The sequence below is a fragment of the Nuphar pumila genome, chromosome 11 (assembly GCF_984573655.1).
Source record: "Nuphar pumila chromosome 11, dmNupPumi1.hap1.1, whole genome shotgun sequence".
Taxonomy (NCBI): Eukaryota; Viridiplantae; Streptophyta; class Magnoliopsida; order Nymphaeales; family Nymphaeaceae; genus Nuphar; species Nuphar pumila.
The window spans coordinates 17,695,074-17,767,162 of record NC_143259.1 but is presented as its reverse complement, the minus strand read 5'-3'; the positions used below and the strand labels follow the sequence as shown (position 1 = coordinate 17,767,162).

At 36.7% G+C, this 72,089-nt stretch overlaps 2 protein-coding genes across 4 annotated transcripts; both read right to left on the bottom strand.

Moving 5' to 3' along the window:
• Positions 1–14,287: 14,287 nt before the first annotated feature.
• Positions 14,288–15,613, bottom strand: LOC149822126 (uncharacterized). Its single transcript, XM_089980718.1, has one exon. It carries the CDS (start codon positions 15,578–15,580, stop codon positions 14,768–14,770), a length of 813 nt encoding a protein of 270 aa, XP_089836844.1. The 5' UTR covers positions 15,581–15,613; the 3' UTR covers positions 14,288–14,767.
• Positions 15,614–34,447: 18,834 nt separating this feature from the next.
• On the bottom strand, positions 34,448–50,232 carry LOC149822125 (uncharacterized). 3 transcript variants are annotated; one of them, XM_089981025.1, is made up of 20 exons: positions 50,145–50,232; positions 49,928–50,022; positions 49,791–49,839; positions 49,566–49,705; positions 48,398–48,451; positions 47,968–48,093; positions 47,114–47,248; positions 46,915–47,025; positions 46,625–46,747; positions 45,193–45,246; positions 44,991–45,089; positions 43,213–43,311; positions 42,214–42,291; positions 42,030–42,121; positions 41,817–41,934; positions 37,551–37,654; positions 36,396–36,477; positions 36,183–36,274; positions 35,296–35,627; positions 34,448–34,693 (listed from the first exon to the last, which is right to left on the bottom strand). In XM_089981025.1, exons 2-20 carry the CDS (start codon positions 49,958–49,960, stop codon positions 34,671–34,673), a joined length of 1,944 nt encoding a protein of 647 aa, XP_089837151.1. In that variant the 5' UTR covers positions 49,961–50,022; positions 50,145–50,232; the 3' UTR covers positions 34,448–34,670. The 3 variants fall into 3 exon arrangements, with proteins under 3 accessions (XP_089837151.1, XP_089837152.1, XP_089837153.1); XM_089981026.1 differs by having other exon boundaries at positions 49,928–49,968; positions 50,145–50,225; XM_089981027.1 differs by lacking the exon at positions 48,398–48,451.
• Between the last annotated feature and the right edge of the window lie 21,857 nt (positions 50,233–72,089).

Genomic DNA, 72,089 nt, shown 5'->3' with positions numbered 1-72,089 from the left:
GGAGCACATTGAGAAATGTGGAAGCTGCATCTGGCCGTGGCATCATCGGCACATGCCAATGGCGAAGCCCGTGAGCCATAGGGACACAGTATTGGAAACATGCCACTCATAAGATTGTCAATCAAACAGACAAGTCCAATTCCCACCAGTGTTTCTTCCATTTCCATGACAGTGCAAACCTGAGCTGGCGGACACGAGCAATAGGAAAGCTAGGGTTGGAGGCCGTTATCTCCAGGTTTCACATATCGATGATAAATGAGTGCATTGGGCATGAGGTAGAACACCAAGACTGCACCAATTGAGATAATCTCTAGCACTAGATCCAGATCCAGGAACGGTGCAATAAGAGCAGTACAGGTGCCTATTTGTGAGATTTGTGTTGTAATATCATATCAAACAAAAGGAGGCAATGTAGTCTTCTATCCAGATTACGTACTTTTTTTTCATCCTAACCTTACATTTTTGTTGCATGTGATGCAAGTTAGTTTAAACTTAGGGCATGTTTAGTTCGATCACATGAGAATCACTCTATTTGAATGTGGCCCCAAATCTTAAGCCCAACCGATAAAAAAAGGTGGTTGGTGTGAGAAATTGAATAAAATATGAATAGGTTTCTCTCCAAACCGTGAGATTTGAAATCTCACATTAAGGATGTGTTTGGAAGTGAGAAAGATGTAGTAAAAGTGATGCAAAATTCTTATGGATTTTCCGACCCTTTCAAAAGAGAGAGGTCTTTTCGCTGAAAGTTTTTCTAAAAAGTACTTTTTGATAAGAAACATTCCTCCGTAGTAAGGGTGGAGTAATGTTTTCTACCAAGAGAAAATTTATTTTTACACTCCCCACCACCCATCTCCCCACTACCATCCACTATCTTACCATTATCAACACCATCCATCTCACCACCACCGGCCAGCATCACCACCACCCTCCTCTCTCTCATTTTTTTCATATTTTTCCACTCTATTTTTCTCAGCAAAAAACTTTCTTTTGAAAAACTTCTCGTATCAAAAACTCTCATAGTCCAGACTTTCTTTTCCTAAGAGTTTTTCTCTCTTCCAAACGTGCCCTAAATGTGTGATTTCAAATTATATGATTCGAAATACTTTTGCAAAAATGTAGACATTGAAGTAGAACCCCTACATTCTTCTTCTTTTCCCCAAGAGTGAATGGTGGTCACAGCATGGAGTTGAATCAAGATTCTGGTGAGCTCCACTGCCCACCCAACTACTTAAGGGGCTCTTGCTGGCAAGTCCGTGTTTTGGTCCCCGTTGATCACTGTCGCCCCTCACTCGGCCGCACGGCCACGGAGGAAAGAGTAAAGGACCTCCCGCCGGACCACCCCGATGTACTCATGGGGCTTCAGCATTTGGAGCGATGTCAACGGTGACATTTGACTGAGTGGTAGCATGGGTGGGGCTCGCCGGAGTACCATCTCCAGCGAGTTCCACCACATTAAACTGTTTTTTGGATAGTCCAAGGGAAAACCCCCCAATCACCGACAGCACATTAACTGGTCTTCAGTTGGTAAAACCCTTGGTAAAACCACTAACTGGATATGCTAAAGTTTTATGGATCAAAAGTTGTACTTATCCATTACATTTTTTAAAGTGCGTCATTCTTCTCAAAATGATTTTTTCATCATCTCAGTGTGCTGTTGTTTTTTTCATATAAATGGAGAAAAACTGCCTAGCTCATAGAGTCCATTAGTGTAAAACCCCGAGCCCCCATGCCCACCTTGCAGTAGGCCCAGCAGCAAAGGATGCATATTTGTGGGTTTCAAACTCGTGACATCCTTCCTATTCGGTGACGATCATGAGCCACCCTAACAGATGAGCGGAGCCCTTGTGGGTAATATAGTTTAGTGGTCACACCTAAAAACTTTTGGGACAATCTAACACTATCGCTATTGATTTTTTTTTTGGATAATGCAAGAGAAAACACCCCATCATCAACCGCACATTGGCTGGTCTCCTGTTGGTATAACCCTTGAGGTCTCGGTGCCCACCGGAGAGTTCACAACCATGCGACAATGGACGCTACCTGTGGGTTTCAAATTTGTTACGTCCCGTCAACTTGGTGACATTCACAAGTCGCCCCCAACAGATGAGCGGAGCCCTCGTAGGCATCACCATAGATTTGTCTTAATTTTAGTTACAATGAATAAGAAAATTGAGGCAGGGGTTTAGGGTTTTACCTAGGAAGATAGTAGCAAATTGATCAAGTTTTTTATTGTCTGGGTCTACATATTGCATTTTTATCATATATTTAGTAATTAACATATTTTAGATTATGAATTTTTTATATTTAGATGCATTTTTAAAGGGCGAAAAACCAATGGTTGATAATACTTTGTAGTGTAAAATTGTGAACCATCTACTTTTTATGTTTCAAAAAACATGCATAGATGTAAAATCTTCGTATAAAGCACATTTCTTGTTAAGTATATCATGTAGAACAAATATATAAGGTCTGATCGTTGAAACGGATGAACACCGAATGAGAGCCATCCAATCAACATTAGTTATAGATGTTTGGCCTTCCTTTGGTTGCATTGTCCTCTCTCTCTCTTTGAAGCTTGACTTCCACAATGCCTACGACTCGGTTCATTGGCCTTTCCTTTTCCACATGCTGGCAAACTTTGGTTTTGATCGGCGTTTCTCTAGTTGGGTGCGTGAGCTGGTTACAAATGCCCAATAAAAAATTCAAATCAACGGGGTTCATAGCCAACAGTTCAAACTTGGTTGCGGTCTTCGGCAAGGATGCCCCCTGTCTCTTTTACTCTTTAACATCGTTTTTGAAGGCCTTTTGGTTTTGTTTAAGAGGGTCGTGGAGTGTGGTCTCATTGTTTCTCTCGAAATCCAAGAGTTCCCTAGTCATATCCTTACTTATGTCGATGACAAGATAATTTTTGGCAATGCCTCCATCCAACAAATGTTAAGAATTAAACTTATCCTTCTTTTTTTTTAATCAATGTTAGGTTTATCTATGAACAATGATAAGTGCTGTCTATTCATGATAAATGCCCCGCCTTCTATGTTGGTTATTGGTTAGCAGATTTTTGGATATGCTATTTCGGAAAATTCTTTTTTCTACCGGGGTCTGCCGCTATAGATCTCGCGTATCCCATCGACAGCCTGGAATGCAACTCTTCAAAAGGTTCAGACTAAAATATCGGCCTGACAAGCATTCTACCTTTTCGTCGCTAGTAGACTTACTCTCATCAAGCACGTTTTAAATGCTATGCCAAAATTCTTTATGTTTATGTTCCTGATGCCTATGGGGGTCAGCAAGAAACTCTCTTAGTTGTTGGCAAATTTTCTTTGGTCTGGGCAAAGTACCAACAACAAGCGCCACCTGGTGGGTTGGGAATCTTTAAGGCTTCCTCAGAATAGGGCGGAGTTAGGGATTCTGGATTCTAGGTTGAGAAATATTGTTCTCATCGTGAAGCAAAGCTGGGTTGCGCACCAACCGGGGTCCCCATGTGCAAGCTTTCTTCTTGCTAAATACGGATCGGTTGAATCACTGTTTGTTGACCACCGCGCGATACGACCAACCGTTTCGTAGTTGCGTCGCTTGTGGATCCAAGCTTGGTCTATCATTTTTTCTAATAAGGGCGATGATGTCTCTCAAGCCCAGTTCTTTTGCCGCACTCTCGCCCCTAATAGCTCTTTTTGCATAAGAGCTTGCTACCTTTCTCTCCTTCCTTCGAGGGTGGATTGGTTCCCTGCACACCTTATCTGGGGCAAGGGACCTACTCCTTGATCATGTTTCGTGGCATGGCTAATCCTTCACGAACGAGTGCAGACGGACAACTTCATCAAATCTATCGATTTCTATTTTTCGAGTAAATGTGTTCTGTGCTTGGCGGCCAAAGAATCTATGTTTCACCTTTTTTGGGAGTGCCTTGTTTTTCAGAACCTCTTTAAGGTTACCTAGAATAAGCATGTCGTTAGCGTGCGCCAGGAGTCATTCGTTGTAGACCTTTTGTGGGGCCCTCAACCAGTTCGCAGTTGCAAGCAGTGGTGGATTATTTGGAGAACGTGGCTTCTCTCATCCTGTTGGGTTGTTTGGATGACTCGCAACAATGCCATTTTCTGGCAAGTTTTGGCAGTTTTCAATAAATTAGTGAACTGTATTTTGGCGAATGTGTATATGCCATTTTGTGCATTACCATCCCCAATCTTCAGCGCTTTCTGTCGCCCTAGACCCCCCTTGAACCAGGATGATTGTGTATGGTTTTGGTTCTTTTTGTTCTTAGCTTTGTTTCTATGCTCTCGGCCTGTCTAGGGCCTGTTTTGCATTGTTGTCGGGTTCAATGTTTGTTGACCCTTTTCGTAATGTTGATGTTTATAGTTCGTCTCTCTCTCTCTCTCTCTCTATATATATATATATATATATATATATATATATATATATATATATATATATATATATATATATATATATATATATATAGTAAGGGTTAGTCGCTCTACCAGCGTAGTCATCCGACGGAACGCTGAGAACGACTGACCAGAGTTCCCTCCATTCCCCTGACATTGTGCTAGGTAGTCGAGTTCGATCCTCTGACGGAGGTGAGGATCCGCCTGAAGCCGCCTCTCTCCGATGCCGAGCATGGTCGTCCAGTGGGGATGGTGTAAAATTTATTTTTTATTAACTTTCTATTAATTGTGGCACATGTGTTTATCTTCTGTTAAGATTAGCGAGTTAGTGGGTAGTTTTGGGTTGATAAGAATAAAGTTAGTTATTAACTCTAATTGGTTAAGAGAAACATTTTTTTCTTCTTCATCTCTACTTTGATGGAAAGTGGAAATCACGTAACCAATGAGGAAGTGGTCATTTCTCTACCCTATAAAAGTAGATAACTTCCACCAATTATGTACGTATGAAATTAAAGAGGGTGAAGAGAGAGAAACCACTTCTTGATTCTAACTTGTTGCAGAAGCGTCATCATTGCATTGGTAATCCTTGAAGATTCTCGATCGTTTTTCTCTTCCACAAACATGGATCGAGGTATTTATAAATTATTTGTAAAGATCATGAGATTCAAAGATCCTAAAGATCTAATATTAAATTCAATATAAGATTTGAAGTCTTACATGTGGTATGAGAGCCAGATTTTGAGGACTCATGATTTTTCAATAAATGAAAATTATATATATATGAAACTCATATATAATATATGTTGAATAAAATACTTTATGTATGTCCATGAAAGAAGTTATTTTGATATTCTCCATGCTTTAACGCAATCATATGAATATATACTATTTCATGTGTTTCATATGCAATCATGCAATAATACAATCACATAGATGCATGTGTATGTTTCATAATACATATTATTTGATTATTCTTTTATGCACTCACGTATATGCATAAGAAGGGGGCTTATTTAACGATTTTGATGCGGGATTTGATGGCCATTTGCTAGCTGCTTTGGTTTCCATGGTCTGAGGATGAGATTCTCAGTTTCATGAGCTTTTTCCCCTTAAAGCTTTAAATGGTGGAAGGAATGAGAAATACTTGTGAATGATCCCCATAATCTTGATGCTATTATTTTAGGGCTTTTATGTCATGATAATATAAATTGCAAATTTTTTTTTATGTCAAAAAAAATTATTTATTCTTTTTAATAATTGCAAACATGAAATAGTAAAATTTATTTTGATTTAGACCCTGACTAAATTACATATAGGTTCTTTGTCTGAGTAAAATTATGTGACAGATCCTGCAGATTTATTTCTGGATCCTTGCAGAACTGTTATTATGTACCAATAAAATTCAGAATATAATTTTTATCCTTGTGACTTGTTCAGCTACTTTGTTCAACATTCATATTAAGTTATGGTTTGGTAGTTGCCAAAGTGGCCCAACCAGAATGTTAAGTAAATGTTGAATTTGGTATTAAACTAATGACAATGACTCAATGATATCATGAATATCATCTAAATTCATGATGAGTCATTGAGTTTAATTAATCATGTGAAGCTTATGATTCCCCAAAGGTGAATTAGTTTTCAGTGATTATGTAAACATTAAGGGGTTAACTATGTTTTACAATTAAATAGACATAAGATATCCAAAGATAACATGTTTATTTAATCATAGAACATATGACCTAATAAAGATTACTTATGCAAATACATGTAGGCATCATAATTAGTATATCATGGTTACTACCCAAAGGAGAACCATTGTTATACTTGTATTTGTATTCTTAAGTTGTTAAATATGTTGTTAACTCAAAGCATTAATAGTGTGAGCATTTTATCTTATTATATTTGTTCTATTTCCGCATCTTTTCCTGTTAGTCTTAATTCACATGTTGCATCTGTTCCTATTCTCAATGGAACTAACTTGTCAGATTGGATTGAGCAAGTTCAGTTCACTTTAGGTGTGTTGGACCTTGATATGACACTCCGAGTTAAGAAACCCACTTTTATTACTGAAGAAAGTAGTGTGGAGGAAAAGACTCTCTATAAAGCTTGGGAGAGATCTAATAGATTGAGCATCATGTTTATGCGAATGACAATAGCAAATAACATCAAAACTACTCTCCCTAAATGTGACAATGCTAAAGAATACATGCAAAACATTGAGTAGCGTTTCTGCACCACGAACAAGTCCCTTGCGAGAAAGCTGATGGTAGAACTCACTACTATGCATTTTAATGGTACTCGTACCATGTATGAACATGTTCTCGAGATGATTAACATTTTAGCTAAGCTAAAGAGTTTGGGAATGAACGTGGATGAGACTTTTCTTGTCCAATTTATCCTAAACTCCTTGCCTACACAGTATGAGCCATTTTAAATTCACTATAACACTATTAAGGAGAAGTGGAATATGAATGAATTGACCAGTATGTTAGTTCAAGAGGAGGCAAGGCTAAAGCAACAAGGTGCTCATGTTGCTAATCTTATGACTCAAGGAGCAAAAAGAAAATTTGGGAGGAAGCCTGAAAAAGACAATAAACGTACACCACCCAAAATGAAAGAATCTACTCCACCTGATCAAAAGAAGGAACGTAGAAATGATAAGTGCAATATTTTTAAGAAAATTGGGCATTTTCAGAAAGACTGCATAAAACATCGTCAATAGTTCGAAAAGAAGGGTAAGCCTTCGATTAATGTATGTTTTGAATCAAATTTGACTGAACTTCCCTCTAATACTTGGTGGATCGATACTGGTGCTAATTCTCATGTTTCCAACACGATGCAGAGATTCCTTTCAATCCAGACCACAAGCTCAACCAAAAATATCTTATTCATGGAGAATTGAGTTAAAGCTCCTATTGAAGCTATTGGGACTTTTCGTCTAATCTTAGATAGTGGTTTTCATTTGGACTTGCCTCAAACACTTTATGTTTCTTCTATTTCTCGCAATTTAGTTTCTCTATCTAGACTTGACCATGATGGTTTCTCTTTTAAGTTTGGGAATGGATGCTTTAGTTTATTTAAAAATCTCCTTTTCTTGGTTCTGGGATTATGATTGATGGTTTATACCAATTCAAGCTTGATAATCATTTTGCTGAAACTCTTTTGACCTTGCATCAGAAAGTGGGAACTAAACGTGGCTTGATGAATGAAAATTCATCTTTCTTATGACACAAAAGATTGTCATATATCGAGTGAAAGGTTAAAAAGATTAGTAAAAGATGGTATTCTTTTGAACCTAGATTTTGCTGATTTTGGTGTGTGTGTGGATTATATTAAAGGTAAAACAACCAAACACACAAAGAAAGGTCCCACAAGAAGTACAAAGCTTCTTGAAATCATACATATAGATATTTGTGGACCATTTGATATTCCATCTTTTGGTGGAGAAAAATAGTTTATTACCTTTATTGACGATTTTTCACGTTATAGCTATATTTATATGTTGCAAGAAAAATCTCAATCATTAGATGTTCTTGATATTTACATAACTGAGGTTGAGAGGCAACTAGATAGAAAAGTAAAAATTGTAAGGTCTGATAAAGGTGGTGAGTTTTATGGAAAATATGATGAAATGGGTCAACACCTTGGTCTATTTGCTAAACTCCTTCAGAAACATGGCATTTGTGCACAATACACTATGCCAGGTACGCCACAACAGAATGGGGTGGTTGAAAGGCATAATCGTACTCTTCTGAACATGGTTAGGAGTATGTTGAGTAATTCTTCATTACCCATTTCATTGTGGATGTATGCTCTTAGGGTCACTATGTATGTTTTAAACATGGTTCCTAGTAAGGTAGTTCCAAAGACTCATTTTGAACTGTAGACAGGAAGGAAAGCCAGTTTAAGATATCTACATGTTTGAGGTTGCCCAGTAGAAGCTAGGATTTATAATCCATATGAAAAGAAACTCGATTTTAGAACAATCATTAGTTACTTCATTGGTTACCCAGAAAAATCCAAAGGGTATATGTTTTATTGCCCTAACCATAGTATGAGAATTGTTGAAACTGGTAATGCCAGATTCATTGAGGATGGTGAGATCATTGGGAGTAATAGAACTAAAAATATGATCATTCAAGAAGTTAGGGTACAAGTCCCTTTGCCCATAACTTCTAATGAAGTATTCGCCCAATTGTTGAACCATTCAACAACGATGAACAAATGAATGATCAACCACCCCATGATGAGATCGTCACAAATGAGGAAGTTGTGGATCAACCCCAAGAAATACCAGTAAGACGTTCTCAAAGAGAAAGAAAATTTACTATTTCGAATGATTATGTGGTTTATCTACATGAATCTGACTATGATATTGGGATAAGTAAAGACCCGGTTTCATATTCACAAGCCATTAACAATAATGATTCTGCTAAGTGGATTGATGCTATAAATGAAGAGTTAAAATCTATGAAAACAAACAAAGTCTTGAAACTCGTTGAATTGCCTGAAAGACACAATTCAGTCGGGTGCAAATGGGTCTTTAAGACCAAGCGCGACTCTAATGGCAATATTGAACGATATAAAGCTAGACTTGTAGCCAAAGATTTCACTCAAAAAGAAGGCATTGATTATAAGGAAACCTTCTCTCCTGTGTCTAGGAAGGATTCACTTAGAATCATCATGGCATTAGTAGCTTATTATGCTTTAGAGTTACATCAAATGAATGTGAAAATAACTTTTCTGAATGGTAATTTAGAAGAGGAAGTTTATATGGATCAACTTGAAGGTTTCACATTAAAAAATAAGGAAAATATGGTATGCAAACTTAAGAAATCTATTTATGGACTTAAACAAGCCTCTCAACAATGGTATTTTAAGTTCAATGATATCATTACTACTTTTGGGTTTAAGAAAAACATTGTTGATCAATGTATATACCTGAAGATCAATGAGAATAATAGATCATGTGGACTGTTGAGATTGTCTCAAAACACATATATCAATAGAATTCTAGAGAGATTTGGAATCACAAATTGTTCATCTAGTATTGTTCCAATTCATAAAGGGGATAAATTTAATCTTATGCAATGTCCTAAGAATGAATTAGAACATAAAGCAATGGAGAACATTCCTTATGCTTCTATTGTGGGGAGTTTGATGTATGCACAGGTCTGCACTAGACCAGACATTAGCTTTGCAGTTGGAATGTTGGGAAGATATCAACATAATCCAGGAATAGAACACCAACAAAGAAAGTTTTGAGATACTTACAAGGAACAAAAGATTATATGCTCACGTTCAGGAAGACTAATCAACTAGAAGTGATTGGTTACTTAGATTTTGACTTAGCTGAATGTGAGGACATCAAGAAATCTACTATTGCATATGTTTTCCTTTTAGCTGGAGGAGCAATATCATGGAAAAGTGAAAAACAGAAAAGTATTGCCGCATCCACTATGGAGGCTGAGTATGTAGTATGCTTTGAGGCTACACTACATGGTTTATGGCTGCAAAATTTTATTTCAAAACTTGGAGTTGTCGATTCAATTTCCAGGCCGCTGAAAATTTATTGTGATAATGCTGCAACTGTATTCTTTTCTAAGAATAATAGGCATTATAAAGGTGCCAAACACATGGACACCAAATACTTATCTCTCAAAGATGAAGTTAAGAAACAACCAGTGACCATTGAGAATATAAACACACATCGTATGGTTGCAGATGCACTAACAAAGGGACTACCTCCAAAGACATTTGCAGAGCATGTTAGTAGAATGGGTCTTGGATGTGGTTACTAATTATTGTGTGCTTTATGACTAGTTATGCACTGGACTTTTTTGAGCTCAATGAATGCGTTTCTTAAGTTATCTGCTATTTATTAATGTTTTTACATGCATGTATCACCTTAAATGAATGTAATGGCAGAAAGTCTTGACAAAGACATTATTGTTGGACCTTTATGTTTGTCTTCTCACTTATAGACTATTTTAAACAAGTTATTACTGTTGTAGTACATGGAAGGGACTGTATCACAAAATGATATACAACTGCCATGACTCACATTGATAATTTATTTATTGTGGTGCTTATGATAACCAAATAAAGAACTTATCAATCTAATGTATGCGCGCCTAATGTCTATTATACTGAACCATTAAGGAAGTAATCACATGTGCCAAGTGGGAGAATGTAAATTTTATTTTTTATTAACTTCCTATTAATTGTGGCACATGTGTTTATCTTCTCTTAAGATTAGTGGGTAGTTTTGGGTTGATAAGAATAGAGTTAGTTATTAACTCTAATTGGTTAAGAGAAACCACTTTTTCTTCATCATCGCTGCTTTGATGGAAAGTGGAAATCACTTAACCAATGAGAAAGTGGTCCTTTCTCTACCTTATAAAAGTAGATAACTTCCATAAGTTATGTATGTGTGAAATTAAAGAAGGTGAAGAGAGAGAAACCACTTCTCGATTTTAACTTGTTAGGCGTCATCATTGCATTGGAATGCATTCGTAATCCTTGAAGATTCTCGATCGTTTTTCTCTTCCGATCGAGGTATTTATAAATTATTTGTAAAGATCATGAGATTCCAAGATCCTAAAGATCTAATCTTCATTTCAATATAAGATTTGAAGTCTTACGGATGGCTACTCATACAACGCCGGGTTCAGCCAGTGGTTCTGAATTCTTTCGGCGAGGGGAGCCCTGTTGCCTTACCCAGACATCACCGCGGGCAGCCGTAACTGTTTTTTTTTTCCGGCAAGGGGATCCCTGTGAAGTAGGTTTTCCCTATGACTTGTTGTTTGCCAGTGAAGGATGGTTTCACAGACTCGTCGGATTCCGACGATGACCTCCTGCGTCCTTTGTTCTGGTTTTTTTTCTTCTACACCACTCACTCCCTGCGCTCTAATACCAATGTTGAGATTTTAGGATCCGAGTGTGAGCAGAGGGAGAGTAAAAATACAGAAGAAAGAAGAGGGAGAGAGGTTTCAGGTAAATGGCCTGCTCAGGGGGGATTTGCACTCTGGTTGAACCTGCAGTGCACAGGGGTTGGGGGGCATAAATACCTCTGCTACCGTAACTTTTCCCCAGCCTTAATCAGATGTTTTAATACCATCCGTTTTGGGTTTCCATGGGTAAGGAGACCACCATACGTGTGGCTCCTAGGATTCCCTTGTGAGACCGTTATGACCGCACTTGATACGTTATCTGGATCCAACAGAAACCTCCGCTATCATCACTACTTCTACCAAATTCATATACTGCCAGCATAACTACATTCATCATTTCACATGCCATCACCATTGTCAACAATGCCAAGATCGCCTCTATGACTGCTTGGGAACTGGGATAGAAGTTTATGCATTTGGTAGATACATCGTGAAACTACGTTGGTGGTGGGTATTTAGAAACTGGCAGCTGCGATGAAAGTTTATGCATTTGGGATAGGGAGTGAGATCGACTCCCTTTTATATTTGCACTAAAGTATGGATTTGGCAGCTACTACTTTTCCAAATGCATAAACTCCCTCGGACTACTAGTTTCCAAATTATAGAGCTTAAGCTTTTCCAACTACCTACATCGCTTGCACTACAACCCCAGCGGAGTAGCGCAGTTGGTTAGGGTGAGCATTGGAATGTCCGGAGACCCTTGGACAATATGAGTTAAATCCCCCATGAGATCAAACCGGCAACAGTATTGAAGTAGAACTCTGGGACCATCCACTCTGCTCCGTCCTCCTAAACGGTTGCAGGAATCACCACCAACTTGAATTGGTTAAAACTTTGCTATGGCAGTAGGACCTCAGCAGTCAGAGAGCTGGCTCTCCTGCACCCACTCCACCCCTGCTTACAACATTGGCCTTTCTAGCCCTAATAAAAGCATGTTCTGAAATTAACAACACTTTGCTTTTGGTGTTTAGCCTGTCTATGATTTTCTTGTGGGGAAATGCAAGAGGAGAAAATACATGGATAAAACATGACACTGAAATGAAGGGAAGATGCTGTCCCATTCGAGGTTGACTGCTGTGTAGGATCATCAGTAGAACACAATTAGAGCTGGTAAATGAGCGGAACGAACCAAACATAAGGTGTTCAAGGGCAACTCATTCTTGTGGGTAGCTGAGCCGAGCGTCAATCTCAATCAGGCTCATTAACCATTTTTCTAATTGAAAACAATAGAAATTGAACTCTAAACCTACTGAGTTCAGCTCAAACTAGCTCATTTACAAAATAAACATATTGTTTTAAAGATGTAATTTGAACTCTGAACTTATTGCTTGCAAGCCAAACACTTCAATTATCTACACTCTGATACAAAAAAATGTGTACAATATATTTTTTGTTAGTTAACAAGCCTATATGAGCCGAGCAAAGCAAAGCTGAACAACTATTATTCATGTTCTACTTGCGAGCCTATTATATGAGCTCGAACGAGTTCATAACGAGTTCATTACGAGACAAACACCAGCTGAGCCACGAGTGACTCATCTCATTTTCCAGCTCTAGACACAGCTACCAATTAACTTTAGGAAACAGCATGTTGAAGTAAAGACTGTCAAATGCTTTCCGTTAATCCAAAAAATTATGCTTCAAATGCTTTCCGTTAATCCAAAAAATTATGCTTCAAATGCTTAAAGAGATGGGAGTTGTGCGTTTGGGATGGGAAGTAGCATTATTTTTGCACTAAAGCATGGAATTGACAGCTACCACCTCTAGGAGGAGCCAGTATCAGGTGCCACCACATGACACACTTTGCTGCACCTGATGCCCTTCATCTTTGACTGACAGTCTGTCAGTTGTGGGGCCCAAAAGCAGATGGAGGGCAGCCAGTGCAGAGGCACACTCAAAGTGTGCCATGTCCTGATCCTGGCTCCTCTAGGAGGTGGTAGCTGCCAAATCCAGCTGCTACTTCCTGAAATGCCACTTCCCATCCCAGCTACTAGTTTTCAAACAGGCCCTTAATCGACTCTGGAATTAAGGTATGTCGAGACAATAGTCATGGTTTCAGAGGCCGACTCCAAAACAGGTCCTAAAAAGCAAGACTCATGAAAACAGGGTTTTTTCTATTAGAAGATGGAAACTAGTGAAAAAACTTGGTCTGACCTTGAGAGTAATGATATATTATAGATGTATTTCCTTAAGCAGCACAGATTAACACCCAAAGGGCCTTTTCCCCATTCCTATCTTAGCAAAGAGCCATCAAACCCAGTTTTTGAGCAATAGCAGACTATTCTTTCAAACAGCCCTGGCTTAAACCCTTTTATCAGATGCCAATATTATTTTTACTCTCTGACAACGCTTAAATTTCTCAGTTTACTATTAATATTTATGCCATCCCTAGCAACTGGTTCGTCCACCATTTAAAATCCACCAAGTTTTGCACTTCTGATTCATGTGCTTATACAGAGGCAGTTTGAGCAAACCATGACAATTCAGTCCCAAATATGTGGGTAGGACTTGGGGGTTCCAAGCATACTAGATGCAATAAAACAACGGGAAAATGACAGTACTACTTTTAAGAAAAATGTTATTTCACATAATAGCCGCAAGATATGGAAATATTCTTCGAATACCCATTCGCTCGATTTTAGCAGAATATGAGGGCATTTTTAACGATTTCAACCTTCTGCTAAATATGAAACAGCGAAACTCACTATTTACAGTGTTAGCCAAACTCACTATTTCGGCGAAACTGAGATTCACCTATACAGTTTTAGTGAAACTAACAATTTTAACCAAACTCATCGCTAGCTAAACTGAGATTCGCCTATATAGTTTTAGCGATAACTCACCATTTTCAGCAAAACTTGATATGAGATTCGCCTATACATCGAAATAACGACATGAACTTTCACACTGCTAATCAAGATCATGATTCAGCATTCATGGAAAACCAAATTGCTAGATGCCTCAGAATTCATCATTTCATTGGTTATACATGGGGGAATTTCACATCATAATGACAGTTCCTTCGTAACTGCATCTGTTCGAAATTTGCGTAGGAGCAAATCAGAAACATCAGGAGTAGAAACTGGTATGCAGCCTTAACACTTTGTGAGCAACAAATATCAAGCTCCCACTTAGTCGTTCTTACCAGCCGACAAACTTTCAATCAATTCCATCTTCACCACCAGAAACCAACCATGAGATAGGATTCCTCTGTATCGATTTCGAGTTCCATATCGATCTTCTCCTTCTCAACCAAAATAGGCACGTCCCTTGGAGCAAAATTCCGTGACTGAGATGGAAGAAATTCTGCAAAGGCACCAGTTTCAGTCCCCCCACCAAAATCCAACTCCTGCCCAACAGAATCCTCCACTGAATCAACAAGAGGCGAGACGAAATCCCAAAAGAAACTGAACCTCACATCGGAATTCCCCTCTACGGATCTGGAGAAGGCATCCGCTTGAGCTTCTTCCTCGAGCAGAATGCGTCGGCAAACACGTCCAGGATCTGCTGCTGCGACTCGATTAACATCTTGGTCCGCCTCATCTCCATCTCCATCCTCATCCTCTGCACCTCCCTCGTCATCTCCATCTTCATCTGCTCCAACTTCATAAACCCATCTCCCAAACGCCGGATCGCCGCCGCCAGTTCCACGATCGGGTTCTCTTGTTTAAACCCCAATTTCGAAGAGAAGAAGCTCTGCAGAACCCTGGGGAAGTGGCCGGCCTCTCCGGACTCGGCTGAGCGGCCGCCGCCCTTCGCCCAAGCGGACGAAGCGGCGCGAGCATCCGACGGGAGCCTGAATTTGCCATTGCCCATCAAGGGATGGGGGCTTCTGGTATTGTTGGTGCCGTTTTTTATGGTATCGTAGCCTTCCTTCGTCGTCTGTGCGACCCTCGGGGGCGGGCCGTTCTCCATGAAATCCATCTTCTTGTAGTAAATCCAAGAAGACCCATCGGCGAAACCCTTCTGCCTCTCGGTCCTGTACCTCATGCGGAGCTTCTCCATCTTGTGCCTGCACTGTGTGGGCGTCTTGGAGAGGTCGGAGAAGCCGCAGCGGAGGCGCACGGCCTCCGCCACCTCCTCCCAGTGAGAGGCCTTGAGTTGGCCCCTCTTGAGGGAGTACCACTTCTCCTGGTAGGAATCGATGAGGTGGGTGATCTCCTCGTGAATCCATGGCCCGGGGAGCAGCCTCCTGGCTTGGGCTGGAGGCGAGGGTTCTCGAGCAGATGAAGACGAGGCAGCCATAATAAGATGAAGAAGAAAGATGGTGGTGGCTGTGGAAAGAATTGAAGCCGATGTGCGTGCTTTCTCTCCTCCCCGTGCTAAAATTTGACGACTTGCAAACTTTTAGTCGTCTTTTGCTACTACTACCGTCTCTTTCTCTCTCGTTTTTCTTTTCTTTCCGTTTATTACTCGCTCGCTGGTAAACCAGCCGTACGATCCGAACAGGGCACGTTCTAATTCGATTCGGTTATCGATGAGCCTGTGGCTCGGCTCGTGTTCATATTTAGCCGAGCCGACCTTGAGCTCGGTTCATCACTAAATGAGACGAGCCGAATACGAGACATTTCATGTTATTTATACATAGAATATACAAAAAATAATCATATTATCCTTATAAAACGACACAATTTTAAAAAAATGTCTCATAATTTGTTAAAATCCTTTTTATATCAAAAATCTTTGATTCCTGACTTTTTAAAGATATTTTTGGTATTTGTAAATATGGTACGATTATCGCAAATTATTTTTTGTGAATATCACCTTTAACTAAATACTCCCCAAGGAGGTCCACAAATATGGTATGACCTTTTCAAATCATTTTTATGAATATCACCCAAAATATGTGAACCTTCTTTAACTAAACACTCCCAACATACAACTGAAAATATTTTATAACATTTACAAATAATTTGTATGAATATCTCCAAACTATGAGAACCTCCTTTAACTATATTTTTCGATGTAAGTTTGCAAATATAGTACAACCTTTGCAATAATTTGTGTAAATATCCCAGATTTGTTAAACCTCCTTTAATTATATTTCTTAAAGTACGTTTGCAAATATAGTACACCCTTTGCAAATAATTTGTGTGAATGTTCCCAAACTGTTAAACCTCCTTTAATTATATTTCTTAAAGTACGTTCAAAAATACATTATGCCATTTGCAAATAATTTGTGTGAAATCCCAAAAATCTATGAACCTCCTTTAAATTTACTACAACATTCCCAAATAATATGTGAATGACTCCAAAATCTGCGAACTTCCTTTAATTAAATACTTACGTTCGCAACTAATGTGTAAATATTCTCAAAATCTGCAAACCTTCATATACTCATTAAATGCGACATTTTGAATGTATTAAAGCTTTGTTTTGTATTTGAGGACTATGTTCACATAAAATTAAGGTTTTTGTGGTCCCCAAGATGTTTTTCTCCATAATCTTTTTTAGCGAACCTTCAATGTTATTGATTTATCTCTATCATGCAGCGGCACATCATTAGTGGTTTTTTTAATGTCTGACACATGATCAATGGTGAGATATTTGATATGCACATGTTTTGCTCATTGTAACAGTTGAATCAATGCATAAATCAATTATTTTTTTAAACATTGACATGGTTCTTAAGTTATATTTACATGTTCAATAGCTTATTCCATTTTTTTTTGTTTAATTCATTTTCATATGAGTCTCTTTTGCCTACTTTTTTCATAATTTTTATGTTTCTATCCTCGAATTTGGTTATTTATCGTTTATTATAAAGATGACTAGGAAATACTTGCATGATTTTTAATTTATTTTTGTATTTTCAATAGCTTATTTTGTTTCTCCTTTACCTGCATGTTTACCTTTATCATCGAATTTATTTATGTAAGAAATTATTCTTTTATTTATTATAAAGAGACTGACATAGAGGCAACAACACCTATAGAGCAAATGAATAAATTACGTAGTAGGTGATCTGTCCTAGTATGAAGTAAGGAAGAGGCTTGACGCGTGGATAGAAAGGGAACCTATTCTATGACCAAAGAGTATGGGTGGTCGATATATTCTATAAAAAAATGAAGCATTAATTTGCAAAGGCCGAGAATTCTATGTTCAAATAAGAAACAACAAACATATTCAGTGTCAGTAAGAAAAACCGTTGTTTTATGAAAGGTTGAAGAGCTAGTGTCTAAAATATTGCCTCTCATCTAAAAAGCATATATAAGGAGGGGAAGCAGTCAGGGGTAAAAAAGTTCAAGGAGCCATTGACATTTGCATCTTCAATAGTTGTTAACCTGCATGCTCGGCTAGAGAAAGTAAGAGACGTAGTAACCTATTATAGTGATATGGAGAATAAGAATGCAAACACTGTTAGGGTGGAAAGGGAGGAAGAGAAACCTCAACAATGGGAGGATGCCATGGGTGAGGTCGAGAAGAGAGAAGAACTATCTCTAGCAAACAAAGAGGTTGATGAGAGTGAAGGTATGGTCGGTCAAAGGGTAGAGGAGGATCCTCAACAAATATAGGAGTCTGAGGTGGAGAGGGAGGTGAAAGATCATCCCTTGGAGGAGGAGTCAATGCTTCAACAAAAAGGTCACAATAGAAAATAAGGTTCAATGCACGTTGACAAATGCTTACTTAATTTCTTAGTATATACAATATGTTTGTAAGATATTAACAATCAATTTCAATGTTGCATTCAATTATTGATTAAATTATCATATATATATATATATATATATATATATATATGCATGTGTGAAGGATGCTTATAAGATAACTAGTTTGAATATTACAATTCAATGATTAAATTGTGATATATATATGTTTGTGAAGTATGTTTGTAAGATAACCAATTTGAATATTATGATTCAATGATTAAATTATGATATGCATGTGAGTGTGTGTGTGAAGCATGTTGAGAAGATAACCAGTTCGAATATTGCAATTCAATAATTAAGTTATGATATGTGTTTGTATTTGTGAAGCATGTTTGGAAGATAACTAGTTTAAATATTGTAATGTGTGTGTGGAACATATTTATAAGATAACTAATTTAATTATTATAATTCAATGATTAAATTATGGTATGTGTGTATGTTTGTAAGATAATCAGTTTGGATAATGCAATTCATGATCATGTAATCAATGAAATAGTGAAACAATTATATGTTATTATGTATAGTTGTATGTAGTCTACTAAATGAATTAATTTGAGTGTTATAGTCAATAATTAAATTATGATATGTGATTGATTTCATGTAAATTCTATTATGATTGCAGGATTTGCAATTATAAAGAGCAAATGATCAAATTTCTCTTATACATCGGTGTATTGGTTTCAAGCACATGGGTGATTCTTACCACTATCAGATGATGTGAAGGGCTAGTTGAATCGAATGCATTTTGGACAATTTTTAGATGTTACACCATATAACATTGATCATAGTCTCATAGATTCTATGGTGCAGTTGTTGAATCTGGCAACTAACACATTTCAGTCATCCAAATTTGAGATGACCATCACCTGAAAAGACGTGGCACCCATCATATGATTGAAGTGCCATGATGTGCTATTGAATACATCTTGGTTTATAGATTTCAAGTACCAATGCCAAGTTTTATTGGGAGCACTTGAAAATACAATCGAAGGTGAAAGGTTGAGTGCCAACAACAAGGTGAGGAAACTGAAGGAAAAGATAACCTATGTTGGAGGAAAGGCCGTTCCTAAAATAAAAATAATTTGAGGGCATTCTTGGTTTACTTCTTTGGCACTTGTGTATTCATCGATATTGTTAAGAAGTTGATTAATGCATCATATATGTAACTGGTATGAATACTGTTAAGAAGTCAATTCATTCATCGATATTGTTACACTTGTATGCAAGTTTGAGTCAAGTGACACGTGAGAAAAAACTTTGCCGGCATGTTGATTTTGCTAGAGGTACGAATATTGATTCATCAGTTTGATTTGATTTATATGAAAACATGATTTTGTTATCTTTATATATTAATTTGTATATTAATCCATATATTAATCGGTGTATTCATCCTTGGAGGTTTGGATATGAGAGCATATATTCATTAGAAGACCCTTTAGATATAGCCAAGTCCCCAAGTTTCTATGTATTGCTATGCTGAGTAGGTCACACAAGAGAGAAACCTTAGATGAAGATGATAAGAAAAAGGGAAATGATGGAAGATGGATGGGTCTTCAATTGAGAAAGGTCCTTTGCACTGCAAAGTTGCACATGCTAATCGAAGTTGTTATATTTTTATAAATAATAATATATGAGACTCTGACCATGATTGAAACATCATTTTGTAGGTAACGTGGTGCTCAAACAAAGAAGATGTAGATGATAAGGAGGATGTGGTTGTCCGTTGATGTATTTTTCTATGAGTTGACAAACATTATATCCATGTATTTTTCTTTTAAAAATGTGTCATCTACCATAAGAACTTGATGACATCCTTTTAGAAAGTCATTGATGCATGTATAGAAGGATAAGAACATGTAATTAAATCGACTTTTCTTATCAATCTTAATGAACCTTCATGTTCCTAGGTTAGCCTATATCAAATAATCCAAATAGGCAAGAAGCTTCTCAAATGAGTCTTTATATGAACCATATAACTCTTCCTTCTTGCATTCACATCCACACCATGTCTGATTGTAACTAATCTTCATACATTTCTTACGACTGATGTCATTGATGATTTTTCTTGGGATCATCTTCAAGTGATTGTGCAGGCATTTGCAAATAACACATGCAATCCATGCGACAATTACTTTTTTACTCGAAGGTTGTCTAATGATCTACCACATATATGCTCTCTTTTATACTTTTTTACTTGAAAGAATGTTGTTTTGTACATCTTTGTGTAGTGGGTCTTGCAAGGGAAATCACTCATAGTATGTCTTCTTTCTCATGCATACGACAATCATTCCTTTGTTGTCGCTTTTTATTATTATTCTTTTAATTATTCCTATCACACGATCTTTCAAAAACTAACGACAATACTTTAGATCATTAAACCTATGACTGATAGCAATGTCTTCATCATTTAAGCTTGTTATTAACTACTGAAAAGAATCTCAATCATTAAGTTTTTTGTTACGCAACTCATCAATCAATTGAGATGCTTCTGCATTAATGATTTTTAATTATTCTTCACTGTATGAGAATTCATCAAACGAGAGTCTATTCAACCACCTCTCATTATTATAAAAACAAAAAATAATTCTATTGCCTAACATACCAAGGGTTCTACTTTTTAATTGTCATTTGTCCATCATTTATATTTGCTATTAATTATCTTATGTCATTATTGTCTTGGTTCTCTCCTATCCTTTCTGAATCTTCCTTATCCGACATGGTATAGTCATCATCATCGGATTCTCTGTTGTCAATGTAATCACCTCTATGTAATTGAATGTTCGAATGCATAAACTAAATAAAAAATCATCATATTTTGCATTTTATATGCTTTCATGCATGCAACATTCTTGCATTTTCAAAATTTATAATTAACCATAAAAATAATATCTTCATTATCACACCTATATCTTAAACATAAATTACAAAGTCTAACAACTTGTATCTAGTTATATGATTTGCCTTGGAAGGCTGAATGTTATCCAAATTATTGCGATGAAGATAAACAACACTAGTTTGTTTATGTAGTTTCACATCCTCTATAGTGATCTTTTGATCATGAAAGTTCTCTATTGCTTGCATATCGAGCATTTACATCCTTTATTGGTTTGGGCAACAACATACCCCCTCGCATGCATATTAAAAGCATCAATATGGCTCATCATTTGGGACAATTGGATATTCGCCAAAAGGCAGAGATTAATAGATGATGTCTGAGATAGATGCATATTTTTCACAAAAAAACTCAACATTCTCATCATCAATTGTTCCTTGTTGAACTTTGCGAGCATCTAAGTAAATATCACCGCTAAATAACATTGATTTTACATAATCGTCCAAAATATTTATCCATATTTATTGGTTATCTATGTCCAGAGAATAACTATACAATAACTCTTCCGCTTGTACGATTTCATGAGAGTCACAAATTTCTTAAAGTTACTATTTTTTAATACCACTATGGATTTTCAATTAGTGTGATCAATGTGCACTTTAACCCTTTCAGAGGCCATCATTAAATGCGTACATCAACCACACAATATATCATTCATCTAATAAAAATAACATGTAAAAAAATGTCATTTATATATCCTTCATAGATTCAATTAAAAAAACTACCTATAAAAAACCCTAACCCTTATTGAATGTTTGTGCACATTCAACTCCAACCTCATCACTCTAATTGAATGCTTGTGTACAATCAACCCTAACCCTATTACCCAAATAAAAAACCATCAAATATTAAGGAGTTAGACAAGAAAACCAACATAAATCATCTACAACACCAATAAATATATACATCTATAAAAAAAACCTAGAAATAGTAAACCCTGAATGAAAAATCCAATGTCAAATATTAAATAAAATACATAAAAACATACATAAATCTTTCATGACAACAACCAAACACAAATAATATAAGGTTGTATTATATATATAATCTTAAAAATTCAAGAAAACAATAATATATATAAGACCTAAGTAAAAGATGGAGAGTATTGACTGGAGGAGGATGTTGCAACCTCACTAGAATGCTGCAAGATGATTTCACATGAATTGCTACAAAGGGGAGAGGGGGAGGGTTGGGGTTATAAAGGGAAAATGCTTAGAGTTTGGATGAGAAACAAACAAAAAATGAAAAAAAAGAACATAATGATTTTATATATGAATCAACAATCATGCAAAAGTTAGGGACATTTGCAATATGTATTTGTGAATGCTAGGATACATTTGCAAACCTCCTCGAGTAGTATTTAGTTAAAAGAGGTTTGCAAGTTTTCGCAAACATCATATTGTATTTGTGAAGGTCATACTATATTTACGTAGGTCGAATCAGAATGTGAAAGTCGGAGACATTCGTCACATGTATTTGTGAATGTCAGTATACAATTGCAGACCTCCTCGAGCAATATTTAGTTAAAGGAGGATCATAGGTTATATTCGTGAACATCGTACTGTATTTGTGAATGTCTGCCATATTTGTGGAGGTCAAATCAGAGTGCAAAATTTGGGGACATTCGCGACAACTATTTGTGAATGTTACACACATTTGTGAAGCTCCATGAGTAGTATTTACTTAAGTGAAGTGCACAGGTTATATTCGCGAAGGTCATACTAAATTTGCAAATGTTGTGTTGCAGATGTGTTTAGAATCTTTTTTTTTGTTGAAAGGTTGTGAATTTCCTACAATGTATCTATATATCATGGGAATCTCAGTAGGTTTGCATGTGCAAAGGGCAAATTTTTTCTAAAGATCCAAAAAACAATGATTTTGGATATGTAGGAGATTTTATTGAATTTGTAGATATTTCGAGAATCATGCCATTTTGCAAGGATAGTAAGATCATTTTTGCATAAAATCAATGTTTTGAATCAGATATACAATTGAATTCATATCTAATTTATTCTATTTATGGCTTGTAGATGTAAGTTTTTTGTCCATTATTTTTAGGAATCTTGAGGCCGATATTTGGGTAGGTCTAACAAATTAGTTAGTTGATTGAAATGATAAGCAATTTTCTCATGTGTTTTAAATGACATTTATATTTCTAGTTGGCATTTTTAATTAATTTACTTTTATTAAAATTTGATGTGTTTGCCTAATGTTTTTATGCATGAGAGTCGGTCCAACTGTAATCCATACTCTCTCTCTAATAGTGAACAATATCCCATTGTCCTACCCTTAGCATACTCATAAAAAAACATGGGTTGCATTCATTATTAGAAGAAAATGTATTTTGGTATCTCACAAGGGCTCTGCTCATCTGGCAGTGATGACTTTCGAATGTCACCAAGTTGACGGGATGTCACAAGTTCGAAACTCATGGGTGGCAGACCTTGCTGCATGGTCAAAGTTGGGTGTATCCCCGGTAGGCAGAGGAGACCTCAAGGGTTTTAGTAACCGAAGCCGGCCAATGTGGAGTTAGTGATGGGGAGTTCTTTCCCTTGGATTATTCAAAAAATATATATGAAAAATGATCGTATCGTATGAAAAATATGACTTGTTTCCTCAAATATCCTAGATTTTTTTAAATTCACTTGTTGTTCAAAACCATAAATAGAAAACTTTTTAGGACCTTTTTACCCTTTGCACAAGCAAACCTCATAAAGTTTACACAATATATCTTTCCGCTCATCGGCTAAGGTAAAACCTCACTTAAATCTTATATTCACACATTGTTGTCCTCAAGAAGTGCAAAAAAAATTATGTATTTATGTGTTTTTTTCTGTTAATCATAACATCACAAATACCTTAGTAAAATCACATATTTTATAGTAAAGTTGTGAGAAACCATGTAGACCACTCTTCTCTTTTTTTTAATCATCGCTTAAATGTAAGTTCTTATATATATATATATATATATATATATATATATATATATATATATATATATATATATATATATATATATATATATATATTACGGTCTTCACGAAGCACGCAATGTAACACCCCGGATTTCCAAAATAAAGCTAAGTTAAAAATTTCATGGATTTTTTTTCTTTGCAGCGGAACTTAGAAATGGTTTTAGTAGCGAAAATGGATGATAATGAGTCATCGATTTTATAAAACTCCGAGCAAGTCACAAGTATGTGACTAAACACTTATTGACCATCAAGGTATTCCATTTATAAAAACCATTTGTTTATTACAAACATCACTGCTTGGAAAAACAATATTTAGTTTTATAAAGGAAGCAATACAACGCTGTCTGGAGAAACCCTAAAACTCGATGTCGCCTTGTTCCGCATATCACATTGTAGGTTCAACACCTGAAATTTCTATTAAACAGGGTTAGAACCACTGCTGGTCTGGTAAGCAAGCATTCATCCATACATTCAATCAAGCATCAACTCATGCAAAGACCACTTGGGGTCACAGTTCACAACAACGACGCTCAAGTCTCTACGACTTAGCACATATCGCGAGAGCCTCCTCAAGGCTATGAGTTGAACATTTTGCTCAAGTTTCTATGGCTTGGCGTGAACCTCTTCAGAACTATGATTTGAATATCACGCTCAAATCTCTACAACTTAGCATAGACCTCTTCAGGGCATCATTTGAAATGTCAAGCTCAAGTCTCCAAGACTTGGCACATCTATATCCCACAAACCCAAGCGTGAGGTTCTAAAGTTTCGCTTAGTCGTGCGGATACAACATTGGTCTTTGCCCTATCAGTCTAATAGTATACCGATCATGACACCTTTCTCATGGTTATACAGGACTTGACAGAACAACGTCCATTCATTCATACATCGTTGAACCTAGAACTGATGCATTATTTCGATATTAGCGGTTCACCCCCTGGTACACGGGAGAAGTTTTGCCCGATCATCAACGTGACATTTTGGGGGTTAAATATTCTATATATTTTAGATACCCCAGATGCTTGTTAACCTTGTCCATGATAGGGCGGTAGAACTCATACCGGGATTACCCTATCAGGCCGGTTCGGATGCATCCTCTACTGCAGTAGTTGAGTTCAATCCTTAGATATTTAAGGATAACTACAACCTCCATAACCCCTGAATGATGGGAGGCCCCTTGAACTCTATCAGGTTCAAAATCAAATACATGTTACTCGCGGTTGTACCATCACTGTATGCCATGGTGAGCAATAGTCTTCAAGGGGTCTGTCGGTCTAACTGTTACTTGTCAGATATTCACATGTCATTCGGGCAATCCAGTGCATCCCATACTGAAGAAATATGTACCCAACCTCATTTAGTATTCTTTAGCGTTGTCAACAACCATGGGGTCTACGACCTCAAGCCTTATTCATATGCATGCTTGACTCTGCTCTCGGCATCTACGACCATCATGAGCACCTCACCTTTTTCGGGTGGACAATGTACTCTGGCTCTTCGACCCTTACAAGTCTAGTTATGTAACAATATCTCAATGAGCATGCATATGACATGATCTCAATTGATCGACTGCTAGGTGTATATTACCGCAACGAGCACCTAGTCTAGTCAAGGTGCAACAACTACTTTGACTCTTTGGCCCTTACGAGTAGAGTGCCCTTACAGGCAAACATAAGAACGAATCATTCTAGCAGCGTTCTAACAACATGGCATCTTCGTGTCATTCAACCGATTCAAGCAATTCTTTTGCCTACCATTTTGATAGCACTTCTCCTACTTTTGACGGGAGAAGTGTGACGACCCTTTCTACATTGTAGAAAGTACTTAACAGAATTTGGGCAACACCTTCTTTGTATGACGGAGTAACATGCTACACTCTTTCTGAGCTTGTTGAGTTTCTTCAGAAATTTCAGCAGCACTTTCTCTCTTTGACGGAGAAAGCATGCATTTCTTTTAAGCTCGGTAAATATCTTTTAAAAAATTTCTGCAACATTTCTCCTCTTTTATGGAGAAATCGTTATGCTTAACTTAGGGATGGATGCACACCGTTCTACGTACTTCTCATCTATCGAGGTTCGTTGGAACCTTGGCCTTAGCCAGGCCGTGCGCAAGTGACTTAGGTTTTTATGAAAAAATAGTTTTGCGCAAAAGCAAAGCTTTTTCAATAGGGGTTTCATTTGTCAAGCAAAATCTTGATCGATGAACAACAAGAAAATCACATTGGTGATTTGGAGTTGATCTTCATTTGAATGCTCATTTATGCACACTAAATGTAATATAAGCAGAAGCCTCTGCTTTATAATGTGGTGGCATAAATGAGTGCATATTTAATGTTCGACGGAGGAAACTGAACTAAATAACTTGCAGAAAGCAAATACATATATACTCATAGAAAGCAGGAGCCTTGGCATCGTTTGACGCGATGACGATCTTAAATGCGTAATTTAATTTGCAGAAAGAAGAAGCCTTGGCATCGTTTGATGCGATGATAATCTTAAAAGCATAATTTAAATTACAGAAAGTAGGAGCCTTGGCATAAGCAAATACATATATATATATATATATATATATATATATATATATATATATATATATATATATATATATATATATATATATATATATATATAATATGCAGAAAGCAGGAGTCTTGACATCGTTCGATGCAATAACAATCTCAAATACATATATACTGCAATACACAAGAGCTTTTATGGTAAATATCCAGCGATAGTCACAAGGAGACGCGCGTGAACACTGAAGTGTTTTAGAGGGCGTAAACCAAGGACTAGGGTCAGATACTACTTCAGAACATATACGATATATAGCATAATACAAATCAATCAAATACTTGAGAAAGAGTGATCAACGAATCAAACTTACCTTTCGATCGGTGAAGAACGACTCTGGTATGCTCTGTCTTCTTCGAACTGGGTTTGAACCTCCTTTCGAAAGGCTAAACTAGGTCAGATGAGTTTGACCTAGTTGAGAAAGAGGAAGAGAAGGTCAAGCTACTAAACCCAAGTGGTTTAAACTAAACTGGGTTCGATCCAAGTCAACTAGGTCAGGCAGGTTCAGAATTAGCCCAAGTAGGCTAGGTCTGGGTCAAGTAAATCATACTTGAGTTTAGGACAAAAAAGAACATTGACTTTTGACTAGACTCAGTTGGGTTCAAGCCAAGTCAACTAAGTTTGGACCAGGTCAGGTAAGTTCAGACCAGGTCAGGTAGGTTCAAACTAGGTCAGGCAGATTCAGACCAGGTCAGGCAAGCTCAGAAGGGCTAGACCAGGTAGGGGAGGTTTTAGAGAAAGAGAGAGAAGAGGAGAGAGACGGGGGGGTAATTTTATGAGAAGAGAGAGAGAGGGGAGGACTATTTATTGCCAAGAAAACTTCTCTTCTAACTTTTCTTTTTTCTATTTTGCCCCCAGCTTTTCGGATAAGGACTGGAGGTTCCTTTGATGTGGGGCCCACATGGAATATTTCATGATATATTTTATGGGTCTCACAAGATATTTTTTGAGAAATATTTTTGTGAGTCCATAAACATTTTTGTGGGTCCCACAAAAATTTTAAGTTTTCGGTGATTGTTTTTTCAAAAAATTCTGAATATGCCATTCTCTTCATATCGACGTAACTAAGAAAGTTAGCTCGTAAAAATCTCCTAATTTTACTTAGGAAGGAAGTTATGGTTCCCTAATTGTTTGAGCATATATTTGTGAAGATATGAATATTCTAAATATAACTAGTTTATAGAAATCGGTTCGATTCGTATTTTGGGTTCATATACTATTTTCACAAGAAAATACCTCATGAATTTATTCAGAAATTTTGCTAAAAAATTACGGGTCTTACACACAAAATCAAGTCTTGCGAATCTCTTTATGATCGTAACTTCATAAATACCATAGTAAAATCACATATTTTGTACTAAAGTTGATGAATACTGCATGAACTTTCTTTCAGTAACCCTCACTTAAATGTATATTCACAACATATTTTTTATGGTCCTCACAAAGCGCACATGTATAACTTATGTGAACTTTTTTTAATCGCAACTTCATAAATAACGGAGTAAAACCACATATTTTATAAGAAGATCACATATCTAATTGTGTGAAAACACATAAATATATTACTAACTATAAAGTAAAATTGCATATTTTCTTATTATTTATTACAAAATTCTAAAAAATCATAACTCTTGGTTATTATTCACAACAATTATTTATGGAGTTTCTAAAAATCGTAAATCTATCATTTTTCTATTATAATCCAGTAAACATTTTATAATTCAGCAGACAATTTATATTATAATTCCATAAATATTTTCTGTTATAATTCAACAGACATTTACATTCGAATTCAAAACTATATACAATTCATCTATAATATTCAAAACTACATGCATTCATTCTCATCATACATTTAAATTATTATAGATATTCAAAGTTAAACTGTGAAATAGAAATTCAATTACAATTGCATTTACAGACATTTCCAAAACATTGTTTACTTAATTATATTGATTTATAATTACAAAACATTATTCATTTTTATAGATGCATCACATGCGCTCGTAGCTCCTCGTTGACCCTAGTATAGTTATCGATAAGCTTAGCTTCATTATGTATGATGGACTCCTTTGCATCAAGCAATCCTTCAACACATGGATTTCTACATGTACAAGAGTCAACTTTGTATCTACTCTACTTGCATTCCTTTTGTTCTTTTTGTCTCATCAACCCACGTTCCTCCTCCTCCTTATCAATGACCCTCTTTCCAGAGGGACTGCTTGCATAATACTATGATTAAGTAGCAACATCCTCATATCGTCGGCAAGTACCATGGATGATAAGTCCATGTCTTCATCGTCGTTGCGTCAGTCTTCAAGTTCAGAGAAGAATAGTATGGGATAATTTTGTCCTATCTTTTATTGTCAGTAGAATGGTTTTGCTAACAACCTGTTGATTGTTAAATTTTTGGAATACTCAGCTGGTCATTTGGCACTCAACTTCATTAATGTTGTACAACCAAATATTTGTTCTCATGATGCCCTTTGCTTGCATAACCACATCTTGATTCTCTCCATATATAATGAAATTTTATGCATGGTTAGTCCTATATTACATTACTTATAAACAAGTATGAAATATTATCAAAATTTCTTATATTTGCCTAGTCAGCCTTTACAATAATTTTAAGTAATGGGCTTTGTTGGGAATGTGATGACCAGATGCTCTTTGAACAATCCCATCTTCGTTGCTTAACTAATTCTACATTGAAACACGTAGAAATTTAAGAAAAATGAAACCACTCAGGGGCTTTCTAATAGATATGTGCTCTCATATCCTAACCTGCAGAGATTCATACAAGGATTAATACATATTAATACACAATATATTATTACATCATGCATGTTAAATAATATTTTAGCTTAAATCAATAGTTTAAGTATAAATAAAAGGAATAACTACCTCCAACAACACCAATATGCTTATGATTTTTATTCTTCCAGTGTTCATACTACTCAGGCCTATATTAAAGTATGCAAGTGTGGTTGCTCCTTATGTGTATTAGTTGACATGATTCAAGTCTCCCACTAGTCTAAAATATGAATTATGGATTGACTTTCCACCATTGTCGATGAATATGCATATGTCCAAGAAGTAGAGCAAGAATGCCTTCATATCCTTATCTTAGATATTGCTTGTATCGATCTTCCCTCCAATACATGGTAGTTTTTTCTTCATTTTTCTTGTCCCGTTAGGGACAAAGTAATTCCTCAATCATAAAAACTTTAATCCTTTTCCTAGGAACACATCATTCTTTGCTCTCAAATAAATATCACACATGCTTAAAATCTCTTCACCGATGTCTACTCACTGGTTCTCCATAACACTTAAATTTGGTGATTAGTGTCACGTCCTCCAACGTGGTGGTCATCTCAATATCTCTGAACTTGAATGTGTTGGTTATCACATTATAAAACTGCACAAAAGCCTCTAAGAAGGGGTGACTAATGTTTCATGGTGTGATCTCCAAAAATTTTCAGAAATACATACGATTAAGCATGTCCTTCACATCTTTGATAGATATAAGAACCATTGGTGTGCTTGAAACTAATAGAACTGGTGTATGTGGCATGTTGGATTACTCTCCTTGCCTTACAACTCTTACAATATATATGATAATTTAATAAATGATTGAATGTAAAATAGAAAATGATTATAAATATCTTAGAAACATGTATATACAAAATAACAATTTACTAAAGTACATCTTCAGTTGCACCAGACCTTCTTCCCCGTTTCGATCTCTTCCTCAGAGCTTGTACTTTCTTCTTTGCATCCTCCCCCTGCTGAGGTGCTTTTTCCATTTGCTGTGGAGCCACCTCCCCTTGTCGAGGTGCCTCCTCTGCATCTATATCATCCATATTCTTCATGTTACATCTTCAGCTTTATATGTCCGGTCATTGAGGTTAACAACAACAACCTCAGAGTGAGTACATGGGTCAACTTCTTGTTCGTTGAGTCTCCCTCCAATTCTCCCTTAGATGCTTTCAGGATGAAAAGCGTGATTGTGACAACAAACTCTTCATCATTTTTTTGTATATTTTGTTTCAGTTTTGCACCATACAGAGGTTGTTAACTACAATTTGGCTACTATTTTAGGTATTTTTTGTTGCTCTGTTGGAGGTGATTGATAATTGAGCCTGCATTTTTTGTGGTAAATGTGGGGCAACCAGTATTTTGACTACATAATAGGCTATCCACATGTCAAGTTTATTACATACATCATAGTACATAGAATGACCCAATATATAGTTTTTCTTCTTTGTCTGTTCTTATTGTGCTCCAATACTAATAGATGATGTGGTTGTGGGCCCCTCAAACATAGTTTTTTCAATCACTATATTGTGTCAAACTCTGCAAAATCTACCAGTAATAGAAGCCAAGTAACTCATAAAATCATTCATGTAATAAATAGACATTAAGAAGTTTCAAAAATATATCTTACAACAGATATAAAATTACTATTTTGTCAAGCAAAACTATGTCATCTGAAAGTATTAATAGAAAATCCAACATTTGACATTAAAGTATATACAACACTAAGAAGTACAAAATGTATTCATCAATAAGAATAAATTATTAGTCATAGTTGTCATCAATACACCATCAACAACACCATTGCATACAAAACAACATAATAAAAATTAAGCATTTTAGAAAAGCTAACTAAAAAACATGCTTAAAAAACATCAAACAATGTTTAATTGTATGAGATAAAAAAATTGATGAAAGTGTTCATAGTCATCACTAAGGTGTGGTTACTGTAGAAGCAAGAGCCTCAAACCATTAAACTAAGCAGTTGAACAACTATTCAGTTGTGTCAATAAAACCCAACGTTTAGAAGGTAAACTAATATTGCTATAGTTTCTTGTATTTTTTAATGTATTGATTATATGCATATTTTCTGTATAAAGGATAAAGAGATGGACACAAGAGAAGATGCAACAATATAGAAAAGGTTGAAATATGTAGGCTCAATATTCTCAGTATTTTATAAATATTAAAGAAAAGGGTTACCAAAAAATTTGTAAAAAATACTGTGCTTACCAAAAACACTTGTCGTTAAGAATGTGTTTACCAAAAAAACTCGTCATTAAGAATGTGATTACCAGAGAACTCACCATTGATGAATATGAAAAACTCAATGATGAATCACCAAAAAAATAGTGGTCAGAAATAGTTGCCGAAAAAGTTGTCAGATTTTTTTTGTGAAAGATCGAGAAAGTTGATGACCACAAAGAAGCCCTAGAATATGCGAAAATAGCCCTAGGGTGCAGGCAATCACTTTTTGCATCTCTGAAAAGTCACATTTATTTTAGTAGAAAAACCACAAACATAAAAGAACATTGTGTATTTAGATATGTGATCTTATTGTGGTATTTGCATAGTTAGTAATATATTTGTGTCTCTCTGCACAATTAGATATGTGATCTTATAAAATATGTGATTTTACTCTGTTATTTATGAAGTTATGATTAAAGGAGGTTCGGATAAGTTATATTTGTTTAATTTGTGAGGACTGCAAAAAACAAGGTGTGAATATATATTTGAGGGTTATAGAAAGGAGGTTTGCACGATATACAGTGACTTTGGTATAAAATATGTTATTTTACTAAGGTATTTACGAAGTTATGATCATAAGGAGGTTCACAAAATTTATTTTTGTGTGTTTTGTGAAGACTGCAAAAAAATAAGAGGTTTGCATGGTTTTCCGTTACTTTGGTATAAAATATGTGATTTTATTAAGGTATTTACAATTTTGCAATTAATAGAGAAGACAACATAAATTTATATTTTTTTGCACGCTTCTTGAGGACCACAAAAAATATGTGTCAATATGAGATTTAATAGAGGTTTAACCTTAGCCAACGGCGTGCAAATTTTGTGAGCTTTACTTGTGCAAAGGGTAAAAAGGTCCTAAAAAGTTTTTTATTTATGGTTTTGGATAATGAGAGAATTTCAGAAATTTTAGGGCATTTGGGGAAACGCATGAGTACGGTCATTTTTTTCGAAAAATATATGGTAGTCCATAATAATGCCATAAACTTGACTATGACTTTGCTTAACGAGAAAGAAACAAATCTATGCCAATTTCAATTTCAAAATTCCGTAAAATGCCATAACTATATGACCTTTACTTTGTTTATTCATGGAGAAGCTTATCAATTGCTTATAAATTTTTTTGACATATGAATAATGAAGCGAGCTGGTTACAGAAATCCACTCTACTTAGCCTTTGATGTTTCAATTTTACCTCCCTTATGTACAGAATTTCACTAATGTTAGGCACAAATACCGCAGAGTTATTGAATTTCTCCCATAACTTTATTAGAGAAATTTATTCATCACAAACTCCCATTAGATTCATAAGAAATTTCCTGTCTTGCCTACTATAATGTCATGATTTTATTTATTTTTTTAGTATTCTATTATTCTATTTTTATATTTTATAGTTTTAAATATTGTTTCAAATTATATAAAAAATTTTGTTTAATTTATCACTATATAGTTTTCGGGAAAATCTTGGGAAGAAGATTGTGACTGGCACAAATTGCTTCTCGATTTTTATTGATAAAAAAAGTTTATGTTATGTGAACCAGTTTGGAAATGATCATACATTAATTTCATATATTATTACATAATGTGAAAAAAAAAACCTTTTTTTCCTTTTGTCTTCATACATCAGATGCAATTATATTCAACTCAAATTCCAGCCTGATCATGTATTCCCAATCTTTCATCTTTTCGTTTGAAATCATGCGTTGATAGTTTGCAGGTTGAAGTTATAAAAGATTATCTTAAAATAATTCGAAGATTACATTTTCTTTTGTCATCAAGTTTTCTTTTGTCAAAATCATATATCTGTTCATCCATTTGAAACATCAATTTCTCTTGTTCAAACGAAGTGCTCGTTTGGAAGTGAGAAAAAACACTGATAGGAAAAGGAAATTTTACATATGAGAAGTTTTCAGATGACTTCTCCGAATGAATTCTTGGAAAAAAACTTCTCTGAGTGAAAATTTTTTCTTGTTTGTGTCACATGAGAAAATTGGGTGGAAAATGTAAGAGATTGGCATCCTCAGGAAGAAGGCAACATTTTAGGAGGCAGCACCATGGGTGGATATTTTGATTAGGGTAGGGCGGTCCTAAAATGATTTTTTTTAACAAAAGAAAAAAATCATATGATTTTGATTAGGGTGAGGAGGCAGCACCATGAGGAATTTTAGGACATTTTTCACGTCAAATTTTTTCTCTTGTTTGGTACGGATGGAAGAGCTGCCAGTTTATTTTCAACTTGCATTTTTTCTCAGGTTTCCTTAGGGAAAATTATGTAATTATATACAACCCCGTACCCTTAGGTCTAAGGCTCTAAGCTAATGTCTTCTCATCTTTTTCCTTGTTTTTTTTTTTGTCACCTCGCATCTTCCTAATCCATCTCATTGTAAATTCGAAGGTCATTTTCTCTTGCTTAACAATGTAAACTCAGTCGACTTTCAAAAAAAAAAAAAAAACAATGTAACCTCGCTAAAAAAACCTTCAAACTGTTTGAGTAACTGGACAATTGCCAGAAGCTTTTGTGACATTCAATCATTTGTTTTTCAACTTTATATATTTCTCTTTTAGTTTAGTGTTCCCTAAAGAAAGGGACAGATCTGAAATAATCAGTCCAGTATTCGATTGAGAACTCGCATTAATTTAGTTGTTGCACTTGACAATAAGTTTCTTTCGTGATGAACATCAAAGAACATGGAATATGAGGGGACTGTAGGTCTAAATGGAAAGGAATGAAGAAACATGACTCACAAGGCTTGATGATACGATGTTGTAGCACGAATGTGTACCTGTGACTAAACAAGTGTTAAGGAAGGCTCTTCCACTCGAACAAATATATTTTTACCTTACACATTGAGTTGTCCCACAAGGAATAGGTTTAAAGTTTAAAATTTATTGCATCCAGCTTAAGCTCCATAGGTCTACAGTTTAATTCATATTACTTGCAACTGTGGAACGTCCAACCATACATATGATCCCAAAACGTCAGTCTTCCAAGATTCAAACTCACCTATAATGACATCCTCATAAAAATTGTGATAAAATAAAAGGAAGCACACCATCTATTCATATCAAAAGATCAAGTATAACAATATGCAGAATCCTGAAAACCACAAAAAAAAACAAGGAAAAAAATGAAATCCCGCCAAAAATAGTGGTGCCAAGTTTCCAGTCACCGGCACCGCTTCATTCCTAATCGAAAGTGGTCTTCTTTCCTGCATATCACCAGATTCTATTAGACTGATAGTGTTCCATACTAAAACAAAAAAAAAAGAAAGACGCGCACTTCTGCAGGGAATGAAACATAACCACTTGACAATGATCAAATTAGGAATATTCTTCAAAAATGATTAAAATTAGGGAGCGCCCCAACAGGTTGGATCGCCTGTAACCAGGCATAAAAACTTCAGAATTGAGCCATAATAGACTTGAATAATAGAACAATCTAAATAACATCTGGGTCAGTTTCCAGCTGTGGGCAGGTATCCTAGCAGTTTGTATGTATTACCATAATGAATTATTTCCAACTACAAATAGCAGCTGCCGGACACCCTAAATGGGACATATCAGATCCTACAGCACTAGATAAAATGCATCACCTACAGGCATATAAAGATTCGCATGACCTAATAAATGCTCATGCACAGCACTAAGAGACACCCGATGGAGGTTGTTTGTTTGACATGGTGACAACAGATGCCAACCATGCCACTGGGTCTCAAGGTCTGGTCCTAAGCATGTTGTCCTCACTTAATAATAGGGTTGCATGCGAGTAACTAAGAAACTTATCAGGTTGCATGCGACTAAGAAATATTACCTGTACCAGCAGCAGCCAGACTGGGTTTATTAGGATAATCACGTCCCCTGCCTCCTCCACGGCCACCTCTACCTCCCCTGCCACCACCAAACCGCCCACCACTATCTTGAAATCCTCTTCCACCACCCCTGCCACTGCCAAACCGGCCACCATTCCTGCCACCACCACCACCCCTGCCACTGCCAAACCGGCCACCACCACCACCACCTCCTCCTCCACTGCTTCTTTGACTTGCTTCATCCACTGTCAAAGTGTAATTACCTAACTCCGAACCATTGAGCTCCAGAGCTTTGGAGGAGCTGTCACTGGATGCGAAATCTATGTAGGCAAACCTGTGAATGATAGTTGTAACAAATGAAAAGGTTGGGTCATATAGATGTTACATTAACTGAAGTTATATCAACAAAGATAAATTCTTTAAAGGAAAAGGAAATGCACACAGGAGCAAGGAACCTGCCATGAATCACCATCAAAATTAGGAAGTTTAAAAAATCGAGTGATCAGATTACCCACACTGGATGTCACGCAGATAGAAAGAACCAAACAGGTCAAATGGACTACAGTCCATGCATTCACAATTTCCCAAAATATATATTTTTAGCAAGCCATAAAACCAGGCACAGATGGTCAACAATACGTCCAGATTCTTATCATGGGTGTCACCAAGGTTCTTATCATGGGTATCACACACTTTCAAAACAAGATTCTGGTTTAAAAGTTCCCAGTGGCGGGTCGATGACAACAATCATGACAACTAGAGACTGGCTAGAAATACCTCAAGAACAAATGTCAACATTCTCTTTTCAGACTGCCTATTAATTATTTACATTAGTTTATTTTTAACTACACAATATGGATAAACATTTGCAAAATTATAGACAACTAACCCCTTAACAGCACCAGATTCATGATCCGTGGGAATAGAGATCCTAGAAATTTCTCCACAATCTCCAAAATGCTCTTGTAGATTGCTTCGTATCTGCAGTTAGGAGATTTCAGGGGAAACATGATCAATCAAGATAAACCAAAATGAATGCTAAGATACACTGAATTTTCAGAACTACAAGAGCATTATTGAAACTTTTAGGGGAAACATGTACCTGATCTTCCTCAAGAGACTTATTGAAACCTTTTACAAAGACAGTGTGAGAGTTAGCTGGCTTCTGGAAAGACCTCTCATTGCTGTCAATGAGAATAAGAAATGAAAATCATATATCTGGCACTGATTTCATGGACACGGTGATGGGTAGCAGAAATATAGAAAGAGGAGTCAGCATTTCTGTTATTTACAGAAACAAACTATATTTCAGGTTTGCTAACTATGACTGATGTGAAAAGCAGTATTTCAAAACTCACTGAGTCAACTTGGTGGCTCACTGACTCGCTCGACTCTGCCATTCACCAGGTCAAATTATTGAATGACTCAGAACTTAGCAAAACTCAGCCTAGTCATGGTTTGACACAGCCAAGTCATGGCTGAGTCAAAGAATGACTCAGAAGAGTCATACATATACATATTATGTATATTATATATAAATGATATTGCATAATTAATATTATAATATTATAATATATATATATACCTTGTATAAATAGGGTAACTGGAATATGTTTACCAACCAATATGTTTACTGGTATGAAGCAAGATTTTCATAGGTTTTTTTACTTCTTTTCAAAAATTCCACCGTATGGATGTGATCCAGACGTTTGGATCATCCAATTACGATGCATAAGAAAGATCTCAAGGGTTGAAAATCAATGACTTAGAATTTTCATAAATATTCAAGCATAAAAAATCTCATCTCTTGATCCGATTGTGATGATCCAACAGTCAATTCCTAGCAAATGGACCATGCCGAATGCATCTGCAGGGTTAGATTTGCAAAAAAGACTGAAAATCCCAATTCATACCAGCAAACATATTTGGTTGGTAAACATATTTCAGTTTCCCGTATACATAATATGTATATTGTAATACTTATCATATGTAACAATTAGTTATACAATATATACAAACATATTTTTATAGAAATATAAAATGGCTCAACAGAGACACTGAGTGGACTCGGTGAGTAACAAGTAAACTCATGCCTTGCCAAGTCGCGAGTCACCGGGTTTTAAAACTGTGGAGAAAAGAGTGCAAGAATACAAGAGTATGACTTTTGAAAGAAAATGGTGCCTTTTGATTATTAAAATAACAAATAAACAAAACTAAGCCAGTTTTTGCATGGCAGGTGAAAAGAATGATGCTTTACCCGCTGTTTGGAGTGTATCCACCTCTTTCATGAGTACCCCTTTCATGTGCAATATCAAGCCTTACAGAGCGGCCGAGTAATTCTTTACCATTCAACTCCATAGCCTACATGAAAAAAGTAACTGGTGTAAAATTCAGCTGACAACACTAAAAAAATTCAGCCAAGGAACAAGACCCACACCGATCATACAGTTCAACACTCCACAGCTCTACCCACCAGTCACCACATTCACACTTCTCGGAACAGCTCTACCCACCAGTCCCATTCACAACTCTCTCTCTCTCTCTCTCTCTCTCTCTCTCTCTCTCTCTCTCTCTCTCTCTCTCTCTCTCTCTCTGTAAATAGGTGGTTGGGGTGCGTCAGAGAGGAAGGGCAGAGGGTCTGAGGTGGAAGGAAAGGGGGTGACCTCAAACAAGCCAGGGAAAGAGTCAAAATGGCCCCGCCCTTTTCACCATGCTCAAATTTAAAAAAGAAACAATGGTTGACAGGTATAACAGTGTATAATTGTTTAGTTATACACTGTCAGTCCCAAGCTCGGATAAAAGAGGAGGGTTGCGGTAGGCCAGTGACAGCCACCATAAAAACTTAGTCGCACCCTATGAATATGAACCAATATGAGAATTTCGTTGGGGCGTTCCCTACTGAGCGACACATTGTACTCTATAGGCCCGAAGGCAGTGATAAATGGGCAAGGGTTGCTAGGTTGTCGCCCAGAAGCGACACATCACACCGGTGCGCGGGTGTGGTGTCAAATAGGCAAGGGTTCCCTCACTTTGTTGGACGGGTGAGGGTAAAGAAGATAGTTCAAGACCATAAAATTAGGTTAGCCACTTGGAACATAGGGTCTTTAACTGGTAAGTTGGTAGAGTTAGTAGATGTTATGTGTAGGAGAAAGATGGATATTTTATGTTTACAAGAGACCAAATGGGTAGGTGAGAAAGCAAAAGTGATAGAACCTTGGGGATATAAGATTTGGTATACAAGAATAAATAAGAATAGGAATGGAGTAGGGGTTGTTATTAGTCGTGAGTTTATAGATAATGTAGTTAAGGTCCGTAGGAAGGATGATACGATTTTACTTATTAAATTAGTATTAGGTATGGATATTATTAGTGTTTATGCACCTCAAATAGATTTAGATGATTTCATTAAGCGTCAATTTTGGGAAGATTTAGATGGAGTAGTACAAGGGATATCTTATGAAGAAAAGTTTTTCATCGGCGGTGACCTTAATGGACATGTAAGCATTAGTAGGGATGGATTTGAGAGTATCCATTAGAAAGAAACAAAAGTGGAAAACGGATTTTAGATTTTGGTTTGTTCTATGATATGATCTTAGCAAACACTTGATTTAGGAAGAGGGAGTCTCACCTAGTAACATTTAAAAGTGGGGTTAATACGAGTCAGATAGATTTTTTTCTACTTAGAAAGAGAGACAGGGGTTGTTGCATCGATTGTAAGGTTATACCGGAAGAAAGTGTAGCTACACAACATAGAGTCTTAATTTTAGATTTTAGAATTAGAAAATGCCGCAAAAGAGAGACATATGATAGATCCTAGAATTAAGTGGTGGGCACTGAAAGGAGCTAAACAAGGAATGTTCGTAGAGAAGGTAGTTAATGAAGTTGATTGGTGTCTCGAGAAGGATTCAGAATCAATGTAGAATAAGATAGTGGGTGGCACGAGAAAGGTGGCTAAGGAGGTATTGGGTGAGTCTAAAGGCGGTGCACCGCTAGGTAAAGATACATCGTGGTGGAACGAGGATGTCAAATTAGCTATTAAGGTTAAAAAAGAGTGTTATAGAAATCTAAGTAAGAGTCGTGATAATGAGAATTTGGAGAAGTATATGATAGCAAAGAAGAAAGCTAGAAAAGTAGTTCGAAACGCAAGGGATAAGGTATATAAAGAGGTTTATGACAAGTTGAAGTGTATCTACACAACATAGAGTCTTAATTTTAGATTTTAGAATTAGAAAATGTCGCAAAAGAGATAGACATAAGATAGATCCTAGAATTAAGTGGTGGGCACTGAAAGGAGCTAAACAAGGAATGTTCGTAGAGAAGGTAGTTAATGAAGCTGATTGGTGTCTCGAGGAGGATTCAGAATCAATGTGGAATAAGATAGTGGGTGACACGAGAAAGGTGGCTAAGGAGGTATTGGGTGAGTCTAAAGGCAGTGCACCGCTAGGTAAGGATACATCATGGTGGAACGAGGATGTCAAATTAGCTATTAAGGTTAAAAAAGAGTGGTATAGAAATCTAAGAGTCGTGATAATGAGAATTTGGAGAAGTATATGATAGCAAAGAAGAAAGCTAAAAAAGTAGTTCGAAACGTGAGGGATAAGGTATATAAGGAGGTTTATGACAAGTTGGATACCAAAGAGGGCGAGAAGGATATTTATAGGCTTGCAAAGATGAGAGATAGGCAATCGAGGGATCTGGGAATGGTTAGATGTATCAAAGATGAAACGCAAAGGGTTTTAATCAAAGATAAGGAGATAAAGGAAAGATGGAAAGATTATTTTGATAAGCTATTTAATGGAAGTCATGCTCAGGATCTTGGAGACTTCTCCATTCCTTTTCATGAGATGAATCGTGACTTCATGCGCAAGATTCAAAAGAAAGAAATTGCAGAGGCTTTAAAGAAAATGAAATAAAAAAGAGCAGTTGGCCCAGATGGTATACCTATCAAGGCTTGGAAATGCTTGGGTGAGAAAGGTTTAGAATGATTGACAAATCTTTTTAACAAGATTTAGCGAACAAATAAGATGCCTAATGAGCGGAAGAAGAGTACATTGGTGCCTCTATATAAGAATAAGGGTGATATACAAGATTGCACAAACTATCATGGTATAAAACTCATGAGTCATACTATGAAACTTTGGGAGAGGGTGATTGAGTCTAGGTTGAGGAAGGTTGTCATGATATCGAAAAATCAATTTGGTTTTATGCCTGGAAGATCAACTATGGAAGCTATACATCTTCTTAGACAACTTATTGAGAGAAATAGAGAGAGGAACAAAGATTTGCATATGGTTTTTATTGATTTGGAGAAGGCATACGATAGAGTACCTAGGAACGTTCTCTGGTGGACAATGATGAAGAAAGGTATTTCTCTCAAGTACATTAGTATAATTAAAGATATGTATGAAGGAGTAGTAACCAATGTCCGCACTTGTGGAGGGGTGACAACCAATTTTCCTATAACGGTTGGGTTACATCAAGGATCTGCTTTAAGCCCTTTCCTATTTGCTATAGTGATGGATGAGCTTACGAGATCAATTCAAGAAAATGTGCCGTGGTGTATGTTGTTTGCTGATGATATTGTTTTGATTGATGAGTCTAGAGCTGGGGTTAATACTAAGTTAGAATTATGGAGACAGACATTAGAAGCAAGAGGTTTTAAGTTGAGTAAGAGTAAGACATAATACATGGAATGTCGGTTTAGTAAGCAACGAAGTAGTGAAGAGAGTGTAGTGAAGCTTGGTGAGCAAGAAATACTGGTGGATGACTGTTTCAAATATTTGGGATCTATCATTCAAAAGTATGGAGAAATTGATGGAGATGTAAATCAAAGGATAAAGGTTGGGTGGATGAAATGGAAAAGTGCCACTGGAGTGTTGTGCGATCGTAAAATGCCATTGCGGTTGAAGGAAAAGTTTTATAGGACGACAATTAAGCCCGCTTTACTATATGGTACGGAATGTTGGGCTGCCAAGAGACATCATATTCAAAAAATGAGTGTAGCTGAGATGCGTATGCTTAGATGGATGTGTGGAAATACAATAAAAGATAAGATTTGAAACGAGGAGATACGTAAGAAAGTAGGCGTTGCATCCATTGAAAATAAGATGAGAGAGAATCATTTACGGTGGTTTGGACATATTCGGCGAAGGCCTAATGATGCTCCAGTTAGAAGGATGGAGAAATGGGAAAATATATTAGTTAAAAGAGGTCGGAGTAGACCTAAGAAGACTTGGATGAAGATGATAGGAAAGGATATGAATGCTTTGAACATCACCGAAGACATGGCATTGGATAGAAATGATTGGAGGAGAAGAATTCATGTAGAAGAACCAAAATGATTTTCTTTTTTGGTTCATATCGCCGACCCCCAATTGTTTTGGGATGAAGGCGTAGTAGTTGTTGTTGTGGTTGGTGGTTGACAGGTAGGGTTTAAACCAACCCAAAGCAACTGTGTGCATACCCAGTACCGATATGAAATATATGACAATAAATGGTTCTCTCAAAAAAGAAAAAGGTTTACCTTCTTAGCTGCAGATTCAGTGGCAAACTGAACATGCCCAAACCCCCTGAACTGGCCATCTTGATTTGATGCAAAACGGACATCAACGATCTCACCAGCATCCTTAAAGAATGTTTCCCTAAAGAGATGCAAAGAAAACATGTGAAAACTGAAGAAAAAACAAAAGATTAAATGGCAAACGTCAGACAAATAACAAAATGGCATGAAGCATACAGATCTTCTCTTTCAACAGAAAATGATAAGTTGCCAACAAACAATGTTGTTGACCCAGAAGCTGGGGTTTTGGGAGTAACCGGAGTCTTGGCCTGTCCAAATTGAATAAAAACCCAATATTTTAATGTAACAGATGAATTAAAAATTGATGGGGAAAAAGAAAACAATGGAGAAGTTTAAATACCCCTTTTGTATCAAACTTTTTAGCTGATTTAGCTGCAACATCCTCCATTTCAACGTCATTTTTTCTCTTCAAGTTTTCCTGACAGTTTCATATGATAAAAGAATAAATCAAACAAGAGAATGAAGAAGAAATGATTCAGAATAATTGTTATTATGTGTCAAAATAACATCAATGTGCTAACCACCAGACCATCAAATTGGCATGAAAAACAATTCTTGACCCACACAGCATCAACCTTATCCAACAGAAGTCTTAGCATATCAGGTGTCATGTCATCCTAGACACATGACTCAGTATATGTATCTCGGTGATAGAGATAGCTGATTTTATCAAGTGCAAGTGGACCTTTACCAGAGAGACCCAATTTAAGTTTGCAAAGAAATTTGAGAAAATATGCTTTGAAGAACCTTCCCCCATTTAAGAAACCTTTTCTTCAATAAAATTTACCACTTCATCACCCACCCAAAAATGTCTACATTTCACTCGACCCACAGGCACCTCTCTTTTTAAAACAAGCTAAATAATAAAGAAATAACAGTGCCAACCATACAAGTGCTTAAATAAATATTCTCAAGGAAAAAAACCTAATTTCTGTTGCCAAGATTGACATTTCTTTTTGTGCTTCCAAATCCTTTCTCTTTGAAGATTAAAAAGACAAAACCCGACATGTTACTAATTATCTGTAAATCATTAAAGTCCTCCAAATTTTAGTTGACCTAAGCGACAAATTTATTATTAAAATGCATTGGGCCTTATTTACCTCAAAACAATTCCTCCATAAGGACATAGTCATATGATCCTCAACATAGCCCTCCCACATGCCTATTCTATGAAATGTTCACTGAACTTGTACACATTTTAATGATGATAAATAGAACATCTACCACGAATTAAAAAGGAAAAGATGATTGGAAAGCAGAACAGTATTTGCTAAAAACAAAAGAACATAGTACAATTACCACAGATAACACAACCATGCCATAGTAATCAAGTACTTACTTTATTTTTGGTGGTCTTAGAAGGCTGCTCATCTTCACTCTCTTCCTCTGATGATGAATCATACTCGCTAACCTCATTTTTCTTAGGAGTCTGGATACACTAAAGAAAATGATGAGCAAAAAAGCAAAAATAAAAATTCACAAACAATTTGTGGAACTGCATAATGTGGAAAGATATGGTAAAGAAACAAAATATGTGTGTGTGCATGCACACACACACAGAGGGAATAAAATTCCAAACACATTCCTTTACTATACCATGTCTACAATTTTTTAGAATTCTCTTCCACATGCACTACAGGAAAAAAAATACCAACGAAAAGATGGCACTGGGATTGTAAAATTCTCAAAAAAAAACCACTCCTTTAGCATCAGTGTTAAATAAAGAATACCAATGAACAATTGCATTAAGGATTTCTTGATATGCTAGTGGTACTTCTATTCTCATCTGGTGTACCACTGGATTCATAGGGCCTCAAAGTCTAGGACCACTCATCATGTGATTGGCAATAAATGTATTCCAATCATATTCAAAGCGAACATAACCACATTGCAATGGATCTAATCATCTTATTGACAAAGTAAAATGTCTGATAAATCCTTACACCCTGACAAAATTAGTATGGTTTGCACAGATTTGTTGTGTTCTTAACTTGTCCATCAAAAGACATGAAGTGTTGCAAAAACCACTTCCCTTCCCTCTCAATTGCTTTTTCTTTAGAACTTCAAAGCAATATATCAGAACGTGGTTGTAAGAGATGTGGTGTATATCAGAACATCCTCACATATCCATGTCAACCTCTGGTGAAAAGATCAGGTGCAATATGATTACACAAATATTTGTGCATTAAGCACCTGATCACCCTGCATCTTGGGGACAGGCCTGTCAGTTGTGGGGCCCAAGACCTGATGGAGGGCAATCAGGTGTTTAATGCACAAAATTTGTGCCATGTGATTGCACCCGATCTGGACTCCAACCTCTGGCTGAAAAGGTTATGTTGGAGCCTATATTAGAATGGCCTAAAGTTTAGGCCATTCATTCATGCCAAAGTCACATGTTAAGCCATGAGGTTATAGAGTTCATATGGGGGGAAGCAACTCGACAATGTGAAACTGCCAATTTGTGACATTGAAGAGTTCTTTCTCACCATTCTAGCCCAATCACTGTTAACCATTTTAATTTAATATCTTGTGTGTTCTATCTTTGAATTCAAGTTTTGTTTCATCCACTGATGGCTTTTACTGCATAATTTCCTTTATTTGTTGGCATGTAATCACGAGAGAACTGGTTTCTTCAATAAATCCCTTATGTTTACAACCCTAGATTCCTTCCTGACAATCTCCCCCTCATTTTTCATTTTGTTTCAAGCTTCTGAAATGTGGTGGACTGCAGATAGGGCATTAATCTTACATTTGCAATACTAGTTAAAAGGTTTTTACCCTAAGGACTCAGTTAATAAATGCCACCTTCCTCACCCCCTTGGCTACCATAGCGAATCATGCAGCCAAAAAATGTACATGTGCTTTAAAAAGAATTACATAGTACAAGCATATACCCATAAAAGAAAATTGCAAGCATTTGCTTAACCAACACACACAAGGAGGACGGGGAAAAGGACTAGCCTACATAAGATTTCCAGACAAGTAATAGCAGCTTCCAATGATTATTGCGCATAATCTTTTATTCGCCAATAGACAAGCAATGTGGAACAAATAAGAAATAAAATATCTGAATGAACAGAGCAGCATGGACATAAGATGTTATAACACAATAGATACTTTTTTATCCTCCTCTTCACTTTCATCTGAATTGTCATCCTCATCACTGCTACTGTCCTCTTGAACAATCTTTTTTGTCAAGTTTGAAGCTGGAGCACCCTGAAACAATAATTAATGTAAGAAAAACGATGTGGCAAAGCAATGAAGTACTAAAAACATACATCAAAGTATCAAACTCAAAAAGAAGGAGCAATAAACTAACTGTAGGCTCCAACTTTTTCTTCTGAGGTGCTTCATCACTTTCAGAGGTTTCATCCTGAAAAAAGCATTGTGATTAGATACAAAAGCAAACACCAATGAACAAGAGAGCTTGGTGCCACAAGCCGTCATTAACTCACAAATTACTTGAACATGTAGATACAAATTAATTGAAAAATGGAATTGCACAGGAAATAATATATATCTCAAAGGCTAAAACCAAATAACAAATTCATAAAAGGTAAAACACAAGAATTTATAATTTTAAGATCCACAAAAAAGAAATAAATTTACAACCTCTTCAGACCCATTATCTGAATTTAGAATTTTAAGATCCACAAAAAATAAATAAATTTACAACCTCTTCAGACTCATTATCTGAAGGCTCTGAACTATCACTTGACTCTGCTTTTTTTAAGCCACCAACAGGCACAGTTTTTGGGGTTGCAGACAACCTTTTATCTGGAACATTGACTTTGGTTACGGTTTCCTAATAGTAGGGGTGCACACGAGCCGAGCTCAAGCCGAGCCTGTGTTGTTAGAGCTCGTCTCGGACAGAAATGCATCTGCTCATGCTCGGCTCAAGCTCAGAGCTGAGCTTGAACAATACCGTTCAGGATCGGATTGCCTCGGAGCTCGAGCCAAGATTCAAACCTACCACCTTCTGACAAAAAGGATACAATCCTACCCATTACAGTGACAACAACCTTTGTTACACATTGAAAACAAAAAAATTATATACTATTTAACCGAGCCTAATCGAGCTTTTTTAGCTTAATCGAGTTCAGCAACTTGATCAAGCTCAGCTCGTTTATCTAGGCCGAGCCTGGTCTTGTGTTTGAGCTTGGCTCATTTGTTTTAGCAGAAAAGCTTGAGCCAAGCTTAAACAAGCAAAGCCCGAGCCGATTGTGCACCCCTACCTAATAGTATAAGAAACACCAGATAGAAATGAACTTGGAGAAAACCAGCCATCTTCAAATCAAGAGCATCTCAATCATTTGTATACCACAATAAACTTGCTGCATAAAAGATGAATGTATATTACCTCATCTTCTGATTCGTTATCAGAACTATCACTATCACTAGATTCTGTTCTTTGGTTTGACAAAGATGCAGGAAGCAGAACTAAAGTAGCCACAAAAGCATAGATATAAAAGCAACCAAGTGAATGCAGAAAATGAGACCAATATGAAATATTAAAAAAATGAAGAAAAGCGGCATAACTTGGCAAGTACATTGCCTTTAAGCTCCATCATGTTTTCCTTTAGGAGTCAAGAAAGGAACACCTCCAAAAGAAAACATCAACAATTTCTCATAAAGAGAAAAGAAGAATCTATTACTTCTGGAGACAATACAGAGAGGACAACATGAATTCCTCCCAGCAATTGAAGTGCCCAGAACTTCACATTAGTAGACAACAAAAACTTTTTTCTTACCTCATTGTCATCAGAGTCACTGTCTGAACTATCACTTGACTCTTGTTTGACTTTTTGAGTTGTGGAATTCTTAGACATCTCCGAAGATTTTTTTGCTGGTCCACCAACTTTGACCGCAATTTTCTGCACAAATTAAAGCAGCAATAAGTCAAAAATGTGCTACAATATCAAACAGCTTAGTGAGGGTGACATGCAAATTTCTTTAATGGCCAAAATCACAGCAAAAAAATCCAACAGATAATCATAAAGATTCATTAAATTGCAGCAACACCAAAAAACCTTAAACCTACATTATCGTCCTCAGAATCACTCTCTGAGTCTGAGTTCTCACTTGATTCAGTCTTCTTCTTGGAAGCAGGTGGCAATTTCTTTTCTGGGACAGGAACTTTAGCAACTTGCTTCTAAAAAAGGTCAGATAATAAATTATTTATAGCATTTAAACAATCATGTTATCATTGTTAATAATCACATATTTCTTCTTGTGGTTACCTCATCCTCGTCCGAGCTGCTATCTGAGCTTGAACTATCAGTCAATTCATCTTTGTGTTTGGAGGCAGACAATGACCCATTCTTTGACACGATTTGAGGCAACTTCTTTTCAGGATGTGACCTAGTTACAGGTTCCTGCACAGACATTATTCAGAAAAAATGAAAAGAGAAAACATGAAAATTGAAGATCCCTAAAAACTCAGCATTTTAATCCATAAAAGGAGTTATTCAACCCAAGCATATGCAGTAGCTGCAGATTCCACAAAAAGAAGGTTAAAAAGGAATGTCAACAACCACAGAGCTTAATCTGAGGCTCAATGATTGAATTTTCTTGCCTCTAAATATGCATCACCAATATCCAAGACCAAAGGTATGCAGGTCTAAAGGAAAAAATAACTATGCACAAAAGCAACCCACAAGACATATTTTGCCCACGGTGTCGCCGGATAATTTACAATCAGTTATGCATCTCACATGACAAGGTCCCCATTTTCAACAAAAATTACAATAGGTTTGCAACAATGTGACATGGCTCACTCTTTATTCTAACATGAGACTAACCGGCCCATCTGCAAAATTGCATACTCACGTGTCACCCGCACATGCACCACATTCATTCACTCATCCCCTACACCCTTGTGAACCCATGTGCCATGCCCATACACACATAAATCATTCTTGAAATGTAAAAACAGCTTAATGCAACTAATGAATTACATTCAAGCAATAATCTAGCAACAATGTTCATTTAACTATTGACTTCCCCTACCCCAAACTCAAAAAAAGGCAAATCAACTTATGTATTAGAATTATGATCAACAATGACAGCAATTAGCAAATGAAATAGAACATACATCATCAGAATCCGAATCGCTTTCTGAACTACTGCTGGACTCCTTCTTTGGCAATGAACCGTTCTTCAATGCAGCTTGAGGTGCCTTCTTAGCTGGAGCAGAAGCTTTTGCTGAGGGTTTAAGGTCCTAAAAAAATTCACAAGATTTAATGCACAGATCACAATGTGGAAGTAAAGAATGATGAATCTAACAGCATACAGATGCCACAAGGCAAAACAGTAGATGCACGGCTTGCAAACTCTCTAAACCGGATGACATAATGAACTTGGGACAGCATTTTTCATGTTAGTATAAAGCTGTGTAGCCAGCATTATGCAAATGTCCAAAAGAAAAAAGCAGCACAGGATCACAACTATCCAGAACAGATAAAACAAGACATGAGGAACTGACTATTTCTCACTTCATCAGATGATGAATCTTTACTACTGACCTTTTTAACTGCTGGATTGACTAGTTGCTTAACCTTTTTGGCAGAAATTTTATCCTGCATTACATATCAATAAATCATTGAAGCGACAAAACCAATCACTGATGACAAGATCCATAGAGTAACTCCACATGTTCAGGACTTCAGCACTGCAAGTGTAGATGTGCATATGCCTGAATGTATTTTTTCTTATATGCATTAACAATTTCATGTGCAAATCACCCATATAAATCACACAGCCAACAAAACTAAGTCTTTCATACTATCTACTATGTGATACATACACTCCATTTTTGCCTGTGTATCGTGTAGCCTTGTATGCTAGTCATATTGGAAACTTCATAAAAACGGTTGTTTCTCTGTATCCACAGCCGTATCCATGTGACATAATTTATCGAGCCTATCGAACCTTATCCAGACTTTCAGACTACAAGTCCACAACCCCATCGGAATAGCAACAAAGGGATTTCTAGTTCTGTAATAAATCTGCCCACCGTAAAAAAAATCCAAGTCTTCATGAATCTTGAGAGCTACATACAATTGACTCCCAGCTTTTTCAAGTGAGGATAAGGGAGCCAACGGCAGGGATAGTATATATCCACAACAAAGTCAACTCTTAATGAATGGAAAGATAATACCACTTCAAAAGGCACAGCATATTTTGACTTATTCACACTCGAAGATGATCATTTTGGGGACTTTGTACATGGAACTCTTAAGCGCTTCTGTAAGATCGGTAGTATAATAAAGCTACCGAATAAGCATCAAGAGTGAACAGGAGAAAGCTTGTCCGTAGGCAGATTACCAGAAACAATCAATCACAATTCCATCTTCTATAAAGAAGCTTCTGGCAAAACATGTAATATGATGCTTCAAGAGAACTGCATTTGATTATTCAGAGGATTATGCACCCATGCTGAACAACAGAATTATCATCTGAATATCAATCTGCGTGTATCAGACGCATCAGAACCAATTCAATTTCATGCAGGACTAATTTAATTAATTTCAAATTCTCAATATACACAATGTACATGACCGGAAGCAACGGGAGGTACAAAATCAAAAGATAAATAGGTGATCCGAACAAATGGTTTAAAAAAAATTATATCCGTGGAATCAGAAAGAAAACAACTCATTAACGCAAGTTAGTATTGCAAGTAGTGAATACCGCTTCTTCTTCGGACTCGGACGAAGACGTAACCTCCGAGGTACTCTTTTCCTCATTCTTCTTCGGGACATCAACGTAAGTCACTTTTGATTTCTTCGCGCTAGCTTGTTTCTGAATCTCTTTCTCCGCCTCTCTCTTTCCTGAGAAATGATCACAATCCATTCAGATGTGCCAAAACCCTTACAAGTTCACAACAGCAATCACACAGGAGAATGAAACCCCAACCCTTTTTTGAAGGCTTCTTTGGCGCAACTGCAGAAGAAGGAGCAGCAACCTGGTCCAAGAAATCGACGGAATCAAATAAGATAATAAAATAATCACAAAAAATCCAAAGATTTTTTTTTAAATGATAGATAGTTTACCACGATGTTCGATTTCTTGCTGGACTTTCCCATAGCAACGGCTGAAAAATAATCGAGGAAAATCAATAAATAAAGTTCGACAAGAACGTTATGAACTGCAAAAAAAAGCAACAAAACTAGGGTTTTAGCGTCGAATGAGCCGACTTAGAGGAAAACTAAAATGAGCAAGAGAAATTTGAGAGATTTAAGAAAGAAGAAGAAGAAATGTGCACCGTACTTGGAGGAAAAAGGGAGAGATTGCGGGAGGGAACCCTTCTAAAACCCTAAGCCCTAAAATTCTTTCTAGGTTTTAGGGTTTTACCTATGAGAGAGAAAGAAGGCGCGCGCAACGGTTATATACACGTGGAAAACAAAAGAAACCCTAAAACGTTAGAAACAAACGGTCAAGATCAAACGCCCCGTAAACGGTTCGGATGCAGGGTCGGGTTTAAGGTCGATCCGAACCTGCGTGGCCGGACCCGGTTCTTGGCGAGGGTTCCTCGTCATAACAAAAAATGAGAGCCTTGTATTGTTTCTAGATGATTGGTTAAGAAGGTTGCAAATTCCACGATGTGTAACAAACATGAGATATTATGGAAACAGAGATATTGATCATATTTTTAAAGCTAATTTAATCCATGAATGGAACTTTTTTTTCTTCAAATTATCAACCACTTTAGAAACATCACACTTTTATTGTGATTTTGATGGAGTGAAAATGTTTTCATATATTTATAATTTTTAAAGCATTTCTCAAAAAACCCTACAATTGTCAAAAATGGCCCCATGACCAATTTGGTAAACTTTGTAGGTTCTTAACTTTTTGAACCTTTTTACCCTTAGCACTTATGAAACTGTCTGATTTTTGCATGTTACGTTGCATTTTGTCTCGATCTCACTAAAAATGAAATTCACATGATATTCCTATAGAAATAATGCATTTGGTACAAATAGTACAAAAATCATGACACTTGTGAAAATCTCTTGCTAATTTCATCAAGATGCATGTCGATGCACAATTTATTTTTTACAAAATTTACTGACTTTCGCATGTAAATTTATGTGTATAGGCGATTAAAGTATGAATTTATAGGGGATTAAAGTGTGAATTTAGCCAAGAGTTCTATGTTGGTTGTTGTAAATGACTACTTTCGATGTGAAGTTCATGAAAAGTTTGCGAAAGTCACAGACTTTCACATATTGGCAACTTTAAGCAATGTGATATTTTGTTTTAATGTGTGAATTTACCTATATATATAGGTAATTATAGTATGAATTTCATCAAGAGTTTTGCATTGGTGATTACAAAAGTTTGTCTTTCGATGCGAAATTCATAAAAAGTTGGTCAAATTTATGGACTTTCGCATGTAGTCGACTTTAAGCGATGCAAGATTTCATTTTAGCGTGCAAATTTACTTGTATATATATAGGTGTTTGTGTTCATTTTTTTTCATTTACACGTGAAAAGGGTAGTAATTATTTTCTCTTTAGAACCCTAACCATTTTTTTTTTACCCTTGAGGTAACTCCTGTGAAAGTTTTTTTGCTTCATTTTGATGCTCATCGACTTTCTTGGATAGTTTTTTCGCTTTATTTCAGCGATTACCATTGTTTATGAACTTTTTTATTTTTATGTAACAAGTGCAGTTAATGTGGTTGAGGTTGACTATGCACATGCATTGAATAGGCTTACAAGAGTTATTATGGCTTATTGGTTTTCTAAGTAGTTGTTAACTTAATTATATGGTGTGTGGTTGGTGTAGGCACTTATGAAATGGTATGAGTATTTTACTGATGTACTGATCAACTTATTTGGAGATCTATATTGGTCTTTAAAAATAATATATATAATTAATTTATAGCATTGATGTCTCGTAAAACTGGATATGTAAAAGAGTCAATGATCCTTTGTTATAACTGTTATCTAAAATTAGATGGCCAACATATATGGATACATGTCTTGGACAATAATAATGTAGAATCAATGGTATATAGAATTGATGTTCACTTAGTTGCTAGTAAAACTAGTAAAGGTAATAAAAAAGTCAACATTTGTGAATTCCAACAAGATGTTGGTTGCAAAGTTACACAAGAAGCAATCAGAAATTATGTACAAGAAGCATTCAAAATCGATGTACAAGAAGTTGTTGATGAATTGAATGATGAGAACTTTATGAATAATGTGTATCTATATCAGACACATTTATGTATTGAACTTAGTCCTTTGAAGAACATCTTACTATCCCAAATAGTTAATTATGAGAGGATCACTATAAAAAATGTGAAACCACATGGGCAAAATAGTGCTGGTGATCTTTATTGCAATATGTTAAATGACACCTAGCCTTCTAATGCAAACGATAAATTTAGGTAAAGGTTGTTGGACTTTCTAATTTGTGCTTGAATTAGATGTGTTTTTATTGTTAATCTTGAAAATTGAAAATGCAAAAATGTTACATACATGAAAGCAAAGGGAATCATATATATATATATATATGAATTTTTCTAATTTAGTTTGTATAGTAAATCAGTCCATTTGAAACAATAGCGATGACAACTATCATGGAGAATCAGATGATAGCGATGATGATAACTATACCATGGTGGTTGAGCATGAATAATAAATGATAGAAGATGACCAGGACGATGATGAACATGAATCATAAATGTTAGGAGATGACCAAGATGATGATGATATGAGACAAATAATGGTAGGCGAGAACAATGCACCAATGACATTTGAGAAGTTGAACCCATGGTTATCATTCAATGGTTTCTTATTCAATGAAGAACAATTAAAAATTATTGAAGCAAAGGAATATGAGTAGTATAATAAGTTGTGCAACACAAAACTCAATGATTGTAAACAATTTGTTAGCTAACAATAGACTCAAAATGATGAAGAAATTGCTTACGGTAAAATGTTTAATGATCTTATGCACTCTCGTAATTTTTTGAGAGATCATGTGATCAAAAAATAAATATAAAGCAAAATTCGTAAAGCACTACAGTAACAAAGTCATTGTTGTATGCACGAGAAAGAACTTGCAAACTATATCGATTGCTCCTAGAAGATCCACTACATAAAGATGCATGGAGCACCGTTATTTTTAGTGATGAGGTATGAAATGGAGCATACATGTGATGAAGCAGTTGGCAATCTCTTAGTCAAAAAAGTATCTTTAAAATAGATTTTACGTGTTATTCATGAATACTTACATAATAACTCGAACATAACTCTGAGAGAAATCATGAATGACATAAGTCGTGAGGAAATTATTGAGATTAATTACAAACAAGCATATGATAGATGAAAATTAATCAGGGATGCGATATATGGTTCATTCGATGAGTCCTTTAAGATGCTTTTCGGCTATTGCGATAATTTAGTGATGGCTAACCGATGATCACTAGGCTTCATCAAGATGGATCAAAAAGTTCGATTTTCATACATATTCTTATCCTTTCGTTCATGCATCAGTGAGTTATTGAAAGATCAAAAAGACCGAAAAGATAAATTTTGGTTTGTTTACCATCCCCCCTAATTGTGATAAGGAATGTTTGATATTTTCTTGACATTATTTTAAAAGTATTTTTTTATTTAGGGCAATTTACAAATGCCACCTAACTTATCAGCTATTTATTAAAAAAAACCTAACATTCTTGTGATTACATTTAATGCACGGTTGGTTGTGAAATCATTTAGTTGCCTCAATTTTCTGAAGATCAAAATGCACTCATTGTTGAGTCATTTAGCAGAAGAAAATAGCGTGGGATAAGTCCGGGTTGCGAAAAGAAAAGACGAAAATGTTACTTTATGCTTAAGGCGGGTACTAGAAATACATTCAAATAAAAATGAGAAGTTAAATGTAATAGGCCGAATGTTGAGTGGCTTCTTATAATCTGATAAGTTAGGCTGCTATTTGTATATTACTCCCTTATTTTTGCCTCTTTCTGGATCGATGGAGGGAAAATAAGAGTCAGCCCTGCCTCACCCCCATTTGGACAGAAGACAGAGGACATGAAATGGGGAATAGATCGGAGATGGAGATTAAAATCAAAACCCATATGAGGATGGAGGCAGGGATGTACTTACTCTTTTCCCTGCCCTGTCTCTCCCTCTTCTCTCGTTCCTCTAATGATGAAAGGCGACAGTGTAAGAAGAATTGGGAAAACGGAGCCCCACTCCGCCTCACCGGCGATGGAGGACATGGAATGGGGAACAGACTGAGGATGGAGGTTAAAATCAAAACTCATGCGGGGATGGAGGCAGACATGAAAGGCAAAATTTTGAGATGGAGCATGGGTGGAGACCTTGTCCCCCGCCTGATCCACTGCCATCCCTATCTACAATTTGCTTTATTATAACCATCACATTGAAAGCAGCAAGCCTCTTATCCATTTTGTTTTCTTTTATACAAAAAGGTGAAACAGGATTGGGAAAGCAAATCAAATGATGGGCCGAGTACCTTGCAAAGTAATTGGTGATTAAGAGCTTGAGTTAAATTACCTTTTGTTCATTTCACAAAGGTCTCATTTGTTTCATGCAACTTACATGAGAAAACATTGAGTTTTTTTTATCGTGAATGAAACATCAAATCATCATAGTGAGAGTGCCATGTTGGCACAAGTGGGCTTTAGTTTTTTTCACCACCTACTACTTTTTATGCTTAAATTCTTACATACCTCGCCCCATATCTAGGTTTTCACATGAAAAGGTTAAAGTGACTTGATTTCTTAAAAAATCATGCCCATTGCTTTGTTAAGCTCTTCCTTTACATGAGAACATAACATACGAGGCCTAAGGAAGGGCACATAGTGTGAAGATATTCCCACATCCCGAGTTTGAGGGTACGTTCGGGTGCCTCAACTCAATGGGATTTAGAATGGCTTCAAATCATTCTGTTCAAAATCGCTCAGGGGAACTTAAGAAAGCAATTCTAATAGCCTGAAATCTCATGTTCAAAACCCTTGATTTCAAATCATTTTGATTTGAAATCACAGCAACACGTGATATTCTAAATTTCAGGGGATTTAGAATCTCACATGTTGTCATGATTTCAAATAAAAATGATTCAAAATCACGGGTTTTGAACATGAGATTTCAGGCTATTAGAATTGCTTTCTTAAGTTCCCCTGAGCCATTTTGAATGATCCAGCCGAACGTCCCCCTGAGTTTTAGGAAGTGTATTCTTTGTTCCTTAAAGCAAAGCTAAGAGTAGTGGGCGCACAGTAGATCCGAAGAGTTTCATGGTGGAGGGGTAATCCCTTGTTAGGACAACGATTATAAGTACGACAGACAGAGCTTGCACAACTTGGTCTCTTATCTTTGGGGGTGGTTTCTCCATGTAAATATTAAAAACAAAACTTGCACTAAGGCTGACAATAGAACAGATCCTACCCCAACCAAAGGGTACTACGTAGTGGCTGGTAAACAAGTTGAATGAGCCAAGTTTGGGATACGCTCGTTGAGGCTACACCCCAACTTGCTGAGCTGATCACAAGTTGACCCGAGCTTGCTGAGCCGATAACAAGTTGGCTTGTTTTCTTTTAAAGAATTTATTTTCATTATTTTTTAAGCTTGATAATATATATATATATATATATATAATACATGTATAAAACACATATAATATGTATACAATATATAATATATAAGTATATAATATGTAAGACGAGCCTGCTCGACTCGTTTACCTAAATGAGTTGGATTGTAACTCGGCTCATTGAGCTCAAATTTCAAGCCGAGCTGAATAGGGAGCTGCTCGTCTCATTTTTCAGCCGTAGTGGCAGTCCTCTCCATTGAGAGGATGGAGCACCCTTATTCAAAAGGGTCGCTCACCCATATTGCAGACGATGGGAATGAGATTAGGTGATACTTCAAATCACCATTTTTGGAGAGTGGATCCTGTCAAAAGCTGGGTGTTTGACAGGATCCGCTCTCTTTTTTGTGTGTTTTAAAATCGTTATTGTTCAAAGCCTTTCGTCACCGTACAAACTGTGGGTCCACCAGAAATGTTGATGCATCATTACACAAAGATGGAGGCTATGGGCGGTGATGATTTCAAAACACAAAACAATTTGTGTTTTGGCATATCACATGGTCAATAAGAACCTGGTTTTCCTTGAACTAGACCAAAGAAAAAGAAAAAAGCAGCAAAAAAGTGTTTAACAACCTTATCACGTTGTCGTTGCTCGTCAAGAGAGGGCAAGCAATGAGGAGAACTTTGAGATTGAGGTAGTGTTGATGCATGAGGTGGAATAGACATCCTAACACTACAAGAAATCTATGGATTAACGATGAACGTAATCCGTCGCTAAACAATTTAGTGACAGTCTAGCGACGGATAACTTTCATCGCAATTTTCTAGTCACTAATTAGCGATAGAACATATATGTCGCTACTTTCGTCACTAATTTACGACAGATTAGCGAATGTCATGATCCGTTGTGAGGACGTCGCTAATCCGTAGAGATTTGGCTTTGCGATAGATACACATCTGTCGCTAATTTCGTCATTATTGTAGCGACAAATTACAATCCGTTGCAAAATATCATCTGATTCACTTTTGTGACAGATAAATATCCGTCACTAAATTGGAGGCCGATGCTAATTAGCGACAGATATTATTCGTCGCTAATCCATCACAAAAATTTTAAAAAATAAAAAAATTTGTTTGAAATATAAATATTGAGAAAAAAATTTCTCGTTATACAATTTATATATACTGTGTATAAAAAACAAAGTACACATAAAAAATACAAATACAAAGTAGGTAAAGCAAATTTAACACAAGTTATAAGTGAAACAAAATTAACAACCCAGTATAATCCTCGCCAAGTTCTAATTTGTTATAAGTGAACATATACAAAGAGTTTCGTTTGAAACAAATTCAACAGATGAAGCCAATCCTCGCCAAGATTCGGATCATCATCCTCTTCATTGTCTTGATCTGCCCCTTCATCCATGCCTCCATCAGCTCCTCTACGTTGATCATCTCCAACATCCTACAAGAGAACTGAAATGTTAGTATTGATAAGCAAAATATAATGAAATAAATTATATGCAATGCACCTAATTTAAGACAATCAAAGTAACATGGTTGAATGATACATAGACTAGCAATAAAGTGAAGGACATTAACAAAATTCAGAGGTTGTAAAAAAAATCATAGTGATGAAATCATGCTTATATGTGTTCTAAGGTTGTCAAAAAACTTTCATAGTGATTCAATCATGTATATATGTGTTATAAGGCAGTCAAAAAATTTTCATACTGATTCAATCATTTATATATTTGTTCTAATGAATGCTGACCAAAAAAATTTATAGTGATTCAATCATGCAGTTATGTATTCTAAGGTTGTCAAAAGAATGTCATAGTGATTCAAGCATGCATATATGTGCTCTAAGGTTGTAAAAAAAACTTTCATAGTAATTCAATCATGCATATATATGTTATAAGGCAGTCAAAAAACTTTCATAGTAATGAAATTATGCATACATGTGTTCTAATGCTAGCAATAAAAATTCATAGCGATTCAATCATGCATATATGTGTTTTAAGGCAGTCAAAATTCTTTTATAGTGATTTAATCATGCATACATGTGTTCTAATGCTAGCAATAAAAATTCATAGTGTTTCAATCATTCATACTTGACGGGCACTAGAGCTCATGTTGAATACAGATAGAGTTCTTCTATCCCAAAAAAAATTGCACAACTCATTACGGACAACGTCGAAAATGACTTCATGTAAAAAGTCACACACTCTGTCCTTAACAAGCTGGCGGACACCATCCTAAGAATTAGTAGGGTCAATCGAACGCTAGGAGTTGATGCTGGCGGGAGAACTTTGAGAGCCTTGACTGGAGGAGGCAACGACTAGTGTGGTGTTCATATTACTCCCAAACTTGAACACACAACCCTTTTTGGGTTCACTGGTTTCAGTCACTCATGTTGCAGGATCAAAAGGCGGATGCTGAGTGGAGTCATCGTCGTATCACTCTACCATCTGATGCTCGTATGACTCCTACAAAGTAATGATTACAGTATGAAATAATAATTAAGAATTAAAATATTTATGATAATGTAATTCATGGTAACTTGTATATTACAATGTTTATTAATACAATAAATACATACCGTTGTCACTCTCGCTTTCTCTGATACGAACTCTCCTGTGGTCTTACATTTATGTGTTTCAACAAACACATCCTTGTAAGACACAATGCCTCCTTTTTCGGCTTCCTGCATGGTTAAATGATAAAAAAATCAATTAGAAAGTATCACAAAAATACTTATAAATTTGATAATATATATTGATGAGTTACCATTTTCTTCTGGTGGCTCTCAAAAGTCCTAGAACCACCTATGTGTAGATGGGCATCGGGCATCTTCGCTCGGTTTTGTACAACGTTTGCTGAGCAGTTTCAAAATTCATGGCTCACCCACTTGTCGCACATTGCATCCCAATATTTTATCTTGATAGCAGAAGGGCCATGGCCCTTCCAATGCAGTGGATCATCTATCTCACCTGTCGCTTTTATTGCTGCAGTCTTCATATTGTGAAGCATGTTGGCAAATTGACTGACATTCACTTTCTTCCACACTATCCTCGCGTCCTGCTCTTCCTTTGTAGTCGCGAAGTGATTCGAAGCCTACAAATAATTTCAGAAAGTTAGTGCACATGACTATAACAAAAAATTAAATATGAAAAACATTAGCTATGATAAACAATTATATACCATGAATAATGACCATAATCTTTCCAACACCTCCTTCGGCTACTCTTTCCATTGAGCGACCGGTCCTGGTAGATGCTGAAGTAGTGACTTCCTAATTTCTCGTATTACTTCTTATGGCTCGAACCTCGCGCTGCACATGAATTGCTACACATTAACAATCGACTATCGATACATACTATTGATAAGATAAGTATTGGACAAGTGACAATATAATACTTACGGTCAACTATCGATATACACTATTTGAATGAGTCATCGTGTGTCAGACTGAGAAGACTTTATATCCGGTGTTGTCTCGTGATGTGTATGAGTAGCTGGTGTAAGTGGGTCATGTGCAGACAAAACATCCTCTATAGAACAATGAGTTAGAAATTCACATAATGCACATATAAACTAATCAACTGTTCATTTATTTAAATGATATACCTATTGAAGCATTACATGAAGACGAAGGCTGAGACTGACTATCACTGAGCTGGGATCCTATAAAGATGATTAATAAGTAATATTTTTTTATATCAACATATAAGCAAAAGCATAATGAATTCTTATATTTAAATATAATACAAAGACATCTATCTAATGATGTCTCACAGCCTCCACTTGGTCCTCGACCACTGGGTGTTCGACCACTATGACCTCTATAAACCATATTCTAATAAATAAAAATGTTATTTGGATCAGTTACATAACTCTTTATCTTAGCATGAACATGACATATGCATGAAATGTAAAGATTTAAAGGTCTTACATGAATCATCATCACTTGGTATGTATTACAAGATGTATTTCATTAGCTCAAGTATGCTTTCTCATCACTTGTTTGACTTTTATATTCTTCTTCCTCCTCTTCCTCTTCGTCTTCTTCTTCATTGGGCGCCCATTCACTTGGTATATCATTTGAATCACATTCTTCTATACGTGTGTCATCAGACAATGGAGATGTGACATGCAAACCATGTGTGACATCGTGACCATAAGAGAATTCATACATATCGTCTGATTGATAGTAATCACCCTGTTCAACAATCTTGTATTTCTATAACTGATCATACTTGGGGTATAATTTAGACTTCACCTTGCAAACCGCCCACCATTCATTTCTATCTGACTTTCTTATATTCAGATATGAAGTATAGTAAACTTGAGCTTGCGAGGCTAATATGAATGATTCATATGTTCCAAACCTTGATTTATGATTCACCTCCACAATGCGTGAGGCTTTGTCGACTCTTGTTTCTATGAGATCAAACCAATGACACTTGAATAAAGTTATCGTGTTATTTATGCCTAAGTAAGTCAACTCCATTATTTCTTCAATAACACCATAGTAGTCAAGTTTATTTTCACCGTAACTGCTATCCTTGACACACACGCCACTATTCATCATTGACTTGTTTATACCGTAGTCTTTTGTATGAAATTGATAACCATTTACGATGTACCTGTTGTAACATTGCACAACTTTGGTCAGATCATTTTATAAATCACATATTCTTTGGTCATTAACATCACCATGACAGACCTAGAAGTATAAACAATGACTGTAAACATGACCAATTAAGTAACATATTGTTGTTTACACAGAAAAAATGCATGTCATCGTCCTTACCAACTCTTTCAACCATGCTCCAAACTTATTTTCATGTTCTTTCTGTACTTCTGAATCAGTGAGATGTAAAAGTTCTCTTTGTAACTCCAGATCAAATTGTCTGCACTTAATAAATAATTATATTACTGAACCATGTACGTAGAGAACTTAGTGTAACATATTATGTATACTTACTCAATGTAAGGGTCGATTTCTAAGCAATTAAAAAGGATATAGATTTATGCTGCGTCTTGCTCTCGAACTTCCAAGAGTCTTGATCGGCAACTGCCAAAAACATTTTCAAGTGTTTTAAATATCGATAGTTTGTCAGCCACAATAACTTGTTCTCCATCATCATTACGAGGTGGGCAAGTGTAACGTGTTGGAATGTGAGGTTCAATATACATAGATGAGAAATTTGAAATATCTTCTAAAGTGTATGCCTCACAAATTGAACCCTTCACTCCTGCTTTATTCTGAACCTTTTTTTAGGTCAAACATGCATCTGTCAACAATATATATCTCTTAATACAATAAATTCCCAATAGCATTAGAGAGAACAATATAAATAAAAATATATCTTTCAAATGGGTACATCCACTGATATTACACAGGACCACCAACCCTAAGTTCATATGGTAAATGTATGATCACATGTTCCATAACATCGAAAAATGTTGGCGGAAATATCTTCTCTAGCTGACAAATAGTAGTGACGACAGAATCCTCGAGATTCTTTACCTTAGTTACTACAACTTCCGATGCACACAATGTTCTAAAAAATCTACTCAACTCGGATAATACCCCACATATAAGTTTGTCTAACATATCATGGAATGCTAGGAGAATCAACTATTGCATGATATGACAATCATGGCTCTTCAACCCATATAATTGTCCCTCATCTATCTTCACAGCCTGAGCAATGTTAGAGACGTATCCATCTAGAAATCTCAACTGTCTCAACCACTGACATACCTGCTTTACTTGATCTGGTCCAAGCACGTATCTTGCCTTTGGCTTCCGTACTTTGCCATTGTACTCTTAAAGTTCCAATTATGGTCTTTTATATATTAGTTTTAAATCCATACGGGCCTTCAGATTATACTTCATTTTTCCTTTGACATTCATTACCGTATTGAACACATTATTAAATACATTTTTCTCCACATGCATCACATCTAAATTATGTCGTATCAATAAGGTTGACCAATATGGTAGTTCTCAAAATATAGATTTTTTTGTCCAATTGTGCTCCTTCCCAAATTTAAGAAAGGGCATCAGACTACGGGCATCTGTCAGTCCATATGAAAAGTATCGCAATCGTCTTAAAATCTCTATGCTAGACAACCGTGTAGGTGGACCTTCTATTTCAGTCGTACCTGGTTGAAACATACTCTTTTGTCGTCAGAACAGATGGTCGCTGGGTAAAAATCGATGGTGACAATCAAACCAACACGACTTCCTTCTATGCGTCAATCTAAAAGATTTTGTATCCTTCATGCAGTATGACATGCCAACCTCCTATGCGTGCTCTAACCAAATAATATACCATACGCAGGGAAGTCACTAATTATCTATAGAACAACAACCTTCATATTGAAGTTTTATTTTTTGTGGGCATCGTACGTGAGAACACCGTCATCCCACAGTATTTTCAGCTCACCAATCAATGACCTTAAATATACATCAAGATTTTGGCCCAGAGAGGTTGGACCAAGGATCAATAAAGACAAGAAAAGATTTTGACGCTTCATATACAAGCTTGGAGGAAGGTTGTATGGGGTGAAAAATACTGGCCAACACGAGTATAAGGTTGATCTACCCCCAAATGGATTGAATCCATTTGTACATAAACCGAGCCTAATATTTCTCACTTCTATTACGAAGGTCTGATGAGTACGATCAAAGTGCTTCCAAGCTTCCGTGTCAACAGGATGCGTGATCTTGTCTTTATCATGTCAAACTTTATTTGCATGCCATCTCATGTATTTAGCTGTCCTCGAAGACATATACAGTCGTTGTAATCTAGGGGTGAGAGGGAAGTAGCAGAGTGACTTGTATGACACTTCTTTTGACCTCGTGCTATCATTGCTCATTGTCTTTGGCTTGAATTGAGGATGCCCACATGATGAACATGATCTGCTATTTTCTTGATCTTTGAAATACAACATGCACTGATTTGGACAAGCATCTATCTTTTGATACCTTATACCTAGAGCGTTGACCATAACCTTTGCACTATAGAAATTTTGTGACAATTTCTCATCTTTGGGCAACATACTCTTCACATTAGACGCAGACAGTCAAAACATGATTGACTCAAATTATACTCTAACTTCAAATTCAGTAGCTGAAGAACTACAGACAAGATAGTGTGACTTTCGTAACCATTCCACAGTGGCTCATCAGCATCTCTAAGTAAGTCATAAAATCTACTAGCTATATCGTTTGGTGTTTCTTCCTCTATCCTAGTTACTATATCAGTAGGACCCATAGCAGAACTCAGTTCTGGTCCTACGACATCAAATATCAAATTCACATATGGATTATCGTGCATCACATCTACCCGTATATCAAAATTTTTCACCATGAAGCATCCAATTCTGATAACCACTCACAAAACCCTTCCTGTATAAGTGATGTCTAACGCCATGAGGTTTTACAAATCGATTGTTCTTACATATCGTGCAAGGGCACCTGATCCGACCGATGGGATCCACTGTACTGACATTTGTCATTGCAAATTCAATAAAACTGTCAACACCATCCATATATTCGAGTGACACCTTATTATCAACTATCATACAATATATCCATTTACGATTTGCAGCCATTTTATCCTATGATGTTACGGATATTATCTTCACCAGTTAAAAGAGAATCATAATAATGTTATGATGAAGAAAATATCTAATTTATCATGCATTGATGGTGGATGTAATGATTTGATATATATATATATATGATGTCATTCAATCATAAGAATTATGATGCATGCATTGATAACTTAATATTTTTATATGCAAAACCATCACGTCATATTTACACTCATCACAAGTATATTTAGAATGATGAAATCACATTCATCAACACGATGCATTCATTTGAATCATGTTTTCATGATACAATTTCACATAGAAGGCATAATCAAATTGAAAATAACTTCATGCAAGCATGGATATAGTCACATCAAATATAGCAATACAATCACTCATTCAAAGCACAACAATGTCAAACATATACCTGCAGCAAACATACTCCAATATCCCGCTAACTACTACCATGACTATTATTGAATTCGAACTCCAAAAATAAGAGTACTTCTATTTTCATACATTCAAATCATACTCAGCATAATCTCTGAGCTTCAACAAAGTAGTCCTAGATATCCACAACTAAGTGAGTGTGTGAACAGAAAAATGTTGCATCCAAGAAAGTAAATAATTTGTGATGCGCAAATGCGTCTGCATCACTTACTCACCACGGGTATTTACCACAGTTGCATGCTTTTGCAATTTTTTTATTTCTTTTTGCATGACATTTTTAGCCTCATGCGATGCTTAGCACTAAGCATCACACAATTAGCTCAGCTACGCACCTGCAAAGCACAAATATACAAACATAAACTCGGTTTCTCTAAATTAAACGAAAAATCGATCCCACAATTCAAAGGAAAACATGGACTCTGTTTAGAGACATAAAAGGGGCCAAGCACCTCGTGGCAAAAGCACAACGCATAGCCATGACGGCGCCGGGTACTAAAGCCAACCCCACTCATGCCCAAAGCATGCACAGCAGGCCTGAAGCTCCCTCCACTAGTCGGCACAACTGCCGAATGAGTGAGCAAGCAAGTAGGGGGCACAAGCACAGTGAACACGAGAGAGGGGGAGCGCAGGGACGGTCTCACCCTCCCCTGCAACAATAGGGAGATAGGGAATACTGGCAAGGGCTTTAGCCTCTGCCGAACTGCCATGATTGCCGACCTGATGGAATACTAGCAGGGGCTTCAGCCCCTATCGAACGGCCATGGCTGCCAAAAAAGACAGACATGCAGGGCTTTAACTACTGTCGGTCAGCAGAAAAGAAAAAAAAAGGACAAGAAGAAGAAGACACGCAAAGGGGAAATAGGTTACCTGCGGAGGTAGCTGGCGCCGTGGGTTACTCGACAAGGGTCGCCAGTGAGAGCACACGAGGGAGGCAGTCAAGAGGGTTGCATGCGTCGATCCTGGTAGACAGAAGAAGAGAATGAAGGAGCGGAAAGCAGTGGTGGTGGCGCTGTCGCCTGGCAGCGGTGCTCGCCGATGACAGAGGGTCAGGAAAGGCGACGAGAGGGAGAGTGCTCGGGGGTCATCGGCGGTGACACACGACAGTGAGAGAGATGGAGTGAGGAAAAAAGGAGGAGGTGAAGGAGAGGGCGGCGAGCGACGGGTGACGGACGATGGGCGGTGAACGACGGGCGACATGCAACGGGCAACATGATGAAACAGAAAGGGAAAAGAAAGGGGCTCACATTAGTGTTTTACGAGAAATTTAGCGAAGAAGAAATTATGTCGCAAACGCCGTCATAAATTTGTGACGGAGTAGCGACAGAAAAATGTTGTCGCTCATTCATCGCGAATTTGCGATGGAGTTTGAGACAAATTTTTTTTGTCGCTAATCCATCGCAAATTTGCGACAGAATTTTTCCGTCACTAATTCTGCAACTAATTCCAAATTTAGGGATTGATAGTTTTCTCTCGCTAATCCATCATAACTTTGTGATGGATTATTTCAGTCATAAATTTTCATCGCTAAATAATGTTTTTCTTGTACTGTAAGGTGATCGAAGCAGCGAAGGAGCTCCACTCTTTTGTTATATTCACTACCACCACCACCATTTGCTTTCTTAATCCTCTCTTGATGGTGCGAGATTGTGAGATGGTTGGTGTGATTTTCTTGGCTTCAGCTCATAAACCGTCACTAATACATAAAATTTTCCATTACACACCCTAAAATTTCAAGCTAGAAGATGATCATATCAGAGAGAGAGAGAGAGAGAGAGAGAGAGAGAGAGAGAGAGAGAGAGAGAGAGAGAGAGAGAGAGAGACTAAGATTCAATTCAGTAGAGTTGTGTGGTGAAAGATTGACTGAAATACCCATTTTTTGTGAATATAACCTAAGAAACTGCACCCAGCACGAAGACTTGGTCATACTTACGATCATTATGCCGACAACATAAAACTCTGAAGCACCCCAGCCCCAAGAGCCTATCCTAAGCATTGGCTTGCGCAGAGGGGCAATGTCTATGAGAATGGAACCTTGACTGTCCTATTGGGGGGGGGGGTCTCCAACAATGCACAACAAAACAGAGGGAAGGCGTACTTAAGGCAATCATTAGAGAACTGGGTGATGGCTGGTGGTCGGTGGTGCTGGTAGCTAAAACGGGATGAGCTTCGCTCCTCAACCGGATTACAACCCTCCAATGAGCGCAGGCTCCTTTAGCAATTGATGTGAGTAGAATCCCTCTTCCCTCTCTTTATGAAAAATGCTCAGAAAAGGTAATTTCTACCTTAACTTTTTTTTTGTTTTTTTCTCTTGATCTCGCTTATGTAGGGTCGCTCATGTATACCCTCTTTATAACTGCAGCAGGAGAATGGTTAGCATAACTGTTCCCTCCTTGTATGTTTATCAGAAGGAACACCAAAAAGGAAAGTTACCAAAAAGGTGGGTAACTGCCACACATCGTGGCTTATCCCAACATTCTCCCACTTGTTCTGACGATAAACCAGTAAACTTTATGGGAATTAATTGATTAATAGATTAGCCTTTAAAATCTATTCTATAAATCCTTAGTTAAATTTTTAATCCTTTTGAGAATAACAATAACTATAATGAGAATCAATAAGCTGAATGTAATCACTTTATTCATATGCATATGTCAAAAAGAGTTTAAGAAGCCCATCCTCAATACATGTTCGAAATAAAATTTTGGTGCTAGCCCTTTAGTAAGAGGATCAACAATCATCTCTTTGGTATCAATATTAACAATATGCAATAGATGATTCTCTATCCTTTCTTTAACAACAAAGTACTTTACTTTTATATGCTTACATGACGTAGTACTTTTATTGTTATTCGAAAAGAACACCGCAACTTCATTATCACAGTAGACCTTTAGTGGCTTCTCGATGGAATCGACCACCTTTAACTGTGATATGAAGTTCTTCAATCATATGGCCTACGAAGTAGTCTCGTACAATGCCATAAATTCTGCCTCCATGGTGTGAGCAGCAGTGGTCGTCTGTTTCTCACTCCTCCAAGAGATCGCGCCCCCAGCAAGTAAGAAGACATACCCAATAGTAGACTTTCTACTATCAAGGCATCCTCCTAAGTCTACATCTGAGTAGCCAGTGACATCGTGGTGATCAATTTTATGATACGTCAACATATAGTCTTTTGTTCCTTACAAATACCACAAGTCTTTCTTAGTAGCCTTCCAATGAGATATGCTTGGGTTAGACTGGAATCTACCAAGCATCCCTACTGCGAAGAAAATATCTAGACAAGAACAAGTCTGCGTATATTGTAAGCTGCCAACAACTGATGCATATGGATAAGCACTCATTTGTGCTTTATCAATTTTGTTCTGTGGACAATCCTTTAGGCTCAATTTGTCACCTTTTGATATGGGTGTTATACCAGGAGAACAATTCTTCATCCCACATCGCTTTAATACCTTATTTATGTAGGATCTTTGGGAGAGGCGTAGAAAGTCTTTTGCTCTATCTCGACGAATCTCTATGCCAAGTACATAACCAACCTCACCCATATCTTTCATATCAAAATATGATGTAAAAAACTGTTTTGTCTCTGTAAGTAACTTTATGTCGTTGGTTGCCAACAAAATGTCATCCACATACAACATCAATATAATGAACTTATTCTCACTTTCCTTAAGGTATATACATTGATCAATAATGTTTTCTATAAACCCAAAAGTCATAATGACTTGGAAAAATTTAATATATCACTGTCGGGAGGCCTATTTAAGTCTATATATTGATTTGTTAAGCTTGCAAACCGAACAATCATCTTCAGAGAAACCAAGAGGTTGTTCTATGTATACCTCTTCATTCAGATCCTCGTTGAGGAACACTATTTTTATATCCATCTAATGTAGCTCTAAGTCATAATGAGCTACGAGGGCTAAAATTATCCTCATTAACTCCTTACTTGATATAGAAAAAATATCTCATTATAGTCAATGCCCTCCAACTGGGTGAATCCTTTAGCAACCAATCTTGCCTTATATCTTTCTATGTCACCTTTGAAGTCCCTTTTGGTCTTAAAGACCCATTTACACCCTATGGGTTTTACTCCTTTAGGTAACTCGACAAGATCACATAATTGATTCTTAGCCATAGAGTCCAACTCTTCTTTCATGACTTTTATCCAGTGCGAAGATTGTTTGCTTTCAACAACTTTCATAAAAGTCAATGGGTCATCATCTATATTTATGAAATCATCAGGCTCCTGAAGGTACACCACATAATCAGGATATATGACAGATTTTCTAATTCTTGTAGATCTCCAAACAGGTCATTCTTCAGGCTCAGGTTGAACCTGTTCGTTCTGTCTGTGCTCTTCTGCATTGTCCACAATAAGTTCACTTTGGATTTGTGCATTAACAACTGGGTGATCAAACACATCATTATTAGGAATAACAATATGGTATCTCTCGATGTTTTCCTTAACAAATGGTGAGACTGGATCTTGTATTTCCTTAAAACCAAGGTTTTAAAGTGCACTTAGTCTAACTGAATGATCTTCAAGAAATTTTGCCTTATCTGTTTCAACAATCTGTGGTGAATGAGATGAGCAATAAAACCTGTATCTTTTTTATCTCTCTAGATAACTAATGAAATATCCACTAGTTGTTCTTGGATCAAAGGCTTTAATGTGGGGGTTATACAACTTAGCTTCTACTGGAGATCTCCATATGTGCATATAAGACAGTGATGGTTTCCTACCTGTCTATAACTCATAGAGAGTTTTAGCCACAAATTTTATAGAAACTTTATTCAAAATATGTACAACAGTCCTTAAGGCTCCACCCCACAACTTCATGGGAAGTGTTGAATAATTCAACATGACTCTAACAATTTCTCCTTTCAGCTACACCATTCTGGTAAGTACTACCAAGCATGGTATATTAAGGCACAATGCCTTCATCTTTGAGCAATTATGCTAATGATCCTTCCCTTTGCCCCATCTCAGTAAACCTACCATAATATTCACCACCTCTATCAGACCTGACTATCTTAATAACTTTATCGGTTTGTTTTTCTGCTTCTTTTTTAAAAATTTTAAACATTTAAAAAATATCAGATTTTTCATAAATCAAGTAGAGATATATATACCGAGAATAGTCATCAATAGAGGTGATAAAATATTTTTTGCCTGTGTAACAGAGGTAAAAGGTCCACATACATCTGTATGGACTATCTCTAATATCTCACTACTATGTTTGACACTCTCTTTATATGCATTTGTTTGCTTAGCCTTTATGCAATAAACACACGGGTCATTATCGGTAAAATCTAGAGATTTTAAGATCCCTTCATTTATTAGTCTCTTTATTATCTTTTCAGAGATATGACACAACCTTTGATGCCAAAGCATGTAGGATTTATCATTAATCATGTTACGTTTATTCCCAACCAATGCGTATTCAGAAGTCAAAGACTCTTTAGTTTGGATCTTCACGTTTAATTTGTATAAATCATCATAAACTAATGCAGAACCAATTTTAATAGAATTTCTGTAAATGAATAACTTAGAATTTTTAAATTTAAAACAATATCCAAATTTATCTAATCTTGAAATTGAAATTAAGTTTCTACTATATGGTAGAACATAAAAGACATCATGAAGATTCAAATCTACGATTGTATCTAAAGTGATCATGCAGGTCCCAACACCCTTCACATGCAAACACATCTTGTTCCCCGAATAAATGCTCTTCTCATGCATTGTTGGTTCCCTTTTGTTCAGGAACAACTGTAGACAGTTGGAAATATGAATAGTAGCATCAGAGTCAATCTACTAGCTATTTTAAGGAATTTGTAATAAATTACATTCATGAAAACAAATAACAAATTACCTTTCTTTTCCAACCACTTCTTGTACTTTATGCAATCTGCCTTTCTGTGTCTCTTCTTCTTGCAAAAGAAACACTTTATGGGACTAGAGTCGGATTGCTTGCCTTGAGATGTCTTATCCTCTGCTGGCTTCTTCCTAGCAATTTTCTTGAATGCATTTTTCTTTGGTCCTACCTTGGAGCCATGAGAAGCCATATGTGCACTTTGCACATTCTCTCCTTTCAATCTCTCTTCTTCTTCAACACATTTGAACATAAGTTCATTTAATGTCCCTTCATCATTATATGTGTATTCTAAGAGATTTTGAAAGGTTCATACTCCAAAGATAAGGACGCTAGAATCAAATACACTCGGAATGAGTGAGAAATGGTTAACTTCATGTCATTTAGCTGAGATGCTATGTTCCTCATTTCCAAAATATGCTGGCGAATATTACCTTCTCTAGAATATTTCATAGTTATAAGCTTTGACATTAGGGTATTGGCTCTTGCCTTATTTGAAGTTACAAATTATGTCTCAATGGCACTCAGGAATTCTCTCACTGTTCTGCATTGTGGAGATAACACTGTGAATATTCTTAGCCACTTTAAATTGCAAAAGCAACATGCTAAGCCTATTCGAGCGCTAACACTTCTCAAAAGCACTATTTTGTTCAGTAGTGCTTTGATCAGTCAGGGCAGTGGGTTCACCTATCCTTAGGGCTAGATCTAAATCCATATACCCTAATGTAAAAAGAACGGTTTCTTTCCAATCACTAAAATTACATCCATCAAGAAAATGTATAAAACTTGAGCCATCTAAAATCACAGAACTAGAAACTGCATGACAAAAGACATGTATCAAAAGAAAGTATATACGAGACAAGCTTGATAGAAAAAGCAATAAATAAAAGGCCCTGAATATGCTTATTTCTGGGCGAGTGTAGGGAGTCATCGAAATCCTACTTTGGTAGGAGCTCTGATACGCGTAATCACTACGCCTACCGACCATAGTTGGTAAAATTGAGGATCATGTGAAGCTAGACCATCAACACATGGTACCTTTGGATACGCATGTGCAATGTATCTCAACACATTTATCTCATTTTAGCCTACCTAAATTCCAAACATGATAAAACTACCTTTGGGTCATTTATCATTTCATGAATCTAAGTACAACAGTAATATAGGTTAAAGCTATATGATAGAACAAAATTTTGACAACATACGTGTATTCAGTCACTTTGGTGACATGAATTCACTGAGTCATCTAGCTATCTTTGATGTTAATATTATACATTCATTTATGCATGTATAATTATAAATAAAATGCATGAACAATAACAAAAGTCAAGCTTAAATGGGTAAAACCCAGGGTCCATAAGCAGGAACCGGTCTGAAAATACTCTGAACTGGTCTGAAACAACCCCGAATCGGTCATCCAAGGGTCTAAACCAGTTCTGAATCTTATAAACCAGTGTCAAGTATAAACAAAAGTTCATAAAAACCCTATAACCGTATGCTAAAATCCCTGTATCTTCTTATATTTATGAAAATAGAGTCTTAGCATCTCGAAACCAGTGAAAAACTAGAAAGAACCAGTCAAAAATGGCTCTGAATTGGTCCCAGAAAAGGGCCGAATCAGTCCCTGATTCAGTTCATGTCAAATAGTGCCTGAACCCTTACTGGATCCGGGTCTGACCCAATACTAATTGGATCCAGGTCTGACCTGACATGAACCAGATTCGGGTCTGACCCGATATTAGCTGGATCCGAGTCCGACCCGGTATGAATCGGATCTCGGTATGAACCGGATCCCGGTCTGACCTGGTATGAACTGGATCTGATCCATACCCATACCCATACCCGATCTGATTCCATCGATAAAAATCAAAAAACAAAAACCTGAGGGTTTCTGTTTATAAAATTGGTGAAACCGAAAAGGGGGTTTCACCCACCTGGCCTGCCGATGACCCTCACGGAGCCTAGCTGACGATGCTTCTCCGGCAAGTTCCCGGCTCTGGCAAATCCTCACGCAGATCCTGATGGAGATGGCAGCTGGATGGTTTGACGGCAATGCACATCGCGCATGCTACTTTTGGTCAGAAAAATGCCGACGATGAAGACCTGTATATGGAGCCTAGTCGACGACTATCACTGGTGCCTTCGGCGACGCATCTCCCGACGACAGGTAAGGCTTACAGTTTTTACCTCTCTTTTTTTTGTCTATTGTCAGAGCTGCCAGCCAATGCCGGCGACCTGCCCACCGGTGACCCTCATCACTTGTCGGCGACCAACGTCGCCCGCCAACAACCGGCAGAAGAATAACCTATCTGGTGGTAGAGGAAACACAGGAAAGAAAAGGGGCTTTTAAACCCCTTTCCCGACGACCAACCAAAATGAGTCCGGTGACGTCGATCCTCGCATACCTGGAGGTTATCCAATGATGGCCGACTCCGGCACCGGCAAAAACCCCTCTGCAGCCACACACACAGTGAAAATGCGTGGCATGAGCACATAACCCATTGTTGGGGGGCGGAGAGGGGGGGGGGGGTCTTCAGCAACGCACAACAAAATAGAGGGAAGGTGTACTTGAGGCGGCCATCGGAGAATCAGATGATGGCCGGTGGTTGGCACTGGTGGCTGAAACGGGATGAGCTTCGCTCCTCAGCCGGATTGCAGCCCTTCAATGAGGGCAGGCTCCTTCAGCAATCGGTGAGCATGA

What these genes read in the sequence shown, in the direction of transcription:
- LOC149822125 (XM_089981025.1), bottom strand. Translation starts at nt 49,960, where the DNA reads ATGGGAAAGTCCAGCAAGAAATCGAACATCGTG. An exon ending in GTGACTCTGATGACAATGAG is followed by an intron (nt 45,247 to 46,624) that starts GTAAGAAAAAAG and finishes TGCTTTTTTCAG; the next exon opens with GATGAAACCTCTGAAAGTGA. An exon ending in AGAAAAAGTTGGAGCCTACA is followed by an intron (nt 45,090 to 45,192) that starts GTTAGTTTATTG and finishes TTATTGTTTCAG; the next exon opens with GGTGCTCCAGCTTCAAACTT.
- LOC149822126 (XM_089980718.1), bottom strand. Translation starts at nt 15,580, where the DNA reads ATGGCTGCCTCGTCTTCATCTGCTCGAGAACCCTCGCCTCCAGCCCAA.